This window comes from Amphiprion ocellaris, chromosome 8 (assembly GCF_022539595.1).
Source record: "Amphiprion ocellaris isolate individual 3 ecotype Okinawa chromosome 8, ASM2253959v1, whole genome shotgun sequence".
In the NCBI taxonomy this organism is placed as follows: domain Eukaryota; kingdom Metazoa; phylum Chordata; class Actinopteri; family Pomacentridae; genus Amphiprion; species Amphiprion ocellaris.
The window spans coordinates 28,178,681-28,242,262 of record NC_072773.1 but is presented as its reverse complement, the minus strand read 5'-3'; the positions used below and the strand labels follow the sequence as shown (position 1 = coordinate 28,242,262).

Here is a 63,582-nt window from a genome sequence, read left to right as displayed (position 1 = left end):
TACTAAGAAGTATAGTATTTGAGTGACTAATGAATGCATTTTTAGATCTAATCATTTTACTTGGTTTACGAGAATTATCAAGGCTACTGCAGTTGACAAAAATTTAAATGCAGTGGGGTTTTAATAGATGTAAAATTAGTGTTCGATACTGTTGATAATGATTGCAATAATTGTGCTGAAAAATACATATAAATCACGCAACAACACAGACATCAATCTCAGTGCTACATACATGACTAAGGACTGTTAAATTGGCACAATTTGTATGTTTTGTATTTCACACTTGCTGGGGCAAGTGCTACTCGCATTTCAATTAAAGCAGTCACAGAGTTGTGTGTAAATGTACTGAGTTTTTATTATTATTTCCTCTCTGTCTTTATTTTTGACTATTTATTCTGAAAAGCCCCAAATCAATTATTGGTCAAAAGGCCTAATCATTGTATTTTTAAAGCTGGTCCAGTGTCACAGTAAAATGAGTTAGTTAACCCCTTGATGCCTATTGTCGCAAATTCACAACAAACCACTTTCATTCAGACTGCAGGTGAGATAGTGTATCCATTCCCCCAATGCCGGTTTGTGCATATTCAATGCGTACCTCGGAACCTTTTGCAAGCACCGGTTTCTCATTGGACCGGAGTGGGACCTAATTATTATATATCTGTTATTATTTATTCTATATGTGTTCTATGTGTAATAGAAAAATGTACAATCGCCACTTATTTTAGCATCAGCTGGGAAGCAAAAACAGACAAGTTTTTTTTAAATTGTAAATAAATTCAGGCGTCAAGGGGTTAAAGTTGAAAAAATCAGTTGTTTTCACAGTGAGGTAACTGTTGTTTAGTTGTTGTCAAGTCTCACACAGAGGGAAATAAACTATATACCACATCGGCACATCACACAGGCTGTATTGTTCTTTTGTAAAAACTGTAATTGCCGAACCAACCATAGAAGATAAAAATATACCTCACTGACTGTTGGCACATTTTCTAAACTTACTTTCAGCTCTCATGATGTCTTTACTTGACCTTGGAACACTTTCATTCTCTCTGCTACACTGAGCTTACTGTTTAACTCTGCTACAGTACTCCTCCTTTACCTCACATTTCTGTCTTTCACTAGCCGTTTGGCCAGGCTAGTTTCATATGAATAGTTGTTTTATTGCAGTGTCAGATACTTGTCAATGAGTGTATGATGATCAGAAGTATTGTATTCTATTATTTTAGAAGAGAATCTACAATCCTCCTGTGATGACTACAGTTTATCATCACCGTGCTCCTGTCAAACAGTAAAATCCTCTGAGATTGACTTTTCTCAAATTGAGCTACAGCAGGTAAGCCCAGCTGTCAAATCCACGGCCGGCAGTGTGCGAATTATTGGTTAGCCTTTAAATCAGGTTGTGATAGTTTCCCTGTTTGTTCATACGTCTTACAGATTGTGGGCCAAGGACACTTTGCAACTGTTTTTCAAGGGAAATACAACGGATCTGTGGTGGCTGTGAAAGTTTTACCTGCAGACTGGAAAGTTAAATTTACCACAGAGAAAGGGATTTTTGAGCTACCACTGATGACACATGCTGGGATTGTCCATTTCCTTGGTACTGGGAGGAAACCAAACGATAACAGCTGCTTCATTGTGCTGCAATTTGCTGAATATGTGAGTCAGAATCACACACTTACAAGAAACTATGTTGTTTCTGTAAAGTAAACAGCTCTACAAGGAAAGCGGTAGGGAACAGACAAAGAAATAAACTTTCTCAATATGCATCATACTCACAGAAGAAGGACTGGAAGATGAATGTATGCCATGTCAGAACAGAAGTAAAATAGCACAAATAAAACAATGTGATGAAAATGCAAATTAAATAAAGTTAATAGATTTTAAAGAAAATGATCATTTAAAAATTAGAAAAACAATAAATGAGCAATAAAAGACACAAGGCAAAAGTCTAAAATGCGAAAACTGCAAAAAACAAATAGATTACACTAAAACAGAAAACTATGTATTCAAACAGAATTTAGCAATGACAGTTTAAAAATCCCTCTTCAGTCATTGATGAAAATAATCCTTTCCTGCCTTGAAGTGGTTTACATTTACCTTCCTTGAAATATGCCTATGAATTCAAGCCTCCACCTCTCTCCATGCACTTCTCCGCTACTGCCTGCAGCTCGGGCACACCAGCTCTCCCTTGACTCTGCTCAAACACTGTGAAACTACAGTGCACACACACAAGTTGTAATATTGGACTAATTAACCCATACACATCTGAATCAAAAAGTGTTTCTAAAGAACATTAGTTATATGGGAAACATGACCCCAACAGTAGACAGGACTAGTGCCTTCGGTATTTTTTAAGGTATGAAACCCCAGATCTCTGAATCTGTGTTTTTGAGACAGTCATACTGTATGTACAGGCCTATTTAATTCATGATATGTCTTCCGGCATATAAAACGCACCATATGGACCTGTTAATATGGTATTTAAAAAAAAAAAAAAAAACACTTGATTTTGGTCATAAGGCAGTCTTGAAGAACAGTAAAACTAAAAGTAGAATATTTCCCTATTTAAACACGACATAAGACAGATGGGTTTCAGCCTACGTTTAAGAAAGTCTGTTATTTGATCTACTCTATGCAAATCTCTTGGCAATTTCAATAATTTTAGCTCTTTTGAGATCCACAAGCAGTTCCACTGTCATGTACATCCTTGACCCTACACGTCTAGTGCCCTAACCTGGTCGAAGGTTGCGTTGTGCATTATAGACTAAGAATTTAAAATCACAAACAGGCAACCATTGTGAAGACTTTAAGACAGACTTAACCATTTGGCTAAATTTTCCCCTCCAACTTTCAGACTGAGAAAAATCTGAATAAATGAGTAGTTTTCCCTCAATTCAGGTCAGCTCACATTAAAAGCAGTAAGCTTATGTTCAGGCAGCAAAATTAAAGTTAAAAAATCAATTTAGGAAATGACAAACATATGGTTTTCTTTGTTTAGGATGAGATAATAGTTAATGTTCTCTGTTGTTTGTTCTGATGCAGATAATAAGCATTTCTTCCATCGGGAGCTGGATTCACAGTAGCCCAATATAAACCTGAGGACAGTGTGATGAAATTGGTCAGACATCACTGATTGGTGTCTCTTTGATTTCAGGGTTCTCTCCATTCCTTTCTGTGTAAACACACCACCAGCTGGATGTCGTCACTGAAGTTATGCCAGTCTTTATCACAGGGGCTTTCCTATCTCCACTCTGACCTTCACAGCGGTGGTACTGACCAGAATAACACTGTGAACAGATGTGTGTGTTTGTGCATATTGTAGCCACTCTGTGTAGAAAGCAGTTGTGTCCAAAATGTTATCACACAAAATTAAACACATTAAGGGGAGTTTTTATCACACAAGTTCTCATAAAAGAATAGACAGACATATTTCTGGGATTCAGAAATATTCAGAAATATGTCTGTTCATTGTGATAATGAAGCAGGCTTCATATTCAGTCACTTAATGAGTATGAGAGTCTTTCTAGATCAAGCATGCACCCATTTATAAATCCAAACTGCACGTACGATGTGTTTACAAATCTTTTCACAGTTAATTATGTGTGTCTTTTTCATGCAGATGGACATAAACCCCCTGTGGCCCACAGTGACCTCAGTAGCTCCAACGTGCTGGTGAGAGCAGATGGTACCTGTGTCCTGTGTGACTTTGGTTGCTCAACCATTTTGCGATCTCGGTCAGAGCGTCGCTGTTGCCAGAGCCACACCACAAACACAGAGGTGAGATGTTCCAGTGATGAACGCAGAGCACGATTGTTAATTCTTGGTGCAATGAAGTCATCTCATTAGAGTCCAGCTTCAGTCACTGATTACACCCCTAAAAACGCATACATATGTATACATATACATATACATATACATATACATATATCGGGGGTCCTCAACTTACATCAGAGTTCCGTTCCTACGGTGTGACATAAGTCGATTTTCACCATAAGTCAGAACTCCAGTGAAAATGCAAACAAAGCCCTTACGTGCATCGCCATATCTATTAGTTTAGTTGTACAATTATAGTAACAACAAACAGTCATTTGCTCACACTGAAACACAACTGTGTAGGAAAATACTGGCAAAAATGTAAACTGTAAGTCTGACTTATGCATGGGAGCCATAATGAAATTAGCGAATGTAGCATAATCCAATGTGGCAGCAAATGTAAACAAAACCGTCTTATAGCGCCATGTGACTACTGTACATACAGTATTCATCCACTTACCGCGTGACCCCATATTCATCTGCTTCACTCGCCAACTAGTTTCACTGAACCATTTCTGACATAATCACATAACTGTACGTTAAACCGAAGACTGGCCCATGATCAGTTCTGACGTAATACCACAACGACGTAAGTCGAGGACGTTGATAACAGAGGACCTCCATGACATATTTAGCGTTTTTCCCCCTGAAAACAATCTTTTTGCCTTAAAATGGCCTCAGTGTAGCTCTACACGTTTGCCTTTATTTTAATGCCCAGATATATTATTCCTTACCATCTCTCCACTCAACCCTCTGCTGTTCACTGCAGCTCGTGCACACCAGCTCACCAACAATGCAGCTAAAATACTGTAAAACTACTCTACGCTACACAATGCCAAGTTGTAATATTGGAGTTATTTAGCCATGCTTGTTCAAACCGGAAACTGACTATAATGGAATCCTACAGAGAGGCCCACCTTTCAAGTTACCTTCTGTTGGTTCCTCGTAGTTTTTTAAGTATAAGGGTACTTCAAAAAGATCTCACCCAAGAACAAGGGGTGTAACTCCCATCTTGGGATATAATTACACATTATAAAGCATTCCATCACTGTCCACAAAAACGCAAATGTTTGAAGCAATCAAAGAAAACGGAGAGGAAAACTTTGAGCTAATGTGCTGTTGCTGGAGGTCAATTAGTCCCTCCACACACCACAGGAGGCGTTGAACTGTTGTCCCCATACAGCTTATTCACCCCACCTGGCATTGTGTTTCCTAAATTTGAATCCCAGTTGCGCAGTTTTCAGAGTGATGATGAAGTCATGCATGTTGAGGAGTATCTGGAGGCTCAAGATGTGACCTTCTGCAAAAGGAATACTAAAGTTTTAACATCAGTGGACAACGTGCATTAACATTAAAAGGTCGACTATGTTGAAAATGATGCAAGAATAATCTTTCTCCTGTGATGTTTTCTGGTGAGGCCAAGAACTTTTTGGAGTGCCCTTGTATGTTTTTGAAACTGTCGTTGGTACACAACAGTTTCAAGGTGGAACTCAGCCATGCAGATGAGTGCTTATTTTGCTCATGATGTGTCTGCCAGCATATAAAAAAACACCATATGGATGTTTCCAAAGTTTAAAAACTTTCAGCAGAGGGGGTCTTTAAAAAAATCCCATCAACAAAAAGATTCTGCATAATTGTACAAATGTGGCTACATTTGTAACTCATTAAGATTTCACCTACTAAAGTTGCAGAGTTACATGTGTTTTGCACTTTTCCTTAGAAACTACAAATTTACATTTCTGTAGGGTCATGCTCAGCTGGGCACGCTGCATTATACGTCGCCTGAGATCCTGGAAGGTTCCGTAAACCTGAACAGCAGCGGGTTTCTCATGCAGGCGGACGTCTATGCTTTAGGACTACTGCTGTGGGAGATCTGGATGCGCTGCTCTGATTTATTTGAAGGTAAGTGAGCTTAATTAGATAGAAGACATATCCTGGTCAAAAATATGCCCAAGGTTACTTATAGTAGTAGTTATTTTTCCTCATAGTGACCATCTTATGAGACAAATCAGCCTGTAGTCTGTACTGGATGCTGGACAGTTTGACGCATTGAGTGAGTCCATCTGTATTAAAACTAAAGGCGATGTTAAAATGGATAAATTTTCAAGTACAAGATACAGTAAGTGAAAATGGCTTTGATGAAGACTGACATCTAGTGGTATGAAACAAAACTGCAGGTAATCTGGGTCAATATCATGCGTTATTTAGTGCTTTTTAATTTACACTGCAGTGCACGCAGCTGATTTAAGTTAACAAAATAGCACCAATATACATTTTATAAAATTTAACCAATTGATAATGTCTATAACAGACTTTAATAATATTTACTCAGTTTTCCCAGTCCAGGTCCACCATGCAGTCATGTTTTATGTCATTCTATAATTTCTAATGTTAATTTAATCTAACTGAAGAGTAGTACAATATTTCAGAAATATATATTTCAGTTCATTACAGTTCAGAGAATTTCCACTGATGAATTTTGCCATTAAAATTATTTTTAAACTCTAAAAAAATGCCCTTTCTCTTAGAGGGTTTCAGTCTTGGATCAAATAGTGAACACCACTGTGTGCAGAAAGTCTCATGCATGTCTGCACAGTGTCGATTTTCTTGGTTGCCTATGGTAGTGAGGTGTTAGGGCCCAAAATCTCCAGTGATTCCCCTGGTCTCAACTGTGAGTATCATGTGTTTTGCTTTTCTAACACCCTTTCACCATATGAGGACTGCTCTCTACCCCCCCACCCCCCACCCCCCACCCCGCCATGTTTTACTCTGAAAGGTTTCCAATTGCCTATGAAGCCCATATTGATCAGAGTGACCTTCAACTACCATAAACAGTCATTGTTACCATCTTACTATATCACTCTGGCCCCAGGAATTTATTTAACTGTGGACACTGGAATCTCTAAATTCACATTTCCCAAAATAGAGCTGCCACATAGTCAGTTTTTTTGTCATATATCAGACAGAAAATGTATTTGAATTGGTTGCTGGTGAACCAGGGGTTTATGCTTGGGGCTATTCTTCAACTGGCTCTGAACCAGCTGACAGGAATGCTAACAGGGCCCATGTTGGATATAATGCAACAAACTTTTGCAGCTAATTTGTTGTTTTCCATTGTGCTTTCAGTTAGATGCTTTCAGTTAACTAAGCCTTGCCACCAATGCTACAGACTACATTTATTACAAATACCATGATCACTAAAGAACGCGACTCCAAAGTGAATGTTATAATTTATAAAAATGTTTCTGTCTTTAGGCGGTGTTGTTCCACAGCATCTGGTGCCTTATGAATTAGAGCTGGGAGCCAATGTCACACTGGAGAGCCTCATCTCTTACGTGTCTCACAAGGACGAGAGACCCTCCATACCCAAACACTGGGAACTGCTACCACAGGTATGCTAACACTGGGGCTTTGTGTTTGGATGTACAGCAATGTTGGCGATGTAGCCCCAGTGAACTGAGCGTATGAATGTGTAAACGTTTTATACTCTCAGGGATCTGCATTGGAGGAACTCTTGGCAGACTCCTGGGACTGTGAGCCAGACGCCCGACTGACGGCTCACTGTGTCGTGGACAGATTAGTCTCGCTTCGGTCTTCTCATTCCCTATGACTTTGTCTGGTTTTCAGATTGGCTTGTTGTATGTAAATACAAGTATTTGTATTGTTCTCTTTGTGTCACCAGTGTATAGCTTTTCAGTAGATTTTCGGTAGATTTTCATGTAAAAAAAAAAAAAAAGGAATAAGGAAAAAGGAATAGTTTGTTAAACAACTAGATAGATCTCACCACGTTTTCTGTTAACATAGGTGAAGTTTAACTAACAATTTGCATGCATTTTATTATATAAATATATTTAGAGGAACGTTGAGGTTTTCTGTGCTTTCAGTGTAAAACTGAGACACTGCAGAAGGTGGAGGAGTGTTTTATTTGAAGTACTTATTGATTACTTTGCTATAAAGATTTTGTTCCTATTTTTACTCATGTTAAAGCTTAAATAAAACCAAATTGTGTGCTCTACAACTGAACTAAAACTCTTGGTTGTTAACCTCATCTCAGTACACTGACTGAGCCTGCTTCACCATAAAGGTAAGAGAATGAAATGTATAAACTGATGTGCAGTTAAAGTGAAGTGATGTTTCTTGCTGAAGCCAAAGTAAGTTGAGTGTTGGGGTGCTTGAGATAGGATGTGAGCGAAAGCAGCGCTGGCATACTTAGATGTCACATGCACTCTAGTATGGGCTAGTATTGCTCTAGTAGTGCTTTTATTAGACTTGGATTTGGATAATATTTTGCTAATCAATTACAAAGATTGGTCACAGTTGATACCAACTTCAAAATACCATGGAAAATTCATTACAGCTCCAAATAATTATAGCATTATAGCATTGATAGCATTACTCTTGAATCAAATAATCATTCATTAAAATGGATACTTACCTCATTAAATTTTAAAGGTTGAGTCATCAATTCTAATCCAGTTGTAAAATTCAACAACTGTCTCTTTACTGTTCACTAACTGTCCATAGTGTGTGTCAGCTGAAAAAAAGGACTCAGGATCTGTCAATATGAAATGAAGTGACTAAGAACAACCATCACAACTCTATTCCAGCATGTCCCATGTGCGTATGTGCTAGTTAATGGACGTGCACCAGATAAGGGCAAAAGGAGAGTGTGGGGAGATGGTGGATATGGCAGCAATGGGAGCGAGAAGGACATAAATCTAGGGAATTCTAAAGCATTCCTGAGCCAGATGAGATATATAATCCCCCCAGCTAATTCTGGGTCTAGTTCAGAGTCTCCTTCCCCGCTGCACGCTGGAGGCATCCCAATCAGATGCCAAATCACCTCAGTTTGCTCCTTTTGACATGAGAGAGCAGTAGATCTAATCCAAGCTCTCTCCAGATGTTCTAGTTCATCACTCTAAGGCTGAACCCAGCCACCCTGCAGGGGGAACTCATTTTGGCTGCTTGCAATCTCTTTGTTTTGATCACGACTCCAAACTCATGACCATCGGTGTGGGTTGGTATGTATGTTGACTCATCATCATCTTTCCAGTTTAACCTCCCTCTTAACCACAATAGCCTGCTACAGTTCCTGCATTACTGCTGATGCTGCACCAGTCCATCTGCCCAGCTCACACTCCTCCTTTTTCCCATCATTCATGCACAAGATCTGGAGATATTTAAACTCCTTCGCTTCGGACAGCAACCCGTCCACCACCCAAAAGGAGATATGCACACATTTCCATCAGAAAACATGACCTCAGACTTGGAGGTGTTGATTCATCGCAGCTGCTTTACATTCAGGTGCAGTGCACCTCCAGTGTGCGCTGAAGGTCACGGCCTGATAAACCAACCATGTAATTCACAAAAGCAAAGATATGACTCTCTAGTGCCCAAGCTTGACACCATCCTTACCTTTGCTGCACCTTCTTGTGCAAACAAGACCAGAGACAATGGGCAACTCTGTCAGAGTCCAACACCAGAAACACATTTGACTTTTCACCAAGACTGCAAACACAGCTCTCACTTTGGACTGGATGGCTCTGTCTCCACTCTGCGCCTATCCAATAAAAAAGCCACAAAAAAGCAAAAAAAAAAAAACCCCAAAAACACATGCGGACTGGATGATCAAACTTCCATGACCCCCTCAGCAACTCCATGAGGGTAAAGAGCTGGTCCACTGTTCAACAGTCAGGATGGACTCCCCTCTAGTTATTAAAGAACTAGACTAAATTACCCAAAAGTTATGGCAGTATTATAGCAGCTAAAGCAGCAACACCAGTAATCTATTTCCAAAAGGTAAGAAAATGAAAATTCAGTGCAATTTCACTTGCATGTAATATAAAAAGTCTTTCTTTTACTATGGTGAATGAAAGTATTCACCCCTCATCTAAGGTTTCTCCTCTTACTGCTTTTCAACCTTAAATCATGATCAATTAATTTGTCTTTTTTGAATTCTCATAAAATCAAGATTCTGTCTTGTCAAACTGAGATCACATTTCTACCAAGTAATATCAATAATTAAATATAAACTGTTTTTAAAAAGTGAATAAATATTCACCCCCTTTAAAGTAAATCACCTAATTCAACACAGGTGCAGCCAACTGGTGCTAGAAGGCACACAGTTAGTGTAGTGAATGTGTCCAAAGTGAATGTCGTATAAAATACCCGTATCTGGAAATTCCAGTCATTGGTGAGTCAGTACTCATGGCTGCAAAAGAACACTCCATGCAGTTCTGTGAAAAAGTTATTGAAAAGCATAAGTCAGAGGATGATTACAAGAAAATGTCCAAGTCACTGAATTTTCCTCAGAATACAGTCAAATCAATCATTCATAAATGGAAGGAATATGCACATGCATAAATCTAGGCGCAGGACGTCCTCAAAAACTGAACGATAACGTAAGAAAGAGATTAGTGAGGAAGGCCACCAAGACACCTGTGACTCCTCTGAAACAGTTGTAACCTTTAGTGACTGGGACGGGAGACACACACCAACTGGTGGCCAGCTTACTCAGCAGTTAAGAACAAGAGAGAAAAAGAACTAAAGAGAAAGACACTGGTGATTCTTTTTTTTAAAATCTCAAATAGAATTTACCTGAATACATGTGAGAGACTCTAAAGTCAACTGGAAGAAAACACATCACCCACAGTGGGAAGCATGGTGGTGGTGGCATCATGATGTGGGGATGCACCTTGGCAGCAGGCCCTTGAAGGCTTGCAAAGGTAGAAGGTAAAATAAATTCAGCTTTGGGAAATCCTGGAGGACAACCTGATGCAGTCTGTAAGAGAACTGTGACTTGGAAAAAGATTTCCAGCAAGACAATGAGTTAAAGCAAAGCCAGAGTTACACAGAAATGGTTTAAAGACGACAAGGTGAATGTTGTGGAGTGACTGAGTCAGAGCCCAGACTCCAATTCAACTGAGAATTTGTGGCTGGACTTGAAAAGGACTGTTAAGTTACCTAACCCCTCTGCAAGCTGACAGTTTTGCAAACAAAATTTGGTAAAATTGCAGTATGCAGATGTGCACAGGCCATATCTGTGTTGAATTGAGCCACTTTAAAGGGGGTGAATACTTATTCACTTGTTTTACTTTTCCCATTTTGCATTATTTGACAATACTTTGCGGAAAATTGGTTTCACTTTGACATGAAAGATACACATTTCTTCTTTCAAAATTCTTGCCAAAAAAGTCCAATTATTATGACTATGATGTAATGCTGAAAGCAATAAAAGGAGAAAGCTTTCAAAGGGTTGAATACTTTTCATAGGCACTGTATTTGACTGGCCTAAGCTCTACTGGAATGTTTTATTTCAGTTGCTTACATTTTCCTATATTTGATATTCATCCTATTATAAAATGCAAAGTACTGTGTTTTTTCATAACATAAATCACTTATCAAAGGCTGAGGTTATTTGGAGGGAGTCTAGTGAATCCATTTTCTGTACATGTATTTATTTGTATGTTGAAATAAAACAAAAGAATGCTATGCTCTACTTTTGCTGCTGCTATAATCCCTTTCTCTCTAAATTCCAGAGCCTCTGTTGCCCACTCTTCAAAGTCTTGTCCGTGACTTATTTTTTCAGAGCTCACCACATGGCAAAGCATCAACAAACATGTCTGACTGAAGTGGTGGGTTCAGGGTGAGTGTGACCCGCAGGACATTCCGTACATGCCTCCGTCTTCTCTCTTCTGCTGCTGAACCCGTGTTCTGCCAAAAAGTGATTGTCTGCCAAAAACGGATTTTAGTCCACAGAAGTAATTGTCCTCAAGTCTCAGCATAATTTTGCCTCCTCTGTGTTCTACAATAAACCAGGTCAGTAATTTTTTGCCATGTGAAATAGCTTGAAATGACCATTTCAACTTTAATTTAATCCCATTTTCCACTTGCCAGAAAGTGACTGTAGCATCTACATTGTGACTGAAATGTTGAAAGGGCATCAAAATGACTTGATTTCATTCATTATTTTTATTGTTGATTAATCTGTTAATTATTTTCTGGATTATTATTAGTCCTTTGGTTTGTAAAATCTCAGAAAATGGTGAAATACGTCTCTCAAAGGTCAAGATGATGTCCTCATATGTCTTGTTTACTTCACAACCACAAAGAGATTCAGTTTACCGTCATAAAGAATGAAAGAAACTATAAAATATTCAAATTTAAAAAGCTGGAATTAGAGAATTGTGACTTAAACTGATTAATTATTCATTGAATCTCTAGCATAATCCTAAACTCCAGGCCTGATTATAACTGCAAACATTTCTTTGGTCACAATTACTCAAGTTACAAGAAAGTTTCACAAGGACAAACCTTTGATGTCACCACAGATACAGTGATGCGTATTTGCAATGTTAAGGTGGTTTGATCCACATATAAGCAGCTGTAGATGTATGTAAGCTGAGTGGTAATCAGTTTTTGGCAGAGGATCACTTTTCGGCACACCACTGGACTAGTATGAAACGTTGGAAAAACCAACAAGATCCCAAATGACTGTGACGTGCTGTGTGTTGTGCCATAAAGTGATTGCAGTCTGTTGGAGCAGTTATCATTTTGTCACTGCTTTTTTAATTTATTTTTTACCTCCTTTGTGGCCTGGTTTCTCACTAATCCAGTTGTTTTTACCTGTTGACCTGTTTAACTCATATAATGCAGTTTAACATTTGTCAAACTGTAAGTGAAGCCCCAACTAAAATGACTAATGTCATCAGAAATCTTTTGCTTCAAGTCAGTAATGTCCTCTATCTTTGTTCAATACATGATATCTTGAACATAACCCCATAGAAAGAAGTCCAAGGGAGTGATATCTGGATACACATTGTGCCTTCTCTTGAGGAGTAGCCATTTTTTAGGGTTTCATTTAACAGTACCTCTTTCACCAACAGGATACCTGAAACACACAATTTCAATGTGATTACAAACTTTAATAAAGACTGATTACAAAAAAAAAGTCTGGTTAACATATCTTATCAACTTGCTTTGTAATAAATTCTTAAAATTGTAAAGACACTTTATGGACACCCTGTATAATTGTAGTTGGAGACTATGTTTACTGTGCATCTTTCCACAGATATAGAAGAATCCAGACAGGCCATGTGCAGAATTCAGACAAGCCAAGGCCTTGGATCTTAACAGAACTGAGGGTGAGTTTGCCAGACAGCACTACCGCTGTATCCTGTTGCTGTAGGATTTTGAATGTCAGGAAACCAGACCACTTCTGTTACATGTGATTGATTTGAAATGTGACTTATGTTAAACATTTCAACACTGGCCCTGGCAACCTCATTGTTTCAGTTGATGCATTTTTGTAAAATAAATAAATAAATAAATAAATAAACGTTTGTTTGATATTAAGATGAAGTAAAATAAAAGTTTTTAGTGCTTAAATATAATATAATATGCCCCTGTTATTAAAAATTGCCCCCCCCAGTAAAATTTGTCCAGAACTGGAAGACGATGACTTTTTGGCTCAAGACCAGGATGTTGCCCAGAGAGCTGGTTTTGGAACGAGGAGGCTCCACCCATCGCTCCGGACCATGTGGTTCCCATCGCTCCTGTTGCTGTGTTGTTGAGGACAGACAGAAGCTGCTGCTCAGATGGATCGGGTGAGTTTTCCCCTCGTTAGTCCTTTGTCAAGCTTCACGAGTACTCTGTCGTTTTGACCTATATGGGCGACTTGGTCACCAGCGAGAGCATCAGCTGCTTGCGTCGCGAACTCCAAACCAGTCGGGGCTCCGGACAGGTGCGCACGGTGCGGCGCGGAGAGGATGGGCAGACGTGAGGCGGACAGCCGGGGCGCCATGAACAACGGCGACCGCTCCGGGCTCGGTGGTCTGCAGGACGCGGCGTCCAGCGGCGAGCAGCCCCGGAGGATAGACAAGCGGCAGAGAAACGCAGCCGCGGAGGCTGACGCGGACCGGGCCGCCGCGGCGCCCGTGGAGGTGAAGAAGCACCAGCACAAGCACAACTTGAAGCACCGCTACGAGGTGATGGAGACTCTGGGGAAAGGCACATACGGCAAAGTGAAGAAAGCAGTGGAGAGAGCGAGCCTGAAGACGGTGAGTCGTGTGTCTGTGGACGCCATCCGTGGTGTTATTTCCTGGAGGAGGCTTTCTGAAGTTGCAGAACTTAATGTGGATGTTGGTGGATGCTGTTGTGATGAACCGGCTTCTGACTTCTTACCTCCAGCATTCTCCCTGTGCATGTGTGTGTGATTGTGTTCTAAGATTGGTGCTGTTGCAAGAGTGTTGCCCGTCGCTTATTAAATATTCATTTGGAGGTGCAGATAACCTCCTGGGTGGCCTGAGCTCATGGATTGATGCTGAAGCCTGTTCTTGCTTCCTGTGCTGAGGGGCTGAGATTCCTTTGGTGTGACTCACTCAGCACTTGAACAAGGGGATAAAATTACTACAATAGGTGTCCTCCAGCAGGAGTCTGACCCCCTTTACCAGGACGCCCAGTGAAACACACTAGTACACACCAACACTGAGGCAGGCCGGCAGGCAGACAGTGTGTGTTTCTGTTTAACTTTATTTTCTGAATATCTGGGTTAAAAACAGAATTCGGTGGCAGATTAGTTTGAATAATCGTGGGTTTATGTCTACAGTCAGGCCTTAATCCCTCACTCTGCCGTGATCTGAGCACAAAGAGACAGACTCGAATACCCCCCCACCCCTCAACCCCCATTATTTTTAGTAAGCAAACACACAGTAATAGGGATCATCTTTTACAGGCAATCAGATGAGACTTTCACAATTCATCTGGCTGCTCCCAGACCTACATCTGTGAGAAATTAAAGGGCAGAGAGAGGAAGTGAAAGACAGAGGACGGGTAAGACACTGATGGGAGGATATCCAGAGAGAGCAGAGCAGCTATGTAGTGTGTGTGTGTTTGTGTGTGTGTGTGTGTGTGTGTGTGTGTGTGTGTGTGTGTGTGTGTCTGTGTCTGTGTTTGTGTGTAGGGTTAGTGGGTTTAGGACAAGGGGGGAAAATGCTGAATTCCTTGCGCCATTAGCCAGCACATACCAAGGATTCTTTGAAACAAAACGGACATTATTTTTGGAAACAAGACTAGGAGACTGTTGTTTGAGAGCGGGGAGGAGGAGACGGTTTAGAGCAAGAGAGGGGAAGAAGAGGAGGCAGTAGCAGTAGTTTTAGCTGACTCGAGATTGTAAAATGTTTGAGTGCTTGTTTTGCATTGGAGCAGAAGTTGATCCTAACTAATACGAAGGATGACATGGGAGGAAATGGTGATGAATACCAGATCTTGGTCACACTGGCTCACTAATCTGTGTTATAGGTCACTTACATTGGCCCGAAGCTTCACCCATCTGTAAAGCTGAAGCTTGTCAGAAAATGCATCAAGATGTTTTGGTTTCTTGCAGTCTATATTGTGATTTTTTAAATAAAATCTGTGCAACTTTTAACTTGATATGCTCCATATGGAAAGAGATAACCTGTTTTGCAGCACATCTTCCAAAAGAAAGATACTTCCAGCTAACAGATACAGCAACTCTTTCGTCTTCTTAGAGCAAAAACGCACAGCAGTCGGGCTAAGAAACATTCAGATCTGGCAAATTCACCTGTTTTCTTTCTTGAGTTTAATGTGAAGCTAGACACCTTTCTTATTTCGGTCTGTTTATGAAGCTGGACGAAGCAGCCAAAGGGAAAAGATAGAGCCTGGCTCGGTTCCAAGGTAACAAAATCTGGCTGCCAGCAACACTAATGGACGTGTGATACCAGAGAAGAAGTGGTTCACAACATGTGTGGTCAGACCGCGTCAGAAATGTGTTTATCTGAACGGCCAGTCAGAAAATCCGACTTTCATGGGAAGGGTTGAGACTGAGAATTGTTTAACCCTCCTGTTGTCTTCATTTAAAGGCACCAAAAAATATTGTTTCCGTGTCCTAAAAAAATCCCAAAATTCAGCCAAAGAATTCCCCAAATTTCTGAAAATTTGCAAAACCTTTAGGAGGAAAATTCCAATAATTCCTCAAAAATTTCCCTTAAAATCTTCTTTAAAAATAAATAAATAGATAAATAAATAAATAAATTCCCAAAATTTGGCAAGAAAATTATTGTGAATATTTTTTTTAAATGAGTAAAATTCTTCCAAAAAAATCCCCAAAAAATCTACAAAGTGATTAAATATGTATCAGTAAAAACTTCTAATATGTTCTTTAAGAACATTCACCAAAAAATAAATTTTTTGATTTCCTTAAAGAAACATTTTTTTTACGTTTCTTTTTTTCCATCAAAAATGTTTAAAAAATTCCCAAAAATGTTGAAAATGTGGACATCAGAAGTTTCACTGTGAAAATATATTTTTTCCACATTTTCAAACTTTAAAACGGGTCAATTTTACCCGCAGAACAACACGAGGGTTAAATATTGGGATAATGGTGAACATTTTTAGACAGGCTCTCCTGGTGGACGTACAGAAAAAAAAGAGTTTCACTTGTTTGTTCACAGCAACAGTGATGGAAATGGTTCTTCCGAAAATAAATTTTAAAAAAGTGAGTTAGAAGAGGAAGTTTGACCCCTGGCCCTTGTTTCAGAAAGATAAAGACACCCCCCACCCCAACCCCAACCCCAACCTGACATCAGAAAGGTGTTTAAACTGACCCTTTAAAGCTTGTTAATCACATTAGAACTTGTGTTCAGATTTAGGGATTTCACAGGAGTGTAATTGGCTAAACAACTAATAAATTTTAAATAAAAATTGCGATTTGAAGGAATGCAGTTCGCAAGTTGCATAGGCTGATGCACGTTATGTGTGTCAGTGGTTTAATAAATATGTGTGCGATCACATATTTTCCTGAAATCGTTCAGCATTAGAGCTTCCCAAAGTCTTGTCATCATCAGTTAAGATTCCAGGAAGTCCTTGTGCCTACTAATCACATAACCCCATCCTAAAACCACAAACAGACATACTTTCACTCACTGGTTTAGTATTGATTATATAATGTGTACATAATGTGCTTTTTTTTTTTTTTTTTTTTTTTTTTTTTTACATTTGGACAGAGCAGGGATAGCTGCTGGCTTCATCTTCACGGTGAACCTGAGAGTTGTAGCGAACTTTTCATGAAACTCAGGACCTTCTCATCTAACTCGCAAGTAGCAAAATATATTTCCTAAAAATGTCCAGACTAGATTGTTTGCCTCGTTCCAATCCACCATCATCAATACGCAGCACCGCTCTGTAGTTCCTGGGTAAGGAAATGGACACCTTAAGGCTCTATGTGTGTGTTTGAACGCTGAGGTCAAGGGTGTATTTGGCAAGGAGCCTGTATAATCCTGCTGTAAAATCTTTCACAGATGCTGCAGGGACGTCCAGTGATGCCCAGGCTCTTGGGATGCATACGTGTGTGTTTGCATGTGTCTGTGAGTACAACACAGCAGGAAGTGAGTGCGCTCCTCAACCCCCGTCATCACACACACCGAAAAACACCTGCAATAAGTCAGCAGCCTCAAGATTTGTGCAGTAGGAGAACAGTGCTGTCAAGAAGCAACTAGGACACGAGCTGGAAGGAGAAGAAGAGGAGGAGGGGAAAGTAAATGTTCCACTTGTGTGGTTTAAATGAAGTAAGGCGGTGTATTTCTCTGTACATGTTGTACATTTGTATGGGCTGTACCACTGCAATAGACGCTGCGTATAGTAATGTAAATCTAAATCCATCTGCATGACTCACACTCATTGCTACTTATGTATCCTGCATGTGTCCAGTTACAGTTTTCAGGTGGATATTTCACACGCAGCACATTATTTGGATGAACAATGAGACATTGTTAGAGAGAAGGGTAATTTAGAGGCATGACGCAGGAGTGAGATCACACAAACACACACATCGCCAAACTCCCTCCACACACACACACACACACACACACACACACGTGCCCTTTTAGGAAAGATGTTTTTTATTGCCATGTGAAGGGTGAACAATGCCCAGTGTGTGTCTGTCCTCTCTGAGCGCTGCTGATCAGGAATTAATGCCAAGTGTGGGGAATAAATTAGGGCTTAGAGTGACACTAACATGCCAGCCTTTTTTACCCTGAGCCCACATACTGTGGTGTATTTCATCCGTTCCTTTCTTTGGTTTTGTTCCTTCATTTTCCCTCCTCACCCCTGCAGTTTTTTTCATGCCCTCCCCTTCACCTCCTCACGTTGCTTTGGGTATTTGCGTCAGAAAGTCTTCATGAGGATGGAAGTCTACAAGTTAACATATATCCCCAATATTGGACACACGCCGTTCAGCTGACAGCTAGAGAATGTCAACTTTTACCCGCAGCTCCAGCTAAAAGGAGATGGCAGGCCTGGGGTGTCTGCTGATGTGACCACAAACATTCTAATAGAGTATGCTGAAAACTTGATTAGAGAAAAGATACAAACAAATGTTTTCTCCGGATAGTTTCCATGACAGTTTTAGAAGGTCGGGTCAGTCCCAGGAGCTCCCTGGTGTTTGCTTGTGTTGTGTTGCGTAACTGTTGTGGCTGATGGAGCGTGTGAATGGTGTCTCCCAGTGTATCGTAGACGTTTTTCCGGCAGCTGAGAATGCTGGAGTTGTGACCTGGGGGAGAGGCCAGCTCCCCCACAGGGACACCTCGGGGGTCGACAGCAGTAAGATCAGTCCTGTGTTTGGATGTCAACCTGACAGTTTAGCCCCGTAGCCTCACTGACTGTTTAAACCAAACCAGTAGGAAAATGGAACACCCTGATGCCTGCTTGTTTGTCTGAGATTTAGGGGCTCATGTTCGGGTGTCTGCTTTGGTGTGTGTTTGTGTGCGTTCGGGGTTTGGGGGTTATATCGGGGTGCAGTGAAGGGCTGGGATTAAGGGAACAGAGTGTGAACAGTGCAGCTGTCAGCCTTCTGTCTCTGAGCGCGCTCACATCACAGGAGACCTGCTCTCACCATCCAGCCTTTAAAACCCACATAATCACCTCTAATACCCAGAGATTTGATTTGTATGCGTGCGTGTATATCAACAGTAAGTATGTATATCTTTGTTTCCTTGCATCACGCTGCAGGTGCTACATGAACTGTGCTCAGTTTTCACCATGACAATTGTCCCTTTATGATCTATGCCATTTTCCAGCTGTAAAGGAGGAATCCACTAGAAAGGAATGAGGAAATATTAACCTCTATCCTTCTTAAGGTTGTTTACCATCCACACTTAATCACTTGACTGTTGAAATTCTGTGCGATTTGAACAAAACGCTTTGTATAATCTGTGAGTTGTGTGTCTTTCGTCTCAGGTGGCGATCAAGTCAATCCGCAAAGAGCGCATTACAGATGACCTGGACAGAATTCACATCCAGAGAGAGATCGAGATCACCTCGTCACTCAATCACTCCAACATCATACGCTTCCATGAGGGTAAGACTGCAAACTCACACGGTGATTCCATAGTCTGATCACCAAAATGATTTTATAACTCTGAATGTTCGAAAGGAAGTGACATGAAAGAATTAGGAGTTGCATGAGGCAGGCCAATAGAAAAGAAACGAGCAAAAATCATGATCATCTCACAATTTTACAGCCTTTGTTGTGAAGCTAATTAGTTTTTTAAAAAACAATTTTGAACCCATTTTGGAAATGTATTTTAATCCTTGAAAAAATGAAACTGCTTGTGACCCATTTTCGAACATTTCTGCTATTAAAACAGTTTTGAGAGATGTTCTAACAGGTTGGTGAATTTGGGCTTTTCACAGGATTTTTTGACAATAACAAAACTAGAAAATACTGACCTTATTATTCCCTAAAAGCCACGTTTTGTCATCAACTGTAGGATTTCATTTGGCTGACATTTTCGTCAATACTATCAAGCATATCTCAAATTATTTCTGGGGTAAAAATGGCAAGGAGTCAAGCAGTTCTGACACTTAATTATGATGTTATGGTTCATATAACTCTATTTAGGGTGAATGAAAGTTGTATAAGTAACAGACAATGTGAACTATTTCTGTTTCCTTTTAGGTCTGACTGGAGTTTATAGGAAAAGTATTTGAGTTTCAAGAAATTCAGAAACTTTTAAGAAGTCGACTCAAAGACGTTCACCAAAAGAATGACAAATCAATTTACACACTCAGATCAGCAGCTATATATCTACTCAAAAATATATAATAGCGTATTATGTAACATCTCTTACTGCATTGTATCGTGCAGATTTGAAGCATTCGCTAATAATAATACAAACACGTGCATAATGCTGTACTGTGTGTTTCCTCTGCCCTGTGCTGACAGTGTTTGAGAGCCGGGATAAGATCGTGATAGTGATGGAATACGCCTGCAGAGGAGAGCTGTATGATTACATACAGGAGAGGAGGCGACTGCCAGAAACAGAAGCCAGAAGCATCTTCAGACAGATCACGTCCGCTGTCCACTACTGCCACAAGGTTAACACACATAAACACATCCTGTAGATGCACATATATGTTCTGCTAATGCAACACAGGAATTCTGTATAGCTCTTGGAAGCGCATGTAGGCACGTGCCGAATTGCACGCTGCGGTATTCAACTGTGCATAAGCAAATACTGTACTTCTAAATCCACTAAATCCTAATCCTAATACTGCAGAAAAACTTGACTTGAGTTTTCAGATCTCTCTGGGTTAAGAGCGCATTAAGCTTTGATTGTTCTTCACAGTCACACACTGACACATTTAAGTACGTTGCCTAAATGAGCTTCCTTCCTTATTCCACATTACTGTAAGTCTTGGCAAAGGAACAGATTCCTCTTTGTTTTCTTGCTTTTATTGTTGTGTACATAAAATCAGCAGCTGTGCCACAAAACGGGAATTATCAAGGAAATACATCAATCCCATTAATAGAGAAGTGCACTGCAGTTGAAGTGAGGATGTGGGCCTGAGCTGCGTTTGACACAAGGGCTTTTGTTTTCCTTTAACGTGCTGCCATTCTTATTTTGGCACTTGGGATTTTTCACGAATCCTTCATATTAAACTCAGAGATTATCATTCAGCTCCTGCAGCTTTGTAGTGTGCAGGGAGGTGGATTTTGTGCTCTTCATGCCCTTGAATATTGTCCCAAAATAGACATGAATGTTTCGGCATGAATGAATTATTGAATGTGCCTCAGAGGTATGCAGAGCACATGGAGAAGTTATAGAGGCTTCAAGAGAGTCATTTGCTCCTTTTTTTATTATCCAAATCAGTTCATAGTCAGTTTAAAAATAGCAAGAATGACAACCTGAACAAGCACATAGATTTCTTTCATCTTTGTCTCAGACTTGCCTTAAAACACATGCAAAAGCACACACAGACTTGCATAATGCACACAGAATATTGTCTAAGGTTATTGTCTAAGGCACAAAAGTGCTCTCCGAATAAAAGAAATTAGGCTTTTTAAGACAAACTGACAGCAATTTTTACCATTTCTCTGCAACATACAGCTCCTTGAGTGGTTTTTGTCTCTTCTTCTAAATTATTACCAACCCAGCAGCAGATTTGAAGTGTACTCTGCCTCTTCCTCACCAAGCTGCACATGTTCTCTCCCCCTCACCCAGGTGCTTAGTGCCATCACTTGCTTAAATTCTCATCAGATTAATTAACCCATACAGGGCATTTCTTCAACATTCTTCAACCTTTCTTGAGGTCGTCCAAGTGCACTACCTCATGCGTGTCCCTGCTCTCTTGCAGAACGGCGTCGCGCATCGAGACCTGAAGTTGGAGAACATCCTCTTAGATCAGGATTTGAACGTAAAGGTAGGATCGATCAAATACACCCAAACCAAGCCTTCATATCGCTGTCCCAAAAACAACCGTTGTCATGTATGCTTTGGAAAAATAAATAAGGGGTTTCCAGCTATCCGTTATCTATAAACCGCTTAATCCTCATTGGGGTCACGGAGGGGCTGGAGTCTATCCCAGCTGACGTAGGGCGAAGGAAGATGACACCCTGGACAGGTCACCAGTCTATCACAGGGCTACATACAGAGACAAACAAGCACACTCACATTCACACCTACGGACAATTTAGTGCTAACCACCAAGCCACTGTGCAGCACCAAGGGGTTTCCTCCAAACACAAATATTGATACATTCTTAAAAATGAATATGTCCTCTGACAAAAGCATTGCTGGCCCGAGCATTGAAATGCATAATGGGTTCTTTATCAGTATTCTCATGAGCCCTGCTTTCATTTATTTATTTCTTTATTTAGTAGGGACAGTGCACATTAATGAACACCTATATATACAGCAATAGGCATAAATATGCCAGATTATAACACAGTGCTAATTTACATCCGCAGTCCGTAGGTAAAAAGAAAAAACGACATGACAGTGACATATAAAACAACATGTCACAATAAAAGCACACTGCAAAAAGTACAGAAAGAAAACATAATACTGAAACATAAAATGAAACATAGGGCAATAGGTCGCAATAAAAAGACCATATGTCACAATAAAAGATCATTACAAAGTGTACACAAAGAAGTTACAGGTCAGTGGTCACAAGATTGGTTCACTTTCAGCCGCTGTTTATTTAGCATAAGGGCATATATTCATATGACACACTGGCTGAGACATTTCAGGAAACAATTGTTTTCCACTGCTGCTGTATTGAGCATACTTGGATGAAACTTCACATATCTGGTAATGGATAATTTTGCCTCCTCCAAAACATTATGCAAAGTGCACATTCAGAACATACATTGGAGCCCTTTCTGCCCACAGCAATTTCAATGTGTTGTTCAGCTGTTCGCACTGATTCTGAACAAACACACTTTAAGGCCTTTTTAAAGAACACAGAGGATTTTTTTTTTGCCTTTTATGGATATCCCTCTCCTTATATGGGAGCTGTGCATGAACAAAAGGGAATTCGGGGAATCTAGCAGTAATCTTGGCATTCGTGCCCGTCAGAGAGTTTAAATATATGTATGTTCTGTCTGTCCACGGAGAGAAAACACGACGTGCGGACTTCTCAGCAGTGCTCAGTTCGTTGCCAACCTCATCACCACAGGTTCACCACGCTGGCTTTTCACAACATCTGCTGCAGGAAATGACCGAGGCTCTGAGCAATGCTTGTGTGCACAATAGCCGCTTAATGGCATGTGTTGAAGACAGAAACAGGCAGATATGTTGGGAAAAATGTTCAAGTTTGAAGCCACATGCTAGTCTGCCCCGTGGATTTGTATGTTTTCTGAACTGAGCATTATGGAAAAATTTGTATGATGTATTCATTAAAGATTTCATCCACTGATATGCACATGCACCTCCTACACACACTGTTTTAGTACAACAAGATGTACATTAAGGAGCTCATGTTGTGAGAAATGTCTTGAAGTACTGTGCTAGAATGTTTACACGGTGCACAAGGGTAGGTAGAAGATCAGCTGAAAGCGATTTTGAAATTTAGCATTTTGCTTAATTTTCATGCTCATGTCAGTTTAGGTGTTAAAATGCAATTTAGATAAGTGAGCAAGTTAGTAAATTAATTCAGTGCATTGGTAAATCATTGATTAAAATACAGATGTTGACAGATGCAGAACTGATACCTTTTACCACAGTGGTCATACCAAATCATCAGTAGATTTATTTTTATTTATATATACCGTATATATGTGTGTGTGCGTGCGCGTGCGTGCGTGCGTGTGCGTGTGTGTGTGTGTGTGTGTGCCTGCTGTAGCAGTGAAACAAGTACAGTAACCTCACAAACATGTTTCCGGTGCGCAAAGGCAGTGGTCATAGGATGCACACACACAAACACAGTATCATGCAGAAAGCAAAGCTGCATAAACTGCACAACCCATTTGTTCAGGCTGGAGCGCATTTTTCACCACCGTATGTAGAATAAAAGTGAGCTGTCTAGTGTACAGAATGTCATCTTCTGTATGTGAGGTCTCTGTTTCTCTGTGAGTCTGAACCATGGAAATAAAGCTGTCACGCTGAATATTTTCAACACCAGAGGGGCTGATAGCGAGCTAGTGTGCACGCAAATAATCTCTCCAGATAGAGAGGAGGCATGGTATGTCTGTGTATGGCTCTCACAGCCTCGAGTGAGTGATTGTTCTGTTACGTGAGTGTAAGCAGCCTGATGTTTTTGGACCTCTTCTCCTTCCTCACTCACACTTCCACTGGCAGAAGCTCAGCATACCTATTTTTGGCTTCTTTAAAAGGAATCGCTTTTAAGTTATTGTGTTTTTGCCGCATGACTAGCGCAGTCAGTGAAAAGGAATCTGGATTGCGTGAGGATGAGTGCTGAAGTGAACAAGTGAAGGAAATTTATGGAGGGTTTAGTGTTAATTAATATCATGAAGTTTAAGAGTTCTGTGTTGGACTGAGGTCTATGTTTTTTAAACGTGACAGCTGTTTAGGTAGTTATGTCATCTCTGACTGAGACTCGCTGTCACATAAACCTTCATGTTCAAACAAACATGTAAAAATAGCTATGAATGTTTTGCCTAATATATTTTCCCTGCTGTATTGGTCCCATTTGAAGATGCGCCACTCACCATCGACATTTAATTTATAAATTCATGAACTGCAATAAAGAAAAATAACATTTGTTTTACTCTGGAGGGTACACAGGCTCATGAGCTACACTTATGTCATCCTTGTGTAGCAGCACTAGTGTTAATAATGGTGGAAAGGAATACTGATAATGTGTTTCTGTGTGTTCCCTCTCTCTCTCTCTGCAGCTGGCTGACTTTGGCCTTTCAAATCATTTCCGGAGTGGCACTCTGTTGCAGACCTACTGTGGAAGTCCACTGTATGCTGCCCCAGAGATCGTGAAAGGGCGACCATACCAGGGACCTGAGGTGGGTCAGCACACCGGCTTGAGAAACTGCTTCAAAATATGATAGATTTTTGGTTGCGTTTTAGCAGAGACAAAAGTGCCGATGCATGAGTTTTGGTTTAAAAGCTGCTGAGGAGTGCAGTGCTGTTTTTTGGTTAACTGAGATTAACCTACTGTCAGCACATCAGGTTGGTTTGCATTTAAAAAGCTTCATAAATTATAATATTACATGAGCAGATACCAGCATAGCAAACCCAAATGTCTCACTGAAGAGTAGATGATGAAGGCTCCAGGTTTTATTGAAGACAGTTTGAAATAACGAGATGGCATGTCTGGTTCTGTAGCAACAATCTACTTTTTAAACTTTCCATTATTGTTGTTATTTTTTGTTTGTTTGCATTATTACAATGTCAAATTAGTGGAATACTTTTAGAAAATGTCATGGACACTCCAAGGAGTTTCCTGCTCCTGTCACGTTTTTGCTCACTGTGGGCTGGGCTCCTTTTTTACTGCAATATTAAGTCCTGCACCTCTATGGAAACACCAAAACTACGGCAAGAGAATGAAAGTTGCATTTCTTTAATTAATTATTTTTACAAAAGTCAAAAAAAAAAAACTGGAGTCAACATGTACAATTTTTTTCCAAGTATGAACTGCTGTTACTAAAACTTGGGGGAAAAATGTGATTCTACATACTATAAATACTAGTTCCATCTTCACAGTTCAGCTGAAGAATCCCTGAATTTTTGTGACGTGGTTGTTGAGTCATTAATGGCTTCACGGTTGCTCTGAAAAGCACAGGATTTTTTTTTTTTTTTTTTTTCCCAAATCCGATTCAAGGAACGCTTCATTTTCACAAGCCTTTAAATATTGACAGACAGAAAAATTCAGTAATTTTCTTTGTTTTTACAGTTTCTGACTCTAATAAATGGTGTAATTTTGGTGAGTTTGTGAAGACAGCACGTTTTCCAAACCTGCTCGGAGGTTTTGGGGCTCAAAGGGTTAAAGCACTAAGAAATCACAGTGCATGGATCGATTTTTTTCAGTAGATTTTAAAAAATTTGACTTAAACGCTCGATGTTTTATATTTTCTTGTTTTTCTGTTTTAACTGGTGTGTGTTTTTGTGTTCTAGGTGGACTGCTGGGCGATGGGGGTTTTGCTGTATGCCCTGGTGTACAGCAGCATGCCATTTGATGGGGCCAGTCACACCAAGCTCACAGAGCAGATCAGCCAAGGCCGATATCGCAGACCCAACCCCCCCTCAGGTAGGTCTTTGTCAGTGTCCATGTCTCCTTCAACGTTATGTTTACTTTTATGTCGTGGTTGCGTGATGTGTTGACTACATCGTGTTCGTCAGTTCAGCTGCTATAAATAACCGTCGACTCTGTTCCCTCCAGACGCCTGCGCTCTCATTGACTGGTTGTTGACAGTGCGTGTAGATGAGAGGGCCACGATAGAAGACGTAGCCAACCACTGGTGGGTGAACTGGGGTTATGAAGAGAGTGTGTGTGATTGTCCCTCATCTCCACTCCAAGAATGCCCCTCCCCCCTGCTGGCGCGTTACATCGACTGGCAGAATCGGGTCACTGCTGCAAGTAATATGACTGTTGACCCTGAGTGTCTATCTTCAGACTCCTCCCGTCCTCCTCAGCTTGCTCCCAACCCCTTTTACTTTAGCTTACCTCTGAAGAACGATTGTGGGGGAGGAGGAGGAGGAGGAGGAGGAAGGATCCGTGGAGGAATGTCAAGTCTCAGGAAGTCACGCAAGGAGAATGCAATTCCTCAGACTGCACTGGGAGCTTGTGGTGGTGTTTGTGCAGCAGCTGCCGCTGCTTCCACTGCGATTTCCTCCACTTCCACCATCGAAAGAAAGAAACCCAAAGGTATTCTAAAGCTCCAGAGGAGTTTAGATTCAGTGTTTCACAACCCTCCTAAGGAGAACTCTCCCTCCCCACTGTGTACCACCGTTCCTCAGCCTTATCGAACACACACACCTGCTCACGCACATGTTGATGTGTTGTCCACCAGCCTTCCACCTCATTCTACTTTCAGTCAGCCGTCATCCAAAATGCCCAAGAAGGGGATACTAAAGAACTTGTATGGAGGGGAGTCAGGTTATGGTTCGTCCTCAGAGAGAAGAAGCTCTGGAGTGGGAGACAAAGAGAGTGATGCCGGTGAGTCGCACTCACACAAACAGCACTCATGTCTCCCAGCAGCAGAAGAAAGCCCCACCATGCGCACAGAGGCAGTAAGAAGACGGAAGGGCATTCTGAAACGCAACGGCAAGTTCTCTCGCAGTCTGGATCTGCCCGACAGCCTCCACTCATCTCCCTCCTCGGCCCCCGCGATATTCCCCGAGGCGCTGCAGCAGCTCCTCAGGGCCACAGGGGACGCAGAGGGACGCCGCAGCCGCCCATCCAGTGTGGTGAGCGAGGACAGCCTCTTCTCCTCGGACTCCTTCGATCTGCTGGACCTCACCGCCCAGTCACGTCGTAGGATTTTCTCCCGAGGCATGCAGCACAGTGCCTGCAGCTCCGAGGACGACCTGGAGCAGCTGAGGACGGAGGAAGACGGGGCTGGTGAAGGCAGGGAAGGAGAGAAGAATATGCTTACATAAGGCTGACAAGACATTAATGTGGTGGAAAGTTGGGTTTATTGCTAGTTCTTCTGTTCACTTTTCTGTGATAATTAGTGCCTGCTGTCTTGAAAAGACTTAATGAACTCTGGAAAGGTTGCATCTCAAGTGCACTGACCGCTCAGAGCACTGCACTCAATGTAAAGCACCATTTCTTGGCACATTTTCCAATATTTAATGATAAATTAAATTGCAGCTGTTAAAAGTTTAACTTTATAACAGTCTGTTTAATGGATTCCACCCTTGTCTCCTGCACAACAGACACTGTTTGTAGATTTTAAAGATTCCTAGTCAGATGAACTATGAAAAACTGTGTCTGAATGCTGTCGTCTGCCGAAGTGGTAAAGTACCATCTTCGAAATTTGTATTGAGTAAGTAGGAATATACATGCTCTGCTTCTTGGGCCATTTTGGAGGTAAGAAATCTGAGTTGCAATGCCAAATACTCAGAAACAGATGAAAAAAAAATCACGATATACCATGCATCAAAAATGACCACAAGAAAAAAAGTTGTTCTGAAATTAGTACATAAAACAAATGTAAGTCTTTCAACAGTGTTCCTGCATTGTTTGTCACAGTGAAGACTACTGCTCTTTTCATTGTCATCTTGTTTCACCCTCTTCTTCTGCAGTGGTTTAATGGCACCCAGCTTGAAAATTGACATCATCATTCATTTGTCTTGATGTGCTGCACTCCATATATTTACATCACCGTCGCAGATGACATTGTGTTTTAATTAGCATTTACCTCGGACAACTTTCTTGAAATTCTGTGAAAAATGTGTGCCATGTTTGGGTGGAAACCAGACTACAGAAGTCTCCAATATGAGTATAAATTCTGCTACACTGACTCTTTGTGACATTTTAAGTATTCATGTACAGTATTTGTCAACAAATATAACTTCTCCTATGAAGACATACACTGCCCATCCAAAAAAAGTCACACACCTTAATATTTCATTGGACTGCCTTTAGCTTTGAGAACGGCACACATTCACTGTGGCATCGCTTTGATCAGCTTCTGCAAAGTCACAGCATTTATTTCTGTCCAGAGCTGCATTAATTTTCTACCAAGATCTTACATTGAGGATGGGAGAGTCGGACTGATGCACTAAGTCTTCTCCAGAACATCCCAAAGATTCTCAATGAGGTTGAGGTCTGGACTCTGTGGAGGCCAATGCATGTGTGAAAATGACGTCTAATGCTCCCTGAACCACTCATTCACAATGTGAGCCCCATGAATCCTTGCATTGTCATCTTGGAACATAACCCTAACCATCAGGGAAGAAAAACTCCATTGATGGAAAGGTCTGATATTTTTTAGTATACTTAGGTAGTCAGCTGACCTCATTCTTTGGGCACGTAACATTGCTGAACCTAACCAACCCCAGATCATAACCCTAACCCTCACAGACTTGAAGGCACTAGCCATGATAAGTGCATGGCTTCATTCGCATCTCTTCTTACCCTGATGCCCCCATCACTTTGGAACGGTAAATCTGGACTCATCAGGCCACATGATCGATCGCATTTGTTGATCGAAGATGATGGTTCACCGCTATCCTTCCAGGTTTTAATAATGTGCTGGACGGTTCTTAACCCGATTTTTGTGGTTTCAGAAATATCCTTAGTTGTTTTCTTTGCTTGATGCAGGCCAATAACGTGACCCTTCTGAAACAGATTAACATCCTTTCTACAACCTCAGGATATGTCTTCTGACATGGTTGTTTAAGAAATGAGAAGCTCCTCGCTGCATCAGCGAGGGTTAAATAAGCTGTTGCAGCTGAAACATATTCGTCGCTGCAGTAATTACCTAGTGGAAGGCTCTTACCTATTTGCTTAGTTCAATCCAGGTGGTGACTTTTTTTGGACAGGCAGTGTATTATCTCATTACAACTGTGATTCACTGTGTTTTCATTCATTATCTCTTTGCTTACCATTCTGTGGGTAATGGGTATGTACTCTTGCCCTCTAGAGATGCTATAGTTGTTGACAAAAACAGTACTTTACAAAACATGTAGATCTGTGTACAAGTACATTACAGTTGGTTATAAACCATGCATCAAATGTTTATATTTCATCTATGTATAAATACTTGATGGGGGAAGTGTTACCTATTTCAGTACATGTCATGAAGTATATTCATATTACACAGTGTTGTACTGTGCACAGTTTGCTCCTTTGCACAAACACATACAGTGTGAACAGCACATGCATCACATCGCTTTTTACCACCAATGCTGCTGTGGATGCTTACAGTGATGTATACAGTAGATGTATGCAATTTTAGATCTATAATTTTCATACTGTGAGAACATAATATTGTTAATTGTGTTCAACGGTTTCCTACTTTTTTTTGGTGGGGGGGGGGATAAATTATGTGCATTTAAAATCCTAGTTGTTTCTGGTGAGAGAACAGAAAGAGTGCCAGGGGATAGAATGAGCACAAAGACAAAAAGCTACAATTCTACGCTTTCATTTAGCAGACACTTTTATCCAAAGTGATGTACATCTGAGAGTAAATACAATACAAGCAAGGATCTAGTCTGGAGAAAACAACCTGGATAAGAGCCATAAATCAAGTTCAAGTTTGATAATCGTGTCACCATAAACACAGAGCTGTATTTATCCTACTGACTGTTGTGATGTAGGTTAAAAACAAAAAGCTTTTGCAAAAAGGAAACACTCAAAGAGGTCAAATACGGATTTAGTGAAGGATTTAATGAACTCACTTTACTTAAGTTTACCTTTCTTATCACTTTGAATAAACAGAAGAAGTGCAAAACTACAGAAAAAAGTCATTGGCCACTGAGCATGATACATGCATGTTTTCCCTTTTGTTTACTGGCTTTTACTAAATATTCCTTTAAACAAAGTCCTTGTGCTTTGCAGTCCTCTCATCTTTCTAATGGAGAGAGTGCATTATCGCTGTCAAGCAAAAGCCTCATAGCTTCAGGTCTAAAGGATTTTCATGCTTTAAGATGGATTTATGTATCAGGTTGTCCTCTTCAGCCTGAAACCATTTTCCAACCTCTCTGGCTTTTAAAATCCTTTGAAAATTTAATGGACATTATGTGGTTCTCATTTCCTGAAAAGCTGCTCTTCAAGCCAAAGTGAAACAAGGCAAAACTAACCACTTTGTGAGTGAAGAAGTCTGGTATAATAATAGTAATCTTTATTTATATGACTCTTTTCAGAATCTAGGTCACACAGCACTTCACAGGGCAGTAATATGAAACAAAAGGGCATCAGAATGTAAAAGACAGATAAAAACACAGCAAGGAGTGTAAAACTTGCACATTGTTAAAGAAGAAATTAAAAAAATATTGAAAGAAAGAAAATATAGTTCGATGGAAATAAAAACTCAAGTAAAATTAGGAGAGACTTTCCGATAAAACTGTCTCTTAAGAAGAGATTTAAAGGAGATCACTGATTCAGCTGACCTGATTTCTTCAGGCAGATTGTTGAGCCGCAGACCTAGAAAGCAAACATTCTCTTTAGTTTTCAGGCTGGCCTCCTGGAACAGACAGAAGAACTCAAAGAATGCAATGATGCAGAATGTACTAAAAGGTCGGAAATATACCTGGGAGAAGGGCTGTGAAGGGCTTTAAAAGTAGTCAATAAAGTCTTCAAATCTGGGAGGCAGCTGAGTTCTGAACTAACTGGAGTCGATTCACAGATTTTTTGTTCATTCAGGTGAAAAGAACATTATAATAATCTAGACAAGATGAAACAAAAGCATGTAAAATGGTGTCTCCAAAAGCTGAAATTAGCCATATTTTTTGAAAATATTTATGAGATGGTAAAAATAGCATTGCACAAGCTGAGTGGTATCACATTGTCAAACCAGACACCAATACTGATCGATCCAATAATAACCATTTCTGTTTTGTTTGAGTTTAGCAGGAGGAAGTTGTCTCACATCCAGTTTGTAACACTAGTAATGCAGCCAGTGAGAGAACTCAGCATAACAGGCTCAGCCAGGTACATCTGTGTATCATCAGTATAAAAACGAAAAGACACACCATAATTCTGTCCAAGTTGAAGCATGTGTGATGAAAACAGAATAGGTCCCAAACCCAACCCCTGTGCAACACCGTAGGAAAATGATATGTGGTTGTTGGCAGATACACAGAACCTTCTATTTGACAGATATTATGAAAACCAATCTAAGGCCCTCCCAGCAGGATGCTGTGATCAAATGGCTGCTTCATTTGCAAGATGTCTGTCACCATTTTCTCCATGTTTGAAGCTCTTTTTGCTTCACACATTTTTGCCACATGTACATGTGACAATTCGCACAATAATCTGATTACATAGATTTTTTTTAAAGTGAAACATCTGGAAGTTGGAAAGGAATAACAGTTTAGATAAAAATCTTTAACGCAGCCAAACACATAAATCACCAATCTGATATATTTTTTTCACAGACTCTATTGATTTCCTATTTGGAACACAATATAAAGATACTTTTAGGTGCAAATTGTGATTTGTGCTCCCAAGGGACTTTGGCACTTGCAATCAGACATGACAGATAGGTTACCTGGGAAAGACTATTTTACACAACCAGTTTTTGTCTTGTACTTCATGATGGATAATGGTTACTAGTTTTGCCGAATATTGTCTACCGTTAGCATTCAAGGCCAAAGCTTCAACAGTAGAAATGAGTGAAGTAGTGCTGCAAAGGAATTAAATGTAGTGCACAGTTATGTTAAAAAAAAGCACATCTCGGCCAAGCAAACATTTAACCTTTTTTGAGACCGTGCCTACAGTATCATAGTGCCTTTAAAAAGCCCTGTTTATTAAAGTAATTCTCATTCTTAATCTGTACGACTAATTCTGTAAAGATGACATTCTTGGACAACACCAAAAAGAAAATTCACTTTATTTAATCATAGATTTTTTTTTTTATACTTCACAGCTTGTTTGAGGTTCTTCTCCTGTATCAAACATGTCTTCTTTTGCTATAGCCAAACATATCTATGTTTGCTAAATAGGTTCAGAGCACATTACTCCAAAATGTCCTTTTATCCAACTGTCGGCTACGGGCTAAAAAATGTTCTTGTGTTTGCTTGCTGAAAAAGTCAGGAGTTTTAATGGGATGTACTTACACACGATCGTAAATACCATACGGGTCCGTGTACGGATCTGGTAATTGAATTTTCCGTTCTGAAACGGGTATTGAAAAACAAAAAACGAGTGGTTATTTGATTTTCGTTTTAAAATACAAAAATTGAAATACAAGGCGTTTTTCCTTTTCATGACCAAACAGGGATATAAGATTTTTTTTAAATGCTTTGATTTTCGTTTCATATTTAGAATAACAAGAAAGTAAAATCAGTAAGCGACAGAAACGAAAAAAGGTCCGTTTTTTTCATTTTCTGAGACCGGAAGTGGTAATCAGCAAGTGTGGAGCCAGAGTACGGTGTATAGACTATATAAATTTTTTTTCGTTAGTTTTCATGGTCAAAATGAGAGATCAGGTGGCCGATCTTAAAATAAATCAATATTGATTTTTTTATAGAGCGTTAAAGTTTTGCGAAGCCAGGGGGCGGGACTACTTGATTGACAGTCCGGTCTGCAATGATTGACAGGTCCTATGGAGGAGGCAGCAGAGACTCTGCTCTCCTCGTTTGGATTAATTCTGATATAATAACTGTTGGTTTATTTATCGGTGGAGCAGCACAACATTTTCCACAGACAGTTTTCCTGCCCGTTGGCTTGTTTTAACCAGTTTTCTACCTTCGACTGATTCTACCAGCAGACACTGAAAGGACTCTGATAGTTCGGTAAGTAAATGTTTATTTTCGTATCGGTGCCGCTTTTAATGCACTTTATATGCCGCTTTAGTGTCAGATGTAATGTGTGCCATGCACTCCAGATGTTGGTGGAGTTTGTTTCAGTGTGTGTTGACCAGAGAAGAAAGTTAGCATAGTAAATATTAGCTTTAATGTTAGCGATGCTAACCGAGCTAGCTGCTCAGTCGTAGGCTGATTAAAGCTAACGTAGCATCAAGCTAATGTGTTGAGTTTCATGTAAACAGCTGAAGTGCATTGTGTTCCTGTAATGTTGTTCATTAAGTTCATAAAACTGTGGCTGGTTGACATAAACGTTCAGGAAACTTAAATGTGATTAAAACAGTAACGTTAATGTTCTAGTTGTCAGTAATCAGATTTAATTTGACACTAAAACAGACTCTGATAGTTTTAAATGACATCAGTTTCATTAATTTGTTGAAAATTGTCTCATTAGTTGTGATTATGTTGCTGCTGATTCATTAAAAGCAGATGATCCATGTTGAAGATACGTTTAGTTCTAGTATCAGAAGTACAAGAAGGAAAATGGAAGTTTAGTTCTGCTACATCAAAGATTTCAGGATTAAAATAACTAAATGAGTCTTTATGCCTAAAACTTTATTTTTACAATAAAGAAATAATGAAATAATCACAGATAATAAAAATATAAATAGCAGAGAAAACCTGAGAGAATAATTTCCTTAAAAGTCTGTGAAGGAAAAGCAACTTGTTTATCCTGAAAGATCAGAATCAGCTCCAACATCTGCATCTGACAGCATCAAGTCAACCAGAAAGAAAAGAAAAAAGAAAATGACTTCTTTCTGATCACATCTGTTCCACTGCTCACACACTGCTGCTGCTCACATTCTTCTCATTTATAGTCCACTTTTAAAAGTTCAGCAGACAGGTGCACTGCTTTGGAGTGTGACGATGTCGTTGGTGATGTGGAGAGTGAAGTTTCCGTTTCACCCACAGCGTGCTTTAGGGCAGCCGGGTCGGACTTGATGTTTGAAATACTGACCAACAGCTCAGATTTAACTGTCTGTAGTTCGGTTTTGATGGGTGTTAAACTTTCACTCAAAGCTGCCAGGAGCTGGGTCTTTAAAATAACCGCCGTCTCGTTACAGAGTGGAAGTAGCAGTTCCTCCTTAAGGTCAGAGATTGCAGCATCTGAGGGCCTCTTCAAAAGAAGATGTAGTTGATGAAGGCGTTCTGGAGCAGGACCAGAAAGACCACGACCAAACAGCCTTGAGATCTTAGGCAGCGTCTCCCTCAGGTGGGTGTCAACGGTGTTCACGGTCAGGTCTGTGGTAATCCCGTCAAAAAACAAAACAGAAAAAAATCTAGATCATAAATCAACATGTAACCAAAGCACTCTGTGTATAACGCCATAGTATAGGATGTAGTTCAAAAAATGTCAAAGTATAGTATACTTTTCAAGAATAACATAGTATGGCCTGTAGTTCATAGTATAGCATGTCGGCAAAAAAAACCCAACTGATTATTATGTGGCTCAAAAAGTGCAAAATGATAGGATGTTGCCTAAAATTGTCATGTATGATATGTGGTTCAAAAAAATGTCATAGTGCAGTATATTGTCAAAATAGCATATTTTTCAAGAAAATAGAGTATAATATGTCATCTAAAAAATGCCATAGAATAATATTTCATTGCACAAGTAAAAGTACAGTAATTTTTAAAACTGTTAAAATTCTCCTATGTTGCTAAAAAACAAAAAAAACTAAAACAAAAAAAGTCATAGTAATATGTCAATTTAAAAAGCCTATAGTATAGAATGTCGCCCAACAAACGTCATAGTATAGCATGTCGCTCTAAAAACGTCATAGTATAGCATGTCAACCAAAAAATGTCATGGTATAGCATGTCGTCCAAAAAACATAATGGTATAGCATATCGCTCTAAAAACACAGTATATCCTTTGGTCCAAAAAACAAAAAACGTCGTAGCATAGTATGTCATCCAAAAAACATCATGGTATAGCATGTCGCTCTAAAAACATTATAGTATAGCATGTAGCTCTAAAAACGTCATAGTATAGCATGTCGCCCAAAAAACGTCATAGAATAGCATGTCGCTCTTGAAACGTCACAGTATAGCATGTCGCCCTTAAAAACGTCATAGTATAGCCTTTGGTCCAAAAAACGTCATAGTATAGCATGTCGTCCAAAGAACACCATAGTTTAGCATGTTGCTCTTAAAACGTCATAGTATAGCATGTCGCCCAAAAAATGTCATAGTATAGCATGTGGCTGAAAAAATGTCATAATATAGCATGTCGTTCTAAAAACGCCATAGTATAGCATGTTGCTCCAAAAGCGTCATAGTATAGCATTTGGTCCAGAAAACATCATAGTATAGCATGTGGCTCAAAAAACGTCGTAGTGTAGCATGTCACTCTAAAAACATCATAGTATAGCCTTTGGTCCAAAAAACGTCATAATATAGCATGTCATCCAAAAAACGTCATAGTATAGCATGTCACTCTAAAAACATCATAGTATAGCCTTTGGTCCAAAAAATGTCATAGTATAGCATGTCGCTCTAAAAACGTCATACTATAGCATGTCGACCTAAAAACGTCATAGCATAGCATGTCGCTCTAAAAACTGGAGTGTTTTTCACGGCCTCCTTTACATTATTTCATCATATGGCACGTTTTTACATGTTGAAATATCGTACTTTTTTCGACATAGTATACTATGGCATTTTTTTGCACCAAAATTCATGATGATTTTTTTTTCAAAGAAAACCTTTCTGGAGTGTTTTTCACGGCCTCCTTTACATTATTTCATCATATGGCATGTTTTAACAACATGTTGAAAAATCGCCTTTTTTTTCAACATAGTATACTGTGGCGTTTTTTTGCGTTTACGTTGTTTTGTCCCGGCTGTCTGAAGTAGGTGAGGAGCAACACCAAAACAGTCCAAATGCTGGTTTCCAGAGGGTTAGACGAGTATTTATTTGAAAGAGGAAGTTTACAACAACACAACATGTGAGGGGGTTAAAAACAAATGGGTGTTAGTAAAATAAAAATAAATAAACAGAACTAAAAGTGAACTTCATGTTGACATTGATGGGCATTCCAACCAGGAACAAAGTAAAAGATAATCAATACAAAAAAAACCTCTTCCTGTTCACCTCTTCAAGCCCAAAAACACACTGCAGTAGCACCCTAAACTAAAACTACTAAAGGGTTCCCTGTTTTCCTTTCTGAACAATTCAAAGGTCCCTCTCTATCTCCCCACACATCCACCAACCACTGGAACACATCTCCAAAGTTCTGCCGGGCCAGCTCAGCTTCCCCTCAGAAGAAGTGCCACCACCTGCCAGATGAAGGAGCCTTTTGAGAGGCAGCTGGCATCGTGATTGGACTGTACTTTGGTCTGTTCCAATCCAGCTTCAGCTCCAGAGACGGCAGGCGGGACGAGTCAACGGAGGCCTGGTGGACGAAGGCATGCAGCTGAGTACAATCCAGAAAACAACAGAGGAGGAGTGCAGCGGCCCAGGGCCAGAACAAACAGAGTAGCATCGTATGTCTCTTAGAAAACATCATAGTATAGCCTTTGCTATGAAAAAACGCCATCATATACATTGTATATTGTGCAAATAACAAGTCAAAGGAAAGAGACATACATTGTAGAATTGTAGTAATTGTGGGCTGACTGATTTACTGATTATAGGTATTTTATTTTTTACTGATTTACGGTAATAAATACATTTAAAAATGGCGCTACTTTGGCTCTGAACCTGTATCTACCTGTGGTTGCTCTGTCTTCTGGAGTGATTTGATTGGTTATACGTCACGAATAAAACTCCTTTAATATCTGTAAACAAAACAAAAACGTATCAACAAAGTTTTCTGTTAGAGTTTGTGTTCTTCTAAGTTTAACTCCAAGATTTTAAATACTTTCATTTACTGCAAATGAATATCGACTCCAAATCTCTCACTAATAATCATTATCAGCCTTAAAAACCCACAAAACACCCCTCTATACTCGACCACACTTAGTACAGTCCGGTTCCCCCTTCTATAAATCTGCTTGGAATCGTCCACTTCCTGTTTGTCAAAGTGGCCTTCTACCTGGACAGGTTTTGTTGGAGCTCATGCAACAAACATTTTGGGTAACTGCACTTTAATATGAATGGATGACACTGAATTAGAGTCTGAGTGAGACTGAATTAAGATGTGTAGCTCTGTCATTAAATAGGAAATTATTTCTCAGAATTCACAGAGAAAAGTCTGAAATGTTTGCTAGGTTAGCGTCCCACATATTCTTTGGATCAGCTAAAGCTAACTCTCTCCAACTTCTGGATCTCTTGAGTTGCTTGTTGTTAAAATATCTTGCTAGAGGTGCTGAAGCTCAGAAAGTCTGAGATGTTTGTTCAAAATAAGCTCATTGTCATGTCTGATCTGAACTGTCCTCTTTTGTTTGAACTTTCCCTAAACTTAGGAGTTAATGACGGAGCAGCACATCCAGACTCAGTCTCATTTATGTAGAGATTAAACTTCAGTGTCATTCATTGATGTTAAAGTGCAGTTTTTCAAATGTTTGTTGCACATGCTCCCGACCAAACCAGTCCAGGTGGAAGACGATGTGAAGAGAAAGCTCCAGAGGATGAATATCATACATTTACGTTGGAAATAAATGTCCTTTAATTTGACATTGTCATGCAAATGATGTTCAAATCTTTGAGTATTTTGTTGATGTTGGTTTCTAAATGTTTTTTGACACTCGGCCCCAAAGATTAAAACCTTCTACGGCTCACAAGCTGCAACAATTCACACATTATCAACTATCTTTCTGACTAAACTAAGATAAAAATAAAAAACTGCCTGATTCCTGCATCATGAATGTAGATCTTTTTGGTTTTTATGACAGTAAACTGAATATATTTGGGTTTGACATTTTACAAACCAAAACAAGAAATGAATTGCTGGAGAAAACAATCAACAGATTAATGGAAAAAGAAAATGTGTTTCCAACATATATGGCTGAATTACTCCAACATTACAAGATATATACAATTTTAATTCAATTTTATTTATATAACGCCAATTACAGGTCAAATTGTCTCAAGACACTTTATTTTTATATTTTTTGTCATATTTAAAATATGAAAAAGTAAGAAATTAAAACCTCTTGACTAATCCAATTTATTATTTGTTTTTTAAGAGACTAATGGACGACTAAAATAACTTTCTAAACTAAAACTAATAAACATGAGGTCAAATAGAAGGAAGAGTTTTAAATACTGCAGTCCCACAACGACACAAAGTTTGTCAACAAAAACTAAATCTGCTGGTGGATTCCATTAAAGTCCTAATAACTGATAATAAAGTGTGATACTAAAGGTTTTTGGTGCTAAAAATCTCCAAGTAAAGATATCAAGTTGAACATTTGGATGGAGGTTGATAAAAGTTGACCTCCTTTCATTTCTCTGGAGCGACTCCATGGATTTTATGGATGGTGGTTAAAGACCTGCTCTTCTAGTGGTCTTCCTTCTAGTCGCTGTAAAAAGTCAGTCCATCCTGGCCGACTTCAACACCTCTTCATGACAACTTGTTCTGCCTTGGACCTGGTGGAAACTCCAGAAACTCGGGAAAACCTGTCGAGACTCGAAGAACTTGTGGAGACTCGAAGAACTCGTCGGGCGGGGGAAGGTGTGGTGGGTGGTGGGGGAGTAGAGGGGGGAGGCCACCACCCACCTACCCGCCTACTCTCCGCCCTGACTCCACCCAGACTCCGCCTTTGCTCCACCCATGTGGTCACTTCGGAAACTACGATGCCAAAGGGACGACGAATTTATTTCTTTTTATCTGATCTGTAGCTCAGTGAGTTAAGGATTTGCCTATGGAGCTGCAGGTCGCTGGTTCAAGACCAGACACTTCTTAAATTTTCTCAAAATCCTGACAAAGACAAAGAAAGAAAAAGGCCGGTGGCGGGTCTTGAACCTGCGACCTTCCAGTTGGTAGTCTGTCTTCTTACCTCCTGAGCTACTCGCTCAGATACTAATTCTTCTTTTTTTTGCGCATTTATCATCTATTTTTTGTCGTTTTCAAATTTTTTTTTTTAACTTGAGTCTCGACTCGACAGTTTTTCTCAGGAGGTTGGACTTCAGCCTTTGTGCTGGAGGGTTGAACCCTCAGTTCCAAGACTTTCCAAAGCCTCCACACCTCCCGAGTCCTCAGGACCTGAGCTTTCACACAGTCTGAGGGCTGAAATTTTCTAAGTCCCACAGTAGTTCTGTTAGTTTGAACCTTCAGACAGTCTGAGGGCTGAAGTTTTAAAAGTTTCTCAGTACTTCTCTGTTAGTTTGAACCTTCAGACAGTCTGAGGACTGAAATCCTCTAAGTTCCTGAGTAGTTCTCTGTTAGTTTGAACCTTCAGACAGTCTGAGGACTGAAATCCTCTAAGTTCCTGAGTAGTTCTCTGTTAGTTTGAACCTTTAGACAGTCTGAGGACTGAAATCTTCAAAGTTTCTCAGTACTTCTCTGTTAGTTTGAACTTTCTGGTTAACAGAAACCTTAAAACTTGTGACCATGAGTCTTGATTTCACATTTAGACCATCCATCTGAGTTCTTCTCAGACTTTCACCTGTGGGTTTTTTAGAAATCCTGAACAAACTTTGATTCTCTTCACTGAACAGTAAAGTTTGTGGAGATCAGAAGGTAACATTAGTTTGATCAATGCCTTCAACTACTAGTAGATTGTATCTGGAAAGCAGTTTTCTGAAATGAGCACTAAGTAAATCTGTCCACAATCAAACCAAGAACTCTTTTTGATCGTTTTATTGTCTCTTCTGTTTAATTTGATCTAAAGTCTAACTGGTGTCTTTTCAAATGTTTTGTCTTTAGTTTGATTCTTCTTAAACGTTTAGTTTTGCTCTTCTCACCTTTTATTCCTTTCTGTCTGATTTGATTTCGAAATGTTTTGTCTTTTTAATGTTTGTTTTTTCAAATGTTTTATCGGCTTGTTTGAATTTTTTTTCTTTCCCAATATTTAATTTTTCGATTAAATCCTTAAGGTTTTTCTTTTTAAATGTTTTACCACCTTTTAGTGTTTAATTTTCTTTTTAAATGCTTCATTGTATTTTCTGTTTAATTCCTATTTGAAGTTCTGTCTTTAAGATGTAATTTTCTAATTAAACATTTAATTTTTTAATTAAATGTTTTGTCTTTTTCAAGGTTTAATAATCTAAATGTTTTGCATTGTTTTTAAATGTTTAATATTCTTCTTGCTTAGTTGTATTTTTTAAATGTTTAATTATGGAAAACATTTTATCTGTAATTTTGAATATTTGTATTTTAAAAATTTTGTTTAATCTCATAATTACATGTATTGTATCTTGTTTGATTATCTAATTCAATACAAGACAAAATATTGAATTATATAATCAAACAAGATACAATACATGTAATGAGATTAAACAAAATTTTTTAAATACAAATACTCAAAATTACAGATAAAATGTTTTCCATAATTAAACATTTAAAAAATACTTTTTAATGATTAAACTTTTTAAAAGTTTTATTGTATTACATTTTTTCCTTTGATTTAATTGCTTTTTGTTATGTAGTTTATTTCTTTAATCTTCTTTTTCTGTCAAGATTTTAACCCCAACCTTACAAATGAAATAAACCCTTAAATCACAATGAAAATACTTCTGTTGTCTCAATCATGAGTTAGTCAATTATTCAGTTTATCAATTCAACTTTATTTGTTTAGCACCTTTCACACAGATGACAGCAAGCAAAGAGAAAAAAACTGTGCTAAAACTATGATTAAAACTCAAAAACATTTAACATGGTAATAAAATATGTTGTGTCCAGGGGATGGAGGGGGTTTATTGAAGTCTTCTTGGGTTCACATGGGAAATCATTTAAAATATAAACTTGATATTCAGTCTAAAGAAACTGCAGAGCGACAGAAGAACCAACAATATCTCCCATTTTCTCCTTTAATGAGTTGACTCTTCTTGTGCTTTCAGACCAAAGAACTACAGACTCTTCACAACCTGCCCAAACTTTTGGTACAGGACCTCACCACACGGGTCAAGAAGGTTTCCATCTCATTTCTACTCTGAAGCTCACCTTCTCCTGCTCAAACTGCTGACAAATGTTTCTGCTGCTCTAAAGTCTGGTCTCCAGAACTTCCTAAAAACTCTCAAAGTCTCTTCTGCTGCAGGTTGCTATGTAGAACTGTTGCAGAAAACCTCACTAAACCACATGGAGGGGCCTCAAGATAGTCGTCCAAATGAAACTGTACAAAAACCAAACTAGCACAACCCAAATGCTAAAGTCTCCTGCAGCCTACCAGAGAACCTCTGAGAACAGAGAATCAGGACAGGAACTCTTACCTTCTGGACAACCAACGTTGGTTCTCCAACAAGAATACAGAATGTGTCTGACCAGAAACCTCTGAAGACTCACTATAGCCAAGATAAAGACACAACTCAGCTGCACCAAATCCACTAATCACTGCACACATTAGCACCATGTGCTAATTGTGGCTAAAGAACCACATTTACCAAGACAACTATCCAGTACAAAGCCCTAAAACACACCAAGAAACACATTAAAGATGATTTTACTGCTGGAAGCTGCAAGCCAACGCCTAAAGAACAAACTAAAGCAATGGAGCCAAACCCAGTTCACTGGTGAAGAGAAGCAGAGGAAATGTTTGACTGCAACTAAATAAAGCAGGAAGACACTGAGCTGCTCAGGTGTTCCTGATAACACCAAGCAGCCACCTGGACAGCCAATAGGAACACAGCTTACTGGAAGTCCAGAGGGCTGGGTTAGTGAAGGAAATTTAGTTTAAAGTTGAGGCAGAAAGTTAACAAAGAAAGTTGAAAACCACCTTCTGATACCTGAAATCTTTTCACACAAAGAACACCTGAACATGTCAAACTGGTTCCATAGTAGAACCATCATTGTAAAAACGTCATAGTATGGTGTGTTGCTCAAAAAACATTAGGACCCCGCTGTCTAGGGTTGCCGAGGAGCAACACAAAAACAGGACAAACGCTGGTTTCCAGGGGGTTAGGTGGGTATTTATTTGAAAGCGTAAGTTTACAACAACAGAAAGTGTGAGCAGAAAAATCACAAAGTCTGTCTTTAGTTCAGCTGAAAATATTAGTTTTTGTCTCTTTTATTGACCAAACTTTTCAGGAAGTAGATGAAGAATAATTAAAGCTCTCATGTAGAAGTCCAAATTATTTTGGATCCTTGTGGAGAGTTTAATCTTAGAGTTTGTACAGCTGTTGAGTTTTTAGAGTCACATGGATTTTGACATTTAATAACCGAGTCCTGAAATAAAATTACAGTTGTGGATTTCTGTCATTTAGTCTGTACTAAACAAATAACAGCAGCATAAATCTCAAACGTCATTATGAGGAGTCTGGATTGAGGTTTCTCACTTGATAATGATCAAAACATGAAATTTAGGTTGGTTTAAAGGAATATTCCACCTTAAATCTTTGAATGTTGACCTAAAAGGTTGGTTTCAGGAAGTATTCCACCTACAAGGTCCTCAAACATCCACCTTAAAGGAACATTCCACCAAAAATCCTCGGACATGCACCTAAAATGTTGGTTTAACTGAGTATCCCATCCAAAATCCTCAAAGAGACCTGAGGGGCTGGTTAAAAGAAATATTCCACCTAAAACCTCAAATACAGACCCGAAAGGGTGGTTTAGAAAAAATCCTTCAATGTAGACCAAAAAAGTTAGTATGGAGGAATATTCCACCTGAAATGTAGACCTGAGAAGTTGGTTCGGAAGACTATACCATCCTAAACATCCTTAAATGTAGACTAAAAGACGGTTTGGAAGAAAATTCCACCTAAAATCCTCCAATGTAGACCTAAAAGGTTCGTTCAAAGGAATATTCCACCTAAAGTCTTTCAATGTAGACCAAAAAATCTTGGTGTAAAGGAGTATTCCACCTTAAATGTAGACCTAAAGGATGGTTTGGAGTAATATTCTACTCTAAAATCTTCCAATGTAGACCTAAAAGGTTTATCTGATGGTATATTCTACTCAACATCCTGGAACATTTACCTAAAAGGTTAGTTTAATGGTATATTCCCAGAAGAACCCTTGAACATTGGGCTTAATGGTATATTCCACCCAGAATAATTGTACATATACCAACAAGTCAGTGTAAAGGAAATGTGGACCTAAAAGGATTGTTTAAAGGAATATTTAAATGATTATTTTCATTATTTAATAATCTGTTATCAGTCAGAACCCTGGCAAACTTATTTTCATCAGTTTTTTTTAGTGGAAGTCACAAATAAAGGAGTTCTTGGTTTTTCCCGGTGTTAGTGAGTCAAAAGCTGCTGTTTCAACACAGACATGTTCACATGCATCCACAAACCTCTCAGCACTAAAACACCCACAGACAGGAGGCCGGCTGAGCCGAGGCTCAGCGGCGTCCTCAGACCCACAAGTCGGGGAGTCGGTGAACTTGTTGGTCCGGTTTGAAGGCCTCCGTGTGGTCCAGTAGAAGTCCACGTAGGCGGTGTTGGCTTTGAACCGCAGTGACTGGCCGCCATCGGGTGGACCGACTCGTCCTCGTAGGGCTCCTCCTGTAGCCTTGAGGGGACCACAGGAACATTCAGTAGCTGTTGGAGTTCTTCCTGTCAGGTTCGTGGTAGAACGGCTCTGAAGAATCTTGTACTTGTCTTATCTGGAACAATCTAACAGCCTAAACTGTTAACAGCGGTGTAAAGAAGCAAACAGACAGGCATAGATTAGGACTCAAACTAGATTTATTTTAGAAAACAAATCAGCTTAGAGGCATTTGTTCATACATGTGGCTGAATAGGAGGCCGTCCAATCAGATTCGAGGTCTTCACTCTGTAGGTTGTTTGTTTGGTGAGACTCTTGGACCTCCATCAGCTGACGTGGATGTTTGATGGTCTTCTTCTCTAATGCCAGATGATTCATCCATGAATTCAGCAGCTACAGACTGAAATGAAGCTCATGCTGCCGTTATTGAATTCCTGTTCCAGATTAAATGTTCAGAGCTCACCTTGAATGCAGCCGTCTGCTGTCTGATAGTTTTTCTCATTGTAGTCTTCAATAAAGTCTTTTTCCTCATGTCAGGATGTGGTGAGACTCTTTCTCAGTCTCTGCAGACGTCCCTCATTGTGCATCTCCAGAGAAGAAACTGAAAAACTGGTCACTGCTTCAGCATCACAAACGCTCTCCAGCATTGAGAGTGTTTTAGGAATTCATTCATTTTGTTGTGAACTTTGAAGGAGCAGAAACTTTACAGCTGCCAAAGATATGAGCTCCAATTCTGTATGTTTTAGGAAATGAAGTTCATAAAATGAACACTTGATTATTGAGGATAACACTCATTAAATTACTGAAGAAATCCAACATAAAAACCTGTAAACTCTCAGGCAGCTTTTGTTAAAGTTTGTCTATAATTCTATCATCATGTTCTGGAACCAGGACTCTGCAGAAGTTCCTTCAATCAGATACTTATGTGTTTCTATTTAAGGCCTCAGGTTTGAACGTACAGCAGAGGATTAGAAAGGAATGATTTTAATATTTAAATCACTCCAGTAAATGTTTGGCGTGAAAATTATTAAAATTTTGATTTAGATAGATTTTTGTCAAATAATATTGTAGAGTCTCACTTAAATATATCCAAATGAGTTCAGTGTATTTACATTTTATAGAATATTTGATTTCTTCATCTCAATACTGTAGGGTCTGACCCTAAATATTATAATAATGATGTCAATTTAAATAATATTTTAGTGCAGAGTCATAAACTTTAATCAGCTAAACTTGCATAATAAATATCACTGTACAATCTTAACCTGAACATTCATATTATTGAGGTAAATTTACATAAATCATGATATTCTAGAGTCTTAACTGGAATATTTCTAACATTAATCTTTTTGTACTGTGCTGATAAACAACAATAACCTGACTTTCATATTATATTTGTTGTTTGTGATTATGAGTAGAGGTCGACCGATATGGGATTTTCAAAGACCGATACCGATTTTTTAAAAAAATTTTCAGCCGATGGCCGATATCTAAAGCCGATTGTAGAGGCCGATTTTTAAGGCCGATATCCTTTTTTTTTTTTTTTTTTAAAGCACATCGAATACAAAAGGCAATTTAAACACTAAAAGTATATACATGTATATATTACAAATTAAATACACTAGTAGAACTCTAACATTTATTGAACACAAAAAGTGCAAAAGTACAATAACAAAAAAAATACTTAAAGTTTACCAAAAATACAATTAAAAAGTAACCTGAAAGTGGTTAGGGTTAGGCTTGTTGTTGCCTGGCTCTCTCGCTCCGCTCATGCTCCGCTCTCTGAGTGCCGGGGGTCCTTCTAAGGGAAACGCGGTCGCGGCAGCTGCCCGTACGGGTGCCTGATCACAAATCGGCTTTTTATTTGTAAATATCGGCCGATGGCCGATATTGAAAAAAATCCATATATCGGCCCAAAATATCGGCCGGCCGATATATCGGTCTACCTCTAATTGTGAGACTAAATTCCTCCACATTCTGGAACTGAACTGCATTTCCCAAAATGGAAACATGGACAGAATTTAACACTCATGTATCCATGGCAACACAAAAGTTTCTGCTTCTTACCAAAGTTCACAACACAAGTAAAGATTTTAATGTAAATCTTCAGGGATGACTGCTAACCATAAGTATTCTGATCAATACTTCATGATCAATATCAGGACAGATGTTACAACTCCAGCTGTTCCATTAGACTGCAGTTATTCAGAGAAATTAAAACATCACATTCCTCATAAAAACTAGATGGAACTTTTATTAAATAAAGTGTTGGTGAATAAACAGTGTAAAAAGTGCAAAGCAGCTCTATTAAATCAGGAGATGTGAGACTTCCACAGCATGGATCACCATCTGCTGTGTTGATTCATAGCTGAATGTCAGAATGAACTGAGCTAGAAAAGCTACTTTGAGCTGCAACATTACGGCCTGACAATCCAACACCATCACAGTTTTCATCTGGTTGTTTGGCTCCAACATGCTGTGAAGTTCAGTTTTTACCTGAATCAATACAGAGATTCTATTTCCAACCAAGACTGGAATCAAAATTAGAATGTTATGAGGTTATTATTGCAACTAAATCCTTTCAGATGGAAGGATTTACTTCTAAGTTCTAATTCAACTTTCAGTTGGAGCACATTGCATTCACAAAGAAAAACAGCGAAACCTTCATAGCAACATTTAATAAACCTAAAGCTTCCCTGTTGGCACATTGGTGGAGTTTGTTACTGAGCATCTGAACCTTAAATCCAGAGAGACGACCATCTTCAGTCGAGGCCAGTCAGAGAACTTCAAGACCTTCCATCAGCTGGACCAGATGTGGCATCATCTCCCTCTGAACATCTGGATGACAGGAGAAAAGACAGAAATCAAACACAGATCACAGAAATGCAATTTATTCACTTCCATCATTTTATAAAAGTAGCATGAACTTTATTAAAACTTGACAATATCAGTAATGAAAGTAAATGTTTTTATCTCGTGTTGAAGCTAAATTTAAAGCCAATTTTAATGACAGTTTATCCTGAGAGGAGTGAGAATGGAGCTTTTCTTTCCTTTTTAGAATATTCCCTCAACATATTCTGTTTATTATTGGCTTTAGAAGCATTTTTCTTTACTTATTTATTTTTAGATACCTCAGACATACACTTTGCTGGTTTGCAGATAATTTCATGTACAATGACAATAAAGATCTTCTATTGTAACATATTTTGCTAAAACTAGAACTGTAAACCTTCTCAGCCATCTGCAAAATTCCAACTGCGACAAAGAATTATCTGATGTAGTTATTATTATAATCTTTACTGAACCAGCCCTGAAATTAATAAAAATCTTTATATGGATATGATTTTCTCTGATGAGACCACTATGGAAGCCGTAGTAATTATTAACTATCCTTTGAAGGGAAAGATTGGGTCTTCATTCAGGTGGATAAAAAAAAAAAGCTCTCCCTTAAAAAACAAAAAAAATGCATACAATAAAGTAAATCTCTTCTGCACTGCACACATACTACACTTTTGTATAACTCTGGATGTCAGAGTAAAGGCAGACAGATCCACTGATCAGCCACAACATTCTGACCACTGACAGCTGAAGAGAACAACATCCATCATCTTGTTTTAATGCGACGTTCTGCTGGGAAACCTTGACGTTCATGTGGATGTTTGACATGTACCACCACCTGAACACTGCAGGACAAACAACCCCCTAGTCTCCATGGCAACAGCAGTCCTTGATGCCAGCTGCCACCCTCAGCAGGACACACTAAAACTGCTCAGGAGTGGTCCGAGGAACACGACAGAGCTAAGCTGTTCACCTGGGTTCCACACTCCCCACATCCAGATCTGATTGAGCATCTGTGGGATGGTCCAGGATCAGCCTGGTCTAGGTAGGACCCACCCTGCAACCCGCAGGATCCACAGAATCCACAGGACATCCCAGAGGTTCTGATGAACCACTGCGTCAGAGGAGTTTTAGCAGCATAAAGGGACCAACACAGTATTAGTCAGGTGGTCAGAATGTTCTACTGTTATATTGTCATGCTGATTATATGATCAGTAAATGTTACCATCAATTATAATGTCCACATTGATCAGGAAAAAAAACAAACTATCAGTTCATTCAGAAACTGTGGGGTTAAACCTAAAAACACAGACCTCAACAGCAGTTTGTTTCAAAGCAGAACACCAGCTGGTTTTCACTAAAGAAGCTTTAAGAGCAACAATTAAATGACAGTTTTGTTCTCATTAAGTTCAGAGTCAGCCAAAATAATGTACACACATCAGGAAAAGAAAAACTTTTATAAATATTTCATTTGTATAAGTACTTCTATACATATTGATACCTCTTTCTAAGTTTGATCAAATCACGATAACTTTGTGTCCTGTTGTACAAGGTTTTCCCAACAGATGGCGCTACCCTCACGAATGGAGCATCAACAAGTGACGTCTACAACACAACAGAAATGTCTGGAAGCCAGTGGCCACCACTTTGAGCACCTCTTGTAATTGTAGAGGCCAAAGATAACTTTTATTAATCTCGTGATGTCTGAATAAATTTGGTATTGAAATATTTATGCAAGTTTTTCTTTTTCTGATGTGTGTAAAAATTATTTTGGCTGACTCTGTATAATGGGTTTCTGACAGGTCACCAGGCAACATCTTTTTATAATAATGACAAACATACCTGCATTCTACAGGAGTGATTTTCCTCATGTGCAGGTAAAGATGTGTGAGGAGCTTAGAGATGACAGGAGCAGGAGTCATCCTCACTAATTCAGCTTCCACCTAGAAACAGAAAGACCACAAACAAACACACTGATATACTCTCAAATGTTCAACCTCACAGCCTCAAAATATCTGTTTAGGAAGTGTTGCGTTTCTAAATTCTGCTGAAAGCATTGACAGACATTCTCTTACAAGGTTGTGTAAAAAGCAGCCTGTCCTCTGAGCTACTGAGAAATTTTCCTGAACAAAGTTTCTACGTGTAAATCAGCTCAACAAAAACTAAAGCCTCAGTCAGAGATAACAAGTATCGCAAATTATAAAGAACTTTCTTTGTTAACTCAGACTTTCTGCTTCAACCTCACATAAAAAGGGGAGTTTAACTCGTCAGGTGACTGAAAATGAACGGCTTGTGCAGCTCTAGATCCAAAAGTAGGATGTTTCAACTCATGTTTTACTACAAATACATGCAGTAATAAATAAATACAATGGCTGGTTGTTAGTTTATTCACTATTATTGTCATTTTATATACTGGATTGAACTTGAGCATTGGAAGAGAGAACGAATTTAATGAAATTATGGAGATTCAGAGAGGTAATGTTGTGCAATGTTAAGTTAAGCGTGGTTTAATTCAAACCAGCTGAATGTTAAACTTCAGTGCAGCTGAACGGGTTTCAGTTAACCTTAAAGTAAAATAACTTTTTTAAAAGCTAAAATACACAGCAGAGAAATACAGGTTGAGAAGGTCATTCTAATAACGACGGACAGCTGTGGCAGCAACTAACACAGGTGTTCAGCGGTAAGTTAGCCACCTGTGTTAATTAGCCCGCTAGCTAACTTAGCCGCTTAGCTAGCTAACGCGTCCGGACCAACTGCCAGGGATGAGAATGACAAATGGAAAAAAACTCTGAAAATGTCTGTAAACCACCCCCCCCCCACCCACCCCCACCCCCAAAATGCGCGTTGCAAAGCGCGTTGCAATGCGCGTTGCCGAAAGATGTCGGTGGCGGGATGGCCATCACAAGCCTCGGCTCGCGACGCGTCGGCCGGCCGCTTGCCTACCCCCCTACAATTTTCTCAACGGATTTACACGATTCACAAAAACTATACTTTCGGCGGAAAAAAACTCGGAATTCCGCGTATCCGCGGAAAATTCTCATCCCTGAACTGCTCAAACACGACAAAACACAACGCTTCACAAGTCGCTGACTTAACGTACAACAAAACAACGCTGCTGGTTGGAAATATTTATCTTCTTACCGTGTTTTACTCCAAAAACAAGGTCAACAGCAGCCAGAGATGCTACCAGATGTGCCGACCATAGATATACTGTAGCGTCCGGCTGGACGGAAGAAGGAGGCAGGAGACGCTGTCAATGTTCCGACGCTTTAATAGCCCACCGAACACAGAACACGGTTACCAAACCGATAACCACAGGCTAGGCTCACCCCTACTCTCAGCTCCATGCGCGCTCACGAACACCCGCTCCCAGGCACACGCACGCTCACTTCGGTCACACGCTCGCTCCGCTCTCTACCTGTCCCGTTCACATCCATGCAAAAATCCAATTACCAGATCCGTACACGGACCCATACGCCATGGGATAATGAAACTTAATTGTTGGACTTAAAACAATTGTATATTTGTTTTTTTAATCTCATGCCCTTGCAAAATGTTGTTAGCAGTTCCAAGAGACATTCTGCCTCCAAACCTCTCAAAAAATCCCCTCCAAACTTTTTTTTTTAAAATCTTTTTTTGCCCAAGCAATAAATCTGAATACTTGTCCCATCCCTGTCTTGACCAGTAACCTGTATAATCCCAGTAATGTTCTCCTTAACTGAGCTTAAGGACAGAACGCACTAAATGAAGACTTGGCCTTGATAGTCAGAGGAGGATAAGAGTAGCTTAAAACATTTAAGTTGTGTGTGGGCCTCCTGTAAGTCACATTGACATATCCACAAGCAAAATGGACAGAGTGACCAAGAACTTTAAAGATGTTAAAGTATCCCAAATATCTGCAATAATTCCTAATGCAAAGCGAGTGGAAGGGGTTCACAGCTAAGTCTTGTAGGCCAAGAGGCTTTTCTTTCTGCTCCCTCACGTGTGGAGAAAAGTACCTTTGAGTGAATAAAAGCAGTCAGACTTTACTTAGTAAGTTTGCTTACTAGGGCTTAGGCACTTAGGGAACAGTAGCATTACTATGGAGAAATCATTACCCACATGCCTCAGCTATTAGTCCTTAAATTTGTTTTTTAGAGCACGCAGAAAGCAATATTGCAAGAAGTAGACCAATCTACCATCAACAGAAAGTCCTTTAATCAAATTCCATGAGTGTAAAAATATTTGTAGAAAATGTGTGCTGCTGAAATCTAATATATATTTAATTTTAATGATGCCATACTGGGACAATAGTTAATAAAAATTAAATGAGTAATAAAATACAGTATAAGGCAGAAAGACGGCTTTGTGAAAAGTATTTGTTTGGATTGTTGTCAGTACATGTGTGTATTGTGCAGATATTTCAATTTATATGAGCTGTATATTAGTATGTGTACAGCATGTGCATGTAGATTTTCATGCATATACAATATACAATGCTTCCTGATATCATCTGATATTTCTCATCTGTTCCAGAATTCTGATAGGGAGCAGAATTCATGGCTCCAACAAGTATGACAAGTTTTCCAGGTCCTCAAACCACCACAACACCACCACCACGTGTCACTGTTGGTATGATGATCTTCTTGTGGAATGCAGCATTAGCTTTACATCAGATGTAACGGGACTCATGTCTTCTAAAAAGTTCCACTTTTGACTCATCAGTCCACAGGATGTTATCCTTAAATCTTGGGGCTCACCCAGATGTTTTTTTTTTTTTTTTTTAACAAATGCCAGACAAGCCTTTATGGTCTTCTTGGTCATAAGTGGTTTGCGCCGTGCAGCTCTCTCATGGATGCCATTTTTGCCCAGTGTCTTCCTTATTGTGGAATCACATAGACAGACCTTCATTGAGGCAGGTGAGGCCTGCAGTTCTTTTGATGTTTGTCTGGGTTCTTTGTGATTCCTGGATTAGATGTTGACGAGCTTTTGGAGATATTTTGGCCACTCCTGGGAAGGTTCACCACTGTTCCATGTTTCTCCATTTGTGGGTAATATCTCTCACTGTGGTTCTCTGAAGTCCCAGAGCCTTAGCAACGGCTTAGTAACCCCTTCTAACCCCTTGTTTCGCATCGGTTCTTGGATCTCTTTAGAACGTGGCATCATGTGCTGCTTTTTGAGACCCTTTAGCTACTTCATGTGCCAGCTTCTCTTTAGTGATGTTTAGGTTCACCAAGCCTGGCAGTAATTGTATGTGGGTGTGGCTGGTGAAACTGAACTCAACTGCCAAATGAATTTGGTTATTTGGTAGATAGGTAACTAAGGAGGCAATTACTTTTTTACATGGGGCAAGGTGCAGTTGAACATTCTTTGTCCATCGGTACACAAAATCATGATTTAAAAACTGCATTTTGTCTTTTCTTTGTGTTATATTAAAATGAATTTGATAATCTGAAACATTTAAGTGTGACAAATATGCAAAAATATAAAATATCTGTCGGGGGGGAAACAGTCTTCTTCCACCAAAAGTTTTGTCTTGAATAATCAATAGAATCTATTTCATTTTTACAAATGAACTACAATGTTAATTAAAATGTATGATAACTTCAAGAACAGTTTAACCTTCACATACTTTGTTAAATCTGTGACTTTTGGTTCTTGTTGCTTTATAAAATTGATATACTAAAGAAATGGACTTTTCAATGAAGGTCCGTGAAGTTGACATGAAGTCTTATCATCTGCCAACGGATATTTCTTCAAATACTTTTGGATACACATCCTAATAATGTGGAACAACTTTATTGTCATAATAACTTATATGTGTCCCCAGGTTTCTTATAATGGTGATGAAATTACCATCAAGGTTCAGCATGAAGGGGATGAGAAAATAATTTTTAGTGCTGTTTTTAACACACGGTCAGACAGAATTGTTTTCATTGGGTCAGCTGCAGGAAAGAAACCTGAGCTTAAAGAATTAAACAATGGTGTCATCTTGTGGCCATTTGGTATACTAATGTATTTACATGTACAACAAATAGAAAAGTAAGTTGACATTTAAGTGTGTAAAACTTAGCATGTACCATTGTAACAATGGATTTAATTACTACTAAACTGTCACTTCCTGATGCTGCAGATATATATTTTAGAACAGGAATGAATGTTTAAATTTGACATGTCTGGCAGTGACTGTTCAATTCCAGCAGAAATGAGCCTCTGTTGAACACAGACTCTGAGAAAGCCATGTCCAGGCCTTGGTTTACTCGACTCCATATCACATGCCAATGTCACGGTCTCTCACCTAAGATACTCAACACATTTCTTCCGCTCATCCTCTGGAGGACATGAACATTTCAATGCCTGAATGCCATCAAATATTGCTCCAAGGCCACGAATAGTTCAAATTATACATAATTTGTCATAACTACATAAAATTAGGGCACTGCTTCATGTCAGTTCATGAAGGCTGTGCATGCCACTCATAGTTTCATATCTCACATAGTATATTTCCTTTGTACTAAGTCACTGTAATAGTTCCTTCTCAGTCGATCAGCTGTTGGCATTCAGCATGTTGCTGATTATATGCATTCAGATGAAATGGTCATGCCACCAGTTCCAGTCTCCTTCAATCACCAGCCAGCCTCTTGGAGCAGCATCCAGCCAACTTCTCACCTCACTGAGCCTCTTAATGGTCAGTCAGGTACCAACCTGACCCACGGGCATTTGCTGCATCCTTTCCTCCACTTTTCTCCTCATGTTTCCTGTCTCTCTCACTCCATTGTCCCATATGATAAAGGCTAAAAAGGCCAAAGAAATAGCTTTAAAAAAAAAAAAAAAAAGGACCACATCATCCTTCAGAATTCAAAGCTTAAACACAATGTAAGATGGCTGTTTTCATGCATTTTCCTACAAAATATACTACGTTTGTAGTGCAGCTGTTTCCTGTTTTGTGTTGTGTTGTTTGTTGTAAACTGATTGCAGCATCAAAGCTACAGGTTCTGGTGCAACACCTGACTCTGTCATTTTGAAGGAAATGAAGGATGTGAGAAGACAGGAGAAGAGAATGTGGAAGATGTCATATGAAATGACAAAAATCTTGTTCGGTGATCACTCAGGGGAAATTGTGGTGTTTTTATGGTTAACCTGCTATATGGATTTATGAATAGATTAGATGTGTATTGGTATCATCAGCTGTTTTGAAAAGAGCTTGTCTCTTTCATGTAGAACAAATGTTACCACACCAGTCAAATTACTGTCAAGGAATGGGGAACCTCTCTTGATGCACCGAGCCCTTCTCTAACTAACTATGTATTTACTATATATACACCGTTATTGCATTGCATTCACTCTGTTCCTCCCTGTGTTCTTTCTCCGAGTGTCCCTGGTCCCAGAGCTGGATGCTTCTGATCTGTGGTTGCTGTCCCTCCAACTGTCCTAGTCTCCATCATGTCCACTGTGGGATGCTGCTGCTGACCTTCCTCCAGTCCACTGCTTCCAGCTGCCCATTTCCACCAATCTACTCTGCATTGCCCTTACTATACTTGATATGTTCATCTGCACACAGTTTGCAACTTTCTACCAGCTATATATGTAGTATATTTAATGCCAGAGCCTTACACCGTAACAGTAAACTTATGAATCAGTTTCAATGTTAGCTTTTACTTTGTATGTATCATTTATCTTATCATTCATGTATCCAATTGTGTGTTATGTGTTCCTTGCACTGGAAGATGTCATAACCCGGCTCAATGGCCATGACAAAAGGACGGGAGGAGTGCTTTTCCAAAATAATTAGACAATTTATTACAAATGAAAGTAAGAAAAACAGAAAATAACTACAGGTATGGAGTGTGTCTTGTCTGTAAAATCAGTAGTGTGCATGTGGGTGTATGAAAATGATGTGGTGCGAGGTGTTGACGGGTTATATATATACTATATGTCACAGTAAAACCATCTCAGTGCCCTCAGTTCAATGAGACAGGCCAGCGAAGGGTGCAAAGCAGAGATAAGCTGATAACAAAGTCCTCACATACTCAACCACGAGGGTGTAAGGGAGAAGTTTAGGGGGGAAGTTTCTGTAGAATGTGATGATATGAGTCATGCATGGTCTCTTTGTCAGACTCAGACTATGTCATTGCCACTTGGTTTTGTCTCACATTTTGTTTCCTACCAACTATTTTGGTGCCTGAATGTGGAAACAGCATTTCCACATTCCTTTGGAAAAGTGGTAAAAATGTGCACAGAAATGTAGTTGGAGAAAAAAACGAATGATGTCATTTTAAAATACAACATAATAAAAGCATTTAAGTTGTGCTGTCTTTAAGTCCTGTAGTCTTAGATTTTATTCAACTTACTGTCACTAAATCATGTAGTCAGTTCACCTGTAAGCTGTACAGCTATTAGAAGGTGTATGCTGGTGTCCCAATGGTACGCTTAACAGTCAGTAGTGTCCAGTTTAACTGCAGTTTATTGCAGACCAAAGCATATTGTAGGGCAGTGGAAGCTGGGACAATCGATGCTGATTTCATATCTAAAGACAAGAATATTTTATTGTGAAATGATACAAAACAGAATATGTTCAAAAATATATATATATATATATATATATATATATATATATATATATATATATATATAAAAAACTCTCCATATTTTTACAGTGTAACACAGAAAATAATGATTTTCTATATCAAAAATTATATTTTTAAAGAGTTTTTAGCCTTTGTACAGCAATCTAGTCAAGATTTGACCCACCTAATCTCACTGGTTTTTGATCTGGGCCTGGTCTAAAGTGGTCCAGATACAATAATAAGCACTAAAATGTCCAAGTTTTTAAATTTCAACACAAAAAAATAATGATTTCCATATCAAAAAACAGGTTTTATAGAGTCTTTAGCCGTTCTATGACAATCTTTGACAAAATTGACACACCTAAGTTCTGGCTTTTGATCTGGACTTGGTCTATAGTGGTCCAGATGCAAAAACAAACAAACAAAAAACACCTGTGAAATCTCCATTTTTTAAATGTATTAATTTACTTTTTCTCCATTTTCACAAATAGAATAACAGTTTTACAAAACAGTAACTGTAGGTAAAATCATCTTCAGTCTCCGCATGACAGTCTAGTCCAGAATCTGGTTCATTCACTTTTACCTGTCAGTGGTTTAAATTTTGTGCCTGATTGGTATATATGTATACAGTGGTGGAATAAACATTTCCAGACCCCCCATGCATTTGTGAAATATTGCATTAAGAATCCCTCTTAGGTCTTCAAATGCAGTTTCTTTTAGTACAATTACAGCCAACAATACTAAACAAACTCTGAAAAAAAAAGCCATTGAAAACTTAAAATTGATTGGTTCCATAAAAATATAGAAGATATTTTGAGTATTGGGTCATTTTGGTACCAGTGATCCACTAATGAAGGTCATGCTTTTTATTATTTAAGACAGTTTTTGTTGCCGTGCTTCGTTGCTATATAAAGTCAGCGCATTTGAAAGTTCTTCAGAGATAAAAATGGCTAAAACAAGAACAAAACAACAAAAATAATTAGAAGAATTAAAAGCAGTATTCAAGAAGAATGGGACAAGATTACCTCTCAACAATGTGAAAGGAGAACATACCAGCCAGGATCAGAGCTCTGCTGCCTGCTAATAGCAGGACTGCTAAATATTAATTTGATGATGTGATGGTTTATTGATTTTTTGGTTCAGTTTTGAACACATTCTATATTTTTTGTTGACTTTGGTACCGACAATGTTGAGACCTGATATACTGAAACAGTCAATAATTAATTTTGTTGGTTTTTCTTGTAAACAATGAACAAAAAACATTTGTATTTGTTTGGTGTCTGTCTAATGCAGCCGCACCTTTTGAAACACAAAACAGATTTTTCCACAAATATTTCATGATAATATTTGAGATTGTGTAAAAAATTTTAAGTGTGTCCAAAAACTTTTTTCCAACACTGTACACACACACACACATAAAACCATAGTTCACTGGACTCTTATTTTGACATCAGTGACCGGAAGGATCCCTGTGTTCCGGTGTAACTTTGACGTACCCGGTGCAGAAACAAAACCCGGGTATTTTCAGCGCCTGATTGTATTCTGTGCAGAGTTGTCAGGTCAGCTGTTTGTTGTCGTGTTAGCAGTTATCCGCTTTAATTCCTCGAGTCTTTCCGCCTCCAACTAACCCGGATAACCGCCTGTTTGCTCGCTCAACATGGAGAGTCGAAAACGACTATTGGAGGCAGTTTCGAGCCCCGCTGACAGCTTCAAAACGCCGGAGAAGAGCGTGTCAGTTCCCGGGCTGTGGAGCTCGGACTACATGCAGTGGGGAGTGGAGGAAACGTGTCAGTATCTGCGAAGAGAAGGTCTCAGGGAGTGGGAGGATAAATTCAGAGGTCGGTCTTCTCCAAGAGCTTTAATATCTGGTTTCACCTCTAACCCGTGCTGTGACATTTAAGCTAATATCAGCTCTGTTCTATCTGACGTGTGATGCAGCACAGAAAATCACAGGTGTGGGGCTGAGGTATCTCACGGATGATCACCTGGAGAAGATCGGCATTGGGTAAGTGTGGACTGTATAGAAACTGTGCCGGGCAGTGGATTGTGGAAGATGTGTCATAAGCCGGTTCCCCCTGTGGTCTTGTCCTGTCAAAGAAGGACAAGACCACATGGCCCTCCTTTTCAGCAAATTAACTGAAGTTGTTCTCGGAATGTGTCTTTCAGTTTATCAGCTCAGAATACAACAAACAAAGATGGTTTATTTCACCACGTGTGTTTTAAACCTGGTTTAATCCCAGTTCTCAATCGGCTGTTTCAGTGTCTGTTGCTTTAGCCTCTTGACGCCCCTTTCAGGAAGAAGACTCTCTCTGAGTCACTGATTGACAGCACGGAACAAAACTGTTGCTGACAAAGACAGGAATGAGTGTGTGACCAGTATTTTCTATCACTTCTGACTTTTTCTCTAAAGAATATTGCCGGATTTACTGCACAGCTGTAGCTTTTGATTTATGTGTTTTCAGTGGGTTTATCTGACACTGTTGCAGTTATGAAAACAGTACTGTAGCAGAGCAACAGCTAGGGAAATGGCTCTGACAGGACCGCTGGTTCACATGTGGTCTTTCAGTCACTGTTTCATGCCCACCTTGCTGCTCACTCTGAATGGCTCAATTCACAAGCAGTAGGCAGTGAGGAGCAGGATTATGCAAAGTTTACAGTATATGACCACTGGTTGCTGAGTTGGAAGGTCACAACTGTAGCGTACTGAGGAGCAGAACATTCCAGAGCGACACACAAAGATCCAGAGACCCTCTCCCAAGTAAGAAACCATTTCAGAAGACCGCTAACTTCAAGCTCACATCCTAATGGAACATCTGCTGATTGGATGTTTACTACTAAAGGACCACTCGCGGCTCTCATGTCTCCTACCTCCACCAGGATCTGATAAGGGTCATAAAGTGTCAACTGTGAGGAAAACCACACTGCTGCAGAAGAGGGTTTGCAGCCTTAATGGTGACCTTCTGATCTCCCTACCTGAGCTGTTACAAGTTAACTTCCATGTAGCTTAAAGTCTAGAATCTGTAAGTTTATTCTTATGTTTGCACCTTTTATTATTATGTCAGGACCCGTATGAGGTTAACATATTATATTTGATGTTATTTTAATCACTTATTCTGTGTTATTTCAGATCTGTGATCATCATAAATATTGAACAATTAGATTTGTACATTTAAGAAATGAACTAAGAGTAAGTTCAAAAAGCATCTGGCCTCTGACCTCTCCTGGACAATGAAGCTCAACGCCACCCCTTGGGAGGAACACATCCATGATTGGTTAGATGCTGATTTGAATTTGGCTCCAAAACTTTCTATATAGAGAAAGTCACTGGAATGCAAGGCACTTAGAAGAAAAATGCGACTGACTTGGGCTTGAGAACAAAAGAACAAAAGAAAGAGAGGATCGGGCTAAAGAAGAAATGGACATTTGAAATGGGCTCTTTCATGAAAACTTAAACTAAAACTTGGTTTGAAAGTATTGGGTTCATTTATTATGGCTTAAAGAAACGTGTGGCTTAACTTGAAACTAGGGCTTTGTCTTTCTATATTTTACTTAAAGTTTGACTTCTTAAACTAACTTTAATACTACAGCAGCATGAATATTTTCTTGATAACTATGAGCTTTGACTCTTAATGTTTTTACTTGGGCACACTTTTGTAACGCAAACCTGCCAAAGTGCCTCCATGTCTCTGCGTTCCTGAACCAACTCATCCAGCAGATCATCTCAGCTCCACATCCTGCAGCGGCCTCCCTCTCACTACTACAAAGGCTACGCAAGTATCACTTTCCTGCTGCAAAACGGGTGAATTTGCAAATTACAGTTGTTTATCCAATTTCATAGTAATTCTAAATTCGTCACTTTTCTGCCAACTGCTTCCAGTTACGATCACAGTTCGCCAGTTTATCTGCATTTATTCATTCATGTATTCACTGTCTGTTTGTAGTATTATTTAATAAATGTTTCTATCCAATTATCATCGGTTCTACCGTGTATTTCTTTGGTTTGGGAACTGGAGGTCAGTGAAATCAGAACTTAAGACTTTCATAATGAAACTCATCAATATAAGTAGTTTTGATTAGTTAATGATTATTGAACCTGAAATATTCTTGATGAAGGTCTCTTCAATGGCCTTGATAACATACTTAAGTGGTGTGTAAAACAGTGACGCTATCTACCTGTGGGGAGGCTTTATATCTTTACAACTTTTACTTTCCATTTCCAAGTTTGTGACCACCTCAGAACAAGCCACATGGAGCCTTTAATTGGGTTCTTCTGATGTTTTTCACTCACTTTCCTGTTTCTTCATCTCTCTGAGACTTTTTAATTTTGTGTTTTGTTCTGTCTAGGTATCTTGGTGACCGTCTGCAGATCCTGCACAGCATCAGGAAGCTATGGCAAATAGCAGCTGGGTCAAATAAGGTAAACACTGTCTCTTGGTTTAACACTGTCAAGGCTACAGAGAGAAGTTAGGCATAATAAGGAGCAAGGACAAGTGAATGTATTTTTCCGTCCTCTCTGTTGACAGCTGTCAGAGAACGACATGAACATTTTACTTTTGAGAATAAAGATATGATTGTTTACACTGATTGCTTGTTTTTGGATTGATTTTCACATTTAAAACCTGCTCATCCTTTTGCACGTCACCTCTAACCAATTTTAGTTGATAATTTTTGACTCCCTTGTGTTATGCCCATCCTCTTTCATTCTCCATGTATTGTCAAGAACTTTGAAGCTTTTGTATAGAGCAGTGATCGATAAATAAAGGTTAATTTGTTATGACTGGGGTTTCTTTCCAGATTTCCTGGTTGAAAATAGTTTCAAAACCACCTTCTCATCTGAATATAAGCAGTCAAACTGGCTGTGTTGGTGCTTTTCTGTGTTGCCTGATGGTTTATTTTTGTCTTTTCATACCTGTTTGACATCCTGTTTGCTGCCAGGTCTTTAATGATCCCATCCATGGTCACGTGGAGTTACACCCGCTGCTCATCAAGATCATAGACACACCTCAGTTCCAGAGATTGAGGAACCTCAAGCAGCTTGGAGGAACCTACTTTGTGTTTCCTGGAGCCTCCCACAACCGCTTTGAGCACAGCATTGGGTTTGTTCTCAGTTGGATAAACTATTTATAAGTGAACGCCTATCATTCACCCACATTGTTTTGCTATTAACTGCAAATGTAATGCTGTTGAACCAGACTAGGTGCAAAGCTGATAAAGACGCCCATCACTGAAGGCAGACAGAGAATATATTGGAAGGTGCTAAATCTAGTGTTTTCACTAAGTAATCAATAGGGACTTAAAATGTGAAAGTTACATAAACTGTAAATTACAGTGCATTATAGAGCAGGCCAGGTCCCACAAGAGCAACTTCTGTATTCCTGCCCAAATAGAAACATTCCCTGTTGTTAATATAAAAACGATTGCTGACAGTGTATGAGGATCTTTGTGGTGCAAAATAAATGTGGATGGATCAATGTAGGGCTATCAGAAGAACTCGTTAATTCTTGACGGATGCCCCAACAGCAGCTTTCTCTCACTTAAATAACTTAATGCCATTTAACAGGCGTTCACTTTGATTAGCATTTGTTTATGTCGTAAAGAAATATGTAAATCTATCCTCTTCAGTGTTTGTTCGTTGTTGTTTTGTTTTTTTAACTCCTGAATACCTGAAAGCAGTTGCCATTTATCCCCACATAATTATTTATTGTTCATTCTTTGTGGTATTTTAATTGTATAGCTTGTATGGAAACGGTTGTTTTTGCTGTGTGCTGGTACAGGGTGGGTTACCTGGCAGGACGACTCGTACAAGCTCTGAATGAGAGGCAGCCTGAACTCCTCATTTCTCGCCGAGACATCCTTTGTGTGCAGATTGCCGGGCTCTGCCATGACCTGGGTGAGTTGTGCCAATAGAACTTAGCTAACTTAGAAAAAGCACACCAGATATTCACAGGACATTGCTAAAACATATATATGCTGTGCAGTATGCAGTGGCACTTGAAAGCTTTTGAACCCTTTTCTGCATAAAAATGTCCTAAAACATCATCAGATTTTCAAGCAAATCCTATAGATAGATGGATACAGAGAACCCAGTTTAACAAATAAGACAAAAATATTTTATGTGATCATTGATTTATTGAGGAAAATTATCCATTATCCCTTATCTAAGAGTGGTGAGTATGGGGATTGTAGTCCATTCCTCAGCTTCCACTCACACATGAACTGCTCACCTCAGTTTCTTCCACAACATTTCTGTTGAACTCTGGTCAGGGCTTTGACATGGTCATTTCAAAACATGAACTTCACCCTTCTTCAGTCATATTTTTGGACAAATACTTGTGTGCTTCAGTCAAGTCAGTTTACAGTGTTGGATATTGATTTTTTTAGCTGTTGCACCAAAGTGCTTTCCAGTAAAAACATTAGAATTCAAGATTACAAGTTACCCTAACAGGTTTGCATGTTTATGTAAGACCCTATAGTGTTATTTATGGTTTGAATGTACTTAAGTAATTTTCATATTAGAGGTTAAAACCCTACAGAAATTAAACAAAATACTACTATTCCTGACTGTAGCATATATTTAGGCTGAGGCCCTCTAGTGTTATTAATTATGGAGGATAACCTAACCAGTGTACTAATGTAGCTAAGACACTGTGGTGTTATAAATTGCAGAAGTGTAAATTTTAAGGTCAAAATCTAACAGTATTCCTTTTGATCTAAATTAACCTGATTAATTTAGGGCTTAGGTTTTGATCTTATAAAAATATGATGATACCACCACCATGTTTTACTGATGGGACGAGGTTCTTGTGCTGGAATGCAGAGTTGTTGTTTTTTTTTCTCCAAACAGAGCACTTGGCATTTAAACCAAAAAGAAATTTGTTTTGATGTCATTGGCCCACTTTTTTTTTTTTTTTTTTTTTTTTATCCTCAGTAGCCTTCATGCTTGATCTTTAGCAAATTGCTGAATAGCAGCAGTGACAGAGACCTTTAGTTGCTTGCAGATATCTGTGTTTTTCAAATGAAGCAGAGCATCCACTAACATCCCACTGATACTGTACCTTCAGCTTAACTGCAAATCGCAGTTTAAGTATTGGATTATTGTTATAAAACACAAGTGTTAAACAAAATACCTTTATTTCATTTGCATAGCCTTATTCTTTAGCTAATTACAGGACTTCTGATCTGTGTGTAGTGTTTTAGGCCATATTTATCCAGAAGTATGAAAATTCTAAAGGGATTCACAAACTTTCAAACACCACTGTACATGTAGAGACAGTCGGCAGTCTTCTAGAGCCTCAGAGAAAAAAAAACGCAAAAATAAAAAGTGCAGTAAAATTGAAGACAAGAAGCTAATTTCTATTACTCAGTATTCCACCATGAAATACGTTTTAACCAATAGAAACTCCTAAAACATGTCTCAAAATGCTGAAATACTTTTAAAATTTAGTATTTACTGCCTATTTGGTTTCAATGCAAATTATTCTTACTGCTTTTCATATATTAACTTTATAATGAGAACCTGCCCTGTAACAGGTTTTAATTGGGGGTTTGTTTCACCACTGCTGGGAAAAATGAGAATCCAAAGATGTCAGTAGAGTTTGGCTTTTTTCTTTGAATGACAAGAGCATCATGTGAATATTACAGAGCTGTAATAAAACTCTGACAGACGGCTGCTTTTTTGGAATTCACTTCATTATATAAAAATTCTGCAACACATTTCATATTTAATTCAGTTCAGTTTTATTTATATAATGCCAATTACAGGTCAAATTGTCTCAAGATGCTTTACAGAACCCTGAATATTGAACAGAGATCATGCTTGAGAATTTAAAACAAATCCTTATCAGGCTTCAGACCCTCTACATAGGCATCTTGTTTCTATTAGATAAATGATTATGCATAAATTGTCAGCGTGTGAATTAAAGATAAACCTCAAGCTTAGAAATGAGTTTGCTTCCATAGTGGCACCCAGATTCCGAACATGTTGTGATGTGTTTTAGCCTGATACTGGGTGTGAACGTGAGTGAGAATGAAAGTAAAACTGGGTTCATTTCAGGTTAGACTAGAGCAAAAGCAGGTTCATGCCAAATTCACCCTCTTTATTTCTCCCTTCTCAGGACATGGACCCTTTTCCCATATGTTTGATGTTATGTTCATTCCCAAAGCACGTCCAGAAATTAAGTGGAAGGTAGGAAACTTTGTGATTTTTATGCCATAAATGTTCAATGAAACCCACAGTAGAGAGCAGCATTGCAACACAGTATCCACCACAGACAGAGCCGGTGTTTTAAACCGGGATGTCAAGTCCTTATTTATACAGCACATTGCAAACAAAAGTTAACCCATAGTGGTTTGTTAATCAGTAAGCCCAAAGAAATAACATTTCATGGATTAGTCCTTCAGTTTGCATAGTCTTTTGACAAATTAATCCTTGCTGTGACAGGAGACTTTAGTCAATCACAGGTCATTTCACCCGCAGGCAAAGTAATGGTAACAAAGTCCTCAGTGAGAGTGGGATGGTTAGGAATTGCCTCAGAAGAGCAGAATTCAATCCTGGATAAAGCCATAAATGGCCCTTAGTTTTATTGTCTTTGTGTGTTTAAAGTACGTC

General features: G+C 39.1%; 3 protein-coding genes and 2 long non-coding RNA genes across 6 annotated transcripts in view; 4 read left to right on the top strand and 1 right to left on the bottom strand.

The window, feature by feature from the left end:
* LOC111576291 (anti-Muellerian hormone type-2 receptor-like) overlaps nucleotides 1-7,841 on the top strand; it is a 12,368-nt gene extending 4,527 nt beyond the window's left edge. The window contains exons 5-11 of the mRNA XM_023281897.3: nucleotides 1,224-1,330; nucleotides 1,432-1,653; nucleotides 3,152-3,266; nucleotides 3,617-3,774; nucleotides 5,556-5,712; nucleotides 7,066-7,202; nucleotides 7,304-7,841. Of these exons, the coding sequence (XP_023137665.2) occupies nucleotides 1,224-1,330; nucleotides 1,432-1,653; nucleotides 3,152-3,266; nucleotides 3,617-3,774; nucleotides 5,556-5,712; nucleotides 7,066-7,202; nucleotides 7,304-7,420 (1,013 nt within the window). The 3' untranslated portion in view covers nucleotides 7,421-7,841. The remainder of the gene's footprint in view (nucleotides 1-1,223; nucleotides 1,331-1,431; nucleotides 1,654-3,151; nucleotides 3,267-3,616; nucleotides 3,775-5,555; nucleotides 5,713-7,065; nucleotides 7,203-7,303) is intronic.
* Nucleotides 7,842-13,274: 5,433 nt separating this feature from the next.
* Nucleotides 13,275-29,532, top strand: LOC111576283 (NUAK family SNF1-like kinase 1). Its single transcript, XM_055013251.1, has 8 exons — nucleotides 13,275-13,415; nucleotides 13,498-13,868; nucleotides 19,063-19,183; nucleotides 20,051-20,202; nucleotides 21,463-21,528; nucleotides 24,467-24,586; nucleotides 25,698-25,830; nucleotides 25,963-29,532. Exons 2-8 carry the CDS (start codon nucleotides 13,578-13,580, stop codon nucleotides 27,180-27,182), a joined length of 2,103 nt encoding a protein of 700 aa, XP_054869226.1. The 5' UTR covers nucleotides 13,275-13,415; nucleotides 13,498-13,577; the 3' UTR covers nucleotides 27,183-29,532.
* An 11,214-nt stretch (nucleotides 29,533-40,746) lies between these two features.
* LOC129349451 (uncharacterized) lies at nucleotides 40,747-49,730 on the bottom strand. Of its 2 annotated transcripts, XR_008602463.1 has the most exons (7): nucleotides 49,570-49,730; nucleotides 48,271-48,371; nucleotides 47,402-47,542; nucleotides 46,328-46,428; nucleotides 44,054-44,177; nucleotides 43,833-43,949; nucleotides 40,747-43,731 (listed from the first exon to the last, which is right to left on the bottom strand). It is a non-coding gene; the product is annotated as an uncharacterized LOC129349451 (long non-coding RNA). The 2 variants fall into 2 exon arrangements; XR_008602462.1 differs by lacking the exon at nucleotides 47,402-47,542 and having other exon boundaries at nucleotides 49,570-49,721.
* Nucleotides 49,731-56,451: 6,721 nt separating this feature from the next.
* samhd1 (SAM domain and HD domain 1) overlaps nucleotides 56,452-63,582 on the top strand; it is a 13,105-nt gene continuing 5,974 nt past the window's right edge. Inside the window, exons 1-6 of the mRNA XM_023281880.3 lie at nucleotides 56,452-56,812; nucleotides 56,913-56,979; nucleotides 59,319-59,391; nucleotides 59,910-60,070; nucleotides 60,749-60,864; nucleotides 63,089-63,159. Of these exons, the coding sequence (XP_023137648.2) occupies nucleotides 56,632-56,812; nucleotides 56,913-56,979; nucleotides 59,319-59,391; nucleotides 59,910-60,070; nucleotides 60,749-60,864; nucleotides 63,089-63,159 (669 nt within the window). The 5' untranslated portion in view covers nucleotides 56,452-56,631. The remainder of the gene's footprint in view (nucleotides 56,813-56,912; nucleotides 56,980-59,318; nucleotides 59,392-59,909; nucleotides 60,071-60,748; nucleotides 60,865-63,088; nucleotides 63,160-63,582) is intronic.
* Nucleotides 56,986-58,948, top strand: LOC129349571 (uncharacterized). The gene is made up of 2 exons (XR_008602631.1): nucleotides 56,986-57,994; nucleotides 58,102-58,948. It is a non-coding gene; the product is annotated as an uncharacterized LOC129349571 (long non-coding RNA).

What these genes read in the sequence shown, in the direction of transcription:
- LOC111576283 (XM_055013251.1), top strand. Translation starts at nt 13,578, where the DNA reads ATGGGCAGACGTGAGGCGGACAGCCGGGGCGCCATGAACAACGGCGAC. An exon ending in GACCATACCAGGGACCTGAG is followed by an intron (nt 24,587 to 25,697) that starts GTGGGTCAGCAC and finishes TTTGTGTTCTAG; the next exon opens with GTGGACTGCTGGGCGATGGG. An exon ending in CAGACCCAACCCCCCCTCAG is followed by an intron (nt 25,831 to 25,962) that starts GTAGGTCTTTGT and finishes TGTTCCCTCCAG; the next exon opens with ACGCCTGCGCTCTCATTGAC.